The following is a 72,089-nucleotide window of genomic DNA, read 5'->3' as shown; positions in this document are numbered from 1 at the left end:
TTTCTTCAATAAACATTATTTTGATAATTACATTTAATTTCATATGATTTTAATAATTAATTTTTTATTATTGTGTAAAATACCCAAACTATATATGTTCTTAGTTATGCAAAGAAGAAAGGCCTTATAGTTTCAATTTGGTAAGCAATTAATGTTTTGGAAAACTCATCATATCTATCGATCATGAAATTCCCAATATATAATATTTATGGAACTAAGCAAAAAACCATCAGTTTGGGATAAAAAAAGGTGTCGGCACAAACTGCCCAAGTGGGAACCTCTCCAGGAAATTAGTCTTCATTTTCCATTATAGCATATAATTTATATAGCTAGTCTCGCCTTAAAGTTTCTCTGCTATCATAACTTGCAATAATTATAATGGCAGTAGCTAGGAGCCTATTCATTTCAATTAAATTTCTATATTTTGAACATCTATGGATTATATGAGTTTATTGAATCTCAGCTGATGCATATGTATGGATGAAATTTATTGTAAAAAATTAAGTGAAAAAAGAAAAGAAAAATTTAAAGGATTAGAAAATGTGTCAAAAAGATGATAATTAAATAAGTATCCAGGAAAAATGACTTTCCCGATTATAAAATATAAAGTCATTTTCTTTCAAAATCGTAGCATTAAGAAAACTAACATTTGCAATTTTATCGAAAAAACTTATTTCAATGACTTGAATTCGAGACTGATTAAGCTAAGTAAATTAGTTTTGAATTAATATTTAAATTTAATTATCATCACCAGAGAACTTGAAGTTGATAGTTAATCCAAAGCACAAATTTAATCACCCAGAAAAGGATTATCACATGCTGCAATCAATTGAACTTACTGTCTTTGTCACCGTGTATAATGAAGAAACCGTTTGATTGTGCTTACACGTTCAAGATGTTAAGCATAATCACCAATTTCTTTCTTGATAATTTAATGGAGGCCAAAGTTTTCTTGGTTTCCTGGTGCTGAAACATCAAGAAGTGAAGCATCCAATAGAATATATAAGCAAGTAAAGACAGTACTGCAGGAAGATCCTTCGAAATCCACAAATTAATCTACTAAATATAAGGAAAAAATCTTTTAATTTCTGAAAATTTAATCAAGAAAATTAAAAAGGGAACTAAAATATAACAATTAACGATAAAATAAACATAATTTGTGTTAATTAATCCATGTTTGCATGGCTAAAGAAAGAAAAGAAAAATCTTGAGATATTTCCCACAAACACAAAAACTGTAAACCCTAGCTTGCTAGTTTTGAAGATGATGAATCCATTAGATCTGCTTGAGAGAACTTCTATAATCGATATTCAGAAATCAAAGAGAAGAAACCATGGTTGCTTTCATTTCACACTTAAAGATTCAAGATCTATCATCTTCTACACAAAAAAAACAGTACTTGTTTCAACAAGAACAAGAAAGACACTAAGACGATAATATACATATACCATGGTAGTAGAGAGCTCATAAAGTCACAATCAACGAAACCTAGCTAATATAAAGGAAAGTAGCAAAAATCACATCAAACCCTCACTCAAGATTCAAGAACAAGATCTATATAAATAAGCTTAAAAAGGGCAAAAGAGCTACTGAAATGAATTTGCTTGATGAAGCAAACAAAATCATATCGGACCAAGATGCTTGATTCCCCAAAGGAAGAAAGTTCTTCCTTTCAAGTCTTAAAAGGCAAGCAACCTATCTAGCTTTCTTCACTGAAAACCAAGAGAGAGAAAGACAAAGAAAGCAAGTCTCACACATGGGAGAAAGGTTGTTTCTGAGATTTCTTTTTTCTTTCTTCTTCGCCTTCTTCTACCCCAGCTGCCTTTTCTTGGAGGAAATAATGATGAAGGTTTGTGGGGTGTGGAGTTGGTGAGAGAAGGGAAGGTGTGGGTACAATGATGGCGATGGAGAAGGTGAGAAGAAGAGGGAGAGGACATGATGATTGCTGTTGGGGTCTGGCGTTGAAAGAAAGGCAGAAAATTCAAGGATTTTTGTGCATTCTCTTTCTCTCTATGTCAGAAAGAAAGATGAAGCCCAAAGCCCTTTACTTTCTTTTCAGTATAAAATTAATATTATATATAAGGCGTGATAGACAAAGTTAACTCTAACCCTACAATACGGTGCTTGCAAGATAAGCCCTAAAATTAACTCATTCATTACTGATTGCTTGCTAGAAATTGACTGAAGACTGAAGATTATATATATATATATATATATATATATATATATATATATATATATATATATATATATATATATATATTACTGAAGACTCTTGATACACGTGCTCTCTCACCCACAAAACTATAGCATTATATCTCTAAATTTAAATAACAATTAATTTTTTTTAAATTAAAATAAATTATTATCTTTTAGTATCTAAGCCTCAAAATTAAATATGATAATTCTACGAATAACAAAAATAAAATAGAATTAACTTTTTAAGTTATTAAATTTATTATTTGATTTTGCAATCCAATGATATCATAAATCAATTTTTTTCATATTGCAGTTCTCATCAATTGATCAGTTAAAAACATCATTTATATGAGTGTTAGAGAATTTCCCTTTTTAGAACCTACAAGCATTAAAGAATTTACTATAGAAAAATAGAGTTTAGCTCGAGATTAATTAAAAATAATTTTAAACGACATCATAGGAGATTTGCTAATGGACTAATCCTCCAAAATTATGCCTTCTCTTGAAATGAACAAATATATATGTATATATACACACATGATTATATTTGACTGTAGGGTGAGGAATAGAATGAACAAATTGCGAGAGGCTTGTTGTGCTGAGAGCAGGGTGCATGTTTAACTTCATTTTCTTTCATTTGTATCCAATTGAAACTTACATGCGTCCTTATTTTTTGTTTAAAAGATAGAATTTCATTGAAATTGGAGAAAATTACAGGAGATACAGTAAATAAACATTAAGCATAATTTGAATTCAGAAATACCGAAGCAAATGAGAAAAATAAACAATATTGCAACAACTCAACCAAAGTCAGAAAATGGATACGCTCCATGAACAGTAATGTGTGAACAATACTTAGTAGGAACACACAGTTTTACTCTTGAACACACGTGAGAGAGTACCATCAGATTTCAGCTCGCACCTTGAAGCACTAATGAGTTGTGACTCAGATCCCCTGTTGAAAAGGCTTTCTCCTAACTTGTGAATTCCATATCTATTTGTTGAAGGGAAGACGAAGCTATCCCATAGAGAAGATAAGAGCACCCACCAGAATCCTCATAAAGGAAGAGAAAAAAAAAGCTCATATAGAGCTTAGATCTATGTAAAAAACACTAATTTATGAAGATCTTAAGACACAAAAAGGACAGGTGGTTAATATGGCAAAAAACCAACCCCTCAAGACAAGGAACAATGGAACGGAAATAAGTTGTAGAAACAAGGAGAAAAGAAGAGAAAAAAAAGCATTTAGGACAATAGGCCTCTCCAATACACCCAACCTAGAATTTAAAATGTTAAGTGAAAAAACTTGAAATAACACTCAAAAAAGAACATTACATAAGGAGCTTAGAGGCTTAGACTACTAAGTGAGACTAGCATATAAGGTAGCTACCCTAATAAGAGATTGAGCAGCTACATTATCTTGTCCCCGAATCCAAGCCAAAGTCCAATCAGACTTGTGTGATGATAACTACTTACAATAAAAAATAATTTGACCAAATTCGGGGAGATCCTCCTACAAATAATAAATAGCATCAACAACACCCTTTGAGTCCTTCTCAATATCCACACAGCTAACATGATAATTACTCAACCAAAGAAGAGTTTCTCTAAGAGCAAAGGCATTGGCAATATTAGGAATGAAAATAGAAGCACTAAAACCTGAAACTCCTAAAATAAATTGCCCATTCGAGTTTTGAAGAATAACACCAGAAGTTGTCTTATTTTCATCCTGAAGTATAGCAACATCAAGGTTGCATTTTTGCACCAAACAAAACTTTGCCTACACGTCAAAGCAACTTGGCCATGCATGGCACAAACACATGCTTGTGTTCAATCATCAAGAAACTTTAAAGCAAATCTGATAATCTCATGGGCTGATGACATGGTACCCTGCCACACCAACAAGTTGCGACAGTACCACAAACGCCACATGATCATGCACACTTTGACTAGAGTGTCATTGTCCACTGCATTCAACAAAAAGTCAAAACACTGATAAAAAGATAAAAAATACGCAAAGAGGGATCAAAAACCAAAATACTGCCAACAATCATGAGCCAAAGGACAATATAAAAGGATAATATAAAAAAAAAATGCATCCTTCCTATGTTGTTTCCTTGTTATAAAATTTTATATTTTTATGAGATATGGAGACGTTATTAATTAAAATTTTTCTGATTAGATCAACCTAAATGAATCAACTTCAAATTGAGTCATACAGGTTATCAAGTTAACCTTGAATTGAATTCTAAATTTTTAAAAATCATTCATGATGGAGTCATTTTAAATTTTATACCAATTGAAACGAGCCCAGAACCAATTTAAATTAAACTAAAATGTTAAATCAAAATTTGCCACATCAATGTAACGTCTCAAATTTTTATATTTTATTTTGAATATAGATGTCTTAAAATTTTAAAATAGTATTTGAAATTTTTTGAATTTAATTTTTGAGTTTTCGATTTTTAATATATTTTATTTTATTAATTTATTTTAAATTATTTAAAGACCATATGATATGTTTTAAATAATTTTTATATTCTAAAATTATTCTTGACCTTCTGAAACTTTTCTAGATTTTTCGAGAATAATAGTATTTAGGCTTAGTCATACTGAATCAAATTAGGCTGAATCGAACCACCTCTCCCTCTCTTTTTCTTATTATTTTTTTTTCCTTGTGGCCGACCTTCCTCCTTTTTCTTTTTCCAACCTTCCACCATTTCCCCTACCTCCCCAACTCTCTACCAACTCTTGAGAACCACTGGTTATTACTGCTCCTATCAACAAAAAAGCAGGAAAAAGCCCAAAAATATGAATAAGCCCAAATTAGGTTTTTCTATCATTTCTCTCTTCTACGGCAATCTTAACACGATTCTACTCCCTGATTTACAATTGAATGCTTGAAGTTTTGGACCTATGGATTGTTTTGATGAGATTTCTCCCATAACATTAGGCCTATAAAAAATCCGAGTCTACTGGTACGATTTTAAATAGAAATTAGGAATGACAATAGGTCGGATTTTTGCTGATATTCGATCTGATCAAACTCTAATAGAACGAGTTTGGGTATTATATAATCGGGTTTGGGACGGGTTCAGATTTGAAAAATAATACTCGTGATGGGTTCGGATTTTACATATTGGGTATACCTTCCTTAAACCCGTTTATATAAATACTTAATTAAATATAAAATATATTTTTTTATAATAATATTTATACATTTTTATATATTTTATTTTATATAAAATAGAATTTAAATATTGTATGAAATTATTAAAATTTTAAAATATAAATTATTAATCAAAATAATTTTTTATACAAAATATTAATTAAAATATATAAAATTAAATGGGTTTAGATTTTTTTTTCAAGTAATAATAATCGGGTTTGGGACAGATTCGAGTAGTTGAGAATAAATTTTAATTAGGTTTGGGACGGATTCGGAATTTGATAATATTAATAGAGTTTAAGTTCGGGTAAGATAATTTTTGCAGATACCCTACCCGTTGTCATCCTTAATAGAAACTAACTGGAATAGTTTTTAGCACTAAAAATCATTGAGACCTATGACTTTCTTCATGAGCTTTCAATCCCTTCCGGTCATCTTTTTGAAAATATAAAAAAAGACACAGACTCATGATATCGTGGACTCGTTTAGGTATCTTTGTTTCGGAGAAATTTCATCGTCATTCGAGAATTTAATTTTCATTGGATGTAAAGGCTTTGGGACTAACATTGGAAGGTGCCTAAAATTATAATAAATTTTAGTAATTTTAGGCGCCTTAGATACAACTTAGGTAGCAGAATTAGTGTAGGTAGTCCCAAACTCAAATTCAACATTTTTACCTAAATGCTAGTTTAGCACGGTACTTATGTTATATTCTTGATGAGTGTAATGTGTAAATAGAATTGTAATAATAAGCTAACATAATTAAATACCCGTAAATATGTAACTTTTGTAGTGTAGTTGCGGGAATCAATTGTAAATAGAGAATTGTTTTTTGGTGTAAGCTGGAATGAGCTATGAGTCTGTTAGGAGATTTTTTTTTCCTGCTCAACACATCAGCTTGTGTGCTGTTAGCGTGTGTAGTTATTTCTTTTACTTTTTTTATATAAACGTCATTCTTGACAGATATAGAAAATGACTCTTCCCATTTCCACTCATTTCTAGCTATGGTTTACTTTACAATTCTTCCTCAGTTTTTACATGGTATCAGAGCCTGAAGGCTGTGATTCTTTGTTCTTGTTACTTTGCCTGTTTTTTCTGCCTGAAGGCTGTGATTCTTTGTGTCGACACCATATTTCGGCCGATCCCCAGAATCAATAAACTTCGAAACCGATCCCCAGAATCAATAAACTTCGAAACCGAGCCCCAGCACTAAGTCTCCCTTTGCCAGCCAATTACATTTCCGATCTCTCCTTGCCATTTAGCCACATTTTCGATCTCTCTTCACACAGAATTGAATCAATGCTAAGTCTTCATATCAGCTAAAGTCTTACCGGTCTCTCAAATCACTCACCGATCTCTCAAGCCAATTGTCAAATTTCCTGACCAGTCAACTACATTCCCGATCTCTCCTGTCAAACAAAATTGAACCAACACTAGATCTTTATGTCACCAGTTTTATTGCTGACCTCCCTTTTAAAAGTTTAAGAATAATCAAGTTAAGGCTCCAATCCGGTTTAATGATGATCCCGATCTTAAATGTTCAAGCCAAATTTCCAATTTTAATCAAGTCCCGTTTAGTGTTGGTTCCCTGCCGATCTCATGCTTATTGTGTTTTCTGACCTCTTACACTTAGGTTAATAATTACTTTTAGTTATTTCAATATACTCAGACAATCAAGTGTTTAAATAATTTAGAGATTTTCCGATCACATTCATTCACTGGACAAAAAGAAGACTTCATTCCATATTAAAGTTTGTACAAGTCATTCGGCTGGAGGATCACCCCCAGCCTGATCTACATTTTGCTCATTTCCTCTCTCACCATCGGCCTCCTCCTCGCTTTCCTCTTCGTCTTGGGGAGCCAGGTCGACCATCCAGGAGAAGTCCTCTTCGGGGTAACGCTTCTTCAGCTCGGCCAAGAGATCCCTGTGAGCACTCACATAAGCACCGGCCTCCCGTGTCATCGCCTCTTCTTCCTTTGCTCTGAGCTCTTCAGTAAGGCGAGCAACTTCGCTGGCTCGGAGCGCCTGAACTTCTCCAAGAGCATGATCTCGCTCAGCCAGAACATGAGCTTGCTCGGCAAGCTTGTCCTCATAGAACTTCATTCGCCCCTCAATTTGAGATATGTAGTCCTGAGCGGATGGAAGTTGAGATCAGAGAGAAGCCACCTCATGACCCATCTTCTCGACCTCCTTACCCAGGCGGTGAGCCTTCTCCCGGACTATGTGCTGGTTCACTAAGCATTCCATGTTCAGGCTCATCTATCTGGTCAAGACCTCATCAAGACTATCCGGAGACAGCCTATCCCGATCTTCCCGAAGGCAGATGGAAGACCCCAGGACCTTAGCGAAACCCGGGTTTTCCCGAACAGTCCGGTTCTTCTCCAGTGAGTTGATCAGAACCTGAGCACCCCGAGAAAGGCCCCTCATAGGAGGTTGAGAAGGACCCCCTTCTGTGCTCGGAGCAACTAGAGGAGGTGGAGGCGGCTCTTCTCGGCGAGGAGGGGATCGGACCACTTCTACGACCACCGGTCCCGAAGGTTGAGACGAGCCTTCTTGTATTTCCCCGGGCTCATGCCTGGGTGTCTGCATTTCCTCAGCTCGCTTCATCTCCCGTACCTTCCGGGAGATCTCCCTCTTTCGCTTCCGGCTCTCCTTGGAGGCATCGCCGCTTGCCATACCTGCACAAAGAAGAGGTCAGTGAGATCGCTAAGGTCCTGAGATCTGAGATGTAGAAAATACCGATGTCGAGGTCAAAGAGCTGAAGCCCGCGATCTTTGCCGGTGATCAATTCCATTGTCCAGTGATGAAGTTTGGCAGTCACTGCATCCAAGCAAGAGAACTTCTCTCTGCTCGCCTGTTCTTTCAGCTCCATCCCATCAGGCTTTCCTCCCTATTCAACACGAGACGCTTCGGAATTAGGGGGCCTTGGTGTAGCCAGCTACGAGGGAAACCCTCAAAGCCGTTCGGAATTTTGCTCCTTAGAATGAAGAAACAGTTCTTCCAATTTTTCAGGGAGGAGGGCAGATCGGTGAAGAGCCCGCAATGTGGCTTCGCCTGGAAAAACCAGTACTCGTCGTCCTTTCGACGAGTTAATCTATGCAGTTCGGCGAATACCTTAGGCTTGGACGGAATCCCTTAGCTCGGCAGAGGCCTCGGAAGGCTACTAAGATCCGCCACGAGTTCGGGTGAACTTGGGCTATGCACACTTGGTAAAATTTTAAGACTTCCTTAAAAAAGTCATCGAGAGGGAACCGCAGCCCGGCTTTCAACTGTTCTTCGTATACTATAATCATGTCGTTCTCTTCGAAGAAATGATCGGCCCGGTGATCGCCGTGACACCGGATAAGTTCATATGAATCAGGCTCAATGTTGTACTCCTGGCTGAACGACTGCAGATCGGTTTCTTGAAGGACCGATGGCAGCTCGTCCATGGGAAGATTCTCTCTCCCTGAAGAAGGCGCATTCCTTGATGATGCCGCTTGCCCCCGAGCTGGAACAGAGACCCTAGGAGGTTCAGGTCGTGCGCTTGGCTTGACCACCTCTACTTCATCAGACGACCACGAGAACTGAATGGAAGGAGGGCTCGTCGCTCTCTGACCCTCGGCGCCGCTCATTTTCAAAGAAAGAAAAGAATTTAAACTAAAAAGAAGGATCAAAACCCTTACCGGAGCTTGATCGGTGTCGGAAGAACTTGAGAAAACGAGAGAATTTTGAAGTTGTTCGCGAGAGACTGATAATGACATAAGAAAGCAACTGGCTAACCCCACCCCTATTTATACTCGTCCGAGCATTTAATGCTCACGATGTTCCAGGCAACGCATCGGTTAGCGGGACTCGCCAGCTGTTCTGACACGTCTCACGAATATTCCAAAATCCCATAAGGAGAGACCGGCTAGTTAGGGATCGGCTAATTAAGGCGAATGTTTGGAAAGACGGATCAGTTAAGGGTTGTTCAGTTAGGAACCAGATCGGATAAACACATCAGAGATCGGAAAATAATCAATGCAATAATAATAAGATGATAATTGACAAAATAAAATTTTTATTTCCAAAAGATCGGATTACATCATTTGGGCGATCTCTAGGGATCGGGTTACATTAAAGGTCTAACTACATCATTTGGGCGATCTCTAGGGATCAGATTACATTGAAAGATTACATCATTTGGACGATCTCTAGAGACCGGTGGAACATCCTATCTAAAAGGCCTATGTCAAAGCCTAGTCTCGTGGCTGAGTCAAAAGATGTGTTTGACCAGGAGACTGGCTGTTGACATCGGATAGATGTACAGCTTAGATAGGGAGATTATGACTCTCATGAGAATGAGAGAGGTCGTCATCAAAGTTATCGCTCGAAACCGAGCCGCTGTCGGAACACCTAGTGTGGTCAGGAACCAGATGAACGCCAAAGAGCAGTCACCAGTGTTAAGGGGAATATTAGCAGTCTTCTCGCCCGAAATCAGTTCGCCATTTGTATCGGTCGAACGATTCGAGATCAATGAGATCGAGTTCCTCGATTCAGGTCGGAAAGTTAGTCCGATTCTCCCACTGTCATCGAATGAGGTTATCATAATTCTCCGATCACCGGGATCGTAAATTTTCAGTCGGGGAATAAAGAGGTCTATCAGAAAAGAATCAAAAGCCACAATCATGGCCGGAACTACTGCCGGAACAGTTAGAACAGGGAAGTAATAAAAAAAGAGAGGAAAATCGAATGAGGAAAGTTTTTTCTGTCAGGGGTATATATAGAGGAGGATCAAGCATTTATTGCTAAGCAGAAAACGAAGCGAACGCTTCGGGAATCGAGGGAAATTAATGCTTTGACCGGATCGGACCTGATTAAGGGGAGGACCGGAATAATAAAGATCAGAAGAGGGAAGGCCTGTATGAAAGATCGAAAAAGGAGCGTATTAAGAAGATCGAAAAAGAGGAGAGATCGGAAGGCAAGGAGAATAAGACAAATCCCAGTAACTGTCGTCAGAATCAGAGCCGAGGTAGTTAAAGCGTTGCAGATGAGATCCCCATCGCACGCCTGAGAATCGCCCACAATGCTGACAGGCGCCAGAGTATGTCATGACAGTCCTGTACATCCCAATCTCCACCGTTGATCCCACTTGTAAGGACGAGCCAGGAGCCTTTGGATCAAAGAGGAAGACGACAAGGCCGGCGCCTTTTATTCCCAGTCCTTGGATCGCCCAGGTCAGCAAAGTTTGGGACCGTCAGATTAAAAGAGGAAAAGGACAAGTACCCTGAGAATGATCTCAGTCGTTCATTTTGATTCTTTTTAATTCTCAAGCATCCGATCATGTCCTTCGAAATCCAGACCCTCCATCTCCCTCAAGGAAGATCCTGACCCTTCATGAGAAGCTCCCGGTTCCTATAAATACCTGCATGAAAAACTGTTCAGGGGACGAAAAAAAGAGGCAGTAACTATAGTGGAAGAACTCTGAAACTTAATTCAGTCCGTTACTCTGCTATTAAGCTTTCATAAGAAAAACTTTGGAAACCAGTTTTCTAGAGTGTTTTCTTGCAAAAGGGATTCTTGGATACTGAAACTCTCTATTTTCAGTTTGTTCATTATCCTGTGGTGCTCTCATCTTCAGCTCTTTGTTTTCTTTATTTCCACTCCCATTGTTTAGGCTCAACCTCATTTAAAATTGGTGATCATTTCGACCCGAAGGTATTCTAGCAAAGCATCTTTCGTTTCAAGGCGAATCTTAACCCTCCGGTTATCAATCTGCAGTCCTATTACATTGTGGTCATTCCATATTTAGTTTAGTAGATTTGGCTCTCTACAGGTGAGTGCTCATATTGACATTTCATTAATTGCTCGTTCTTATTTTACGTATTTCCTTTGCTCTTTTATGTACGTAGTTTTCTCTAAGTTTATATCGTGCTAAAAGATACGAAGAAGGTTACTCTCGGGTTTACTTCTTTGTTGATCAGTCCATCCTTTTTGCTAATCCTTGTTATTTCAGGATATAAGTCTTCTAGTATCGAATAGTGTATAAAAGGTCAAATAAAAATGTAGGTAATGGCATCTTAAGGGTCTCTTTATAAGTAATGAAAGGTCTAAGTAATAAGTCAGGAAAATATTTAAGCCGAATCACTGAAACAACACAAAAAGACAATCGGGTAAGACGTCTCAAGGCAGGATAAAACCGAACCTTAGGTAAATAAACAAGAATAAACCGGGTATCAGAGGGTACTGGTAAGGCGACCATATAAGAAGATCGGGAAATTCAGTTTAGTGTCCCCGGTCTAGTCACAAGGTACTAATGAGTCGAAAGAAGCCTTATTCCGATCCCTGTCATCTCCGAATGCCAAAACCCTCAGTCTTAGGCTCTTACGAGGTATAATTGAAATTAAACTTCGAGAGGTCAGAAAAATCCTTATCCGACTCCCATTAAAAAAAAGAGACCGAAGCAGAGTTCTTATCCGGTTCTCAACCCAAAATTTTAATAAATACACAAAAGAGACCGGAGCAGAGTTCTTATCCGGTTCTCAACCCAAAATTTTAATAAATACTCAAAAGAGATCGGAAGAGAGTTCTTATCCGGTTCTCAATCTAAAATTTAAAATAAATGCATAAAGGAGATCGGAGGAGAGTTCTTATCCGGTTCTCAATCTAAAATTTAAAATAAATGCTTAAAAGAGATCGGAGGAGAGTTCTTATCCGGTTCTCAATCTAAAATTTTAATAAATACTCAAAAGAGATCGGAGGAGAGTTCTTATCCGGTTCTCAACCAAAATTTTAATAAATACTCGAAAGAGATCGGAGGAGAGTTCTTATCCGGTTCTCAATCTAAAACTTTAATAAATATTTAAAAGAGATCGGAGGAAAGTCCTTATCCAATCCCCAAAATTGAATTCTAACAAAATAGCCCTTCAAATAAAACTAACATACAACAGTAACTCACTAAGGTTGTCTCATTTACTTATGTATCTGGGTAATCCGAATTAGTGAAAAATCAAATATTCCTTTTGTCAAAAGGATTAACATTTCCATTCAAGCCCTCCTAACTAATTTATAAAGAACGCAAAGTTAAATCTACTTACCCTTATTAAGGGACGAGGTGGGGGTGCCTAACACCTTCCCCACCCATTTACGGACCTCGAACCTAGAATCTCTGTTTTAAAGTGATTTCATTTCAATTTATCTTCACAAATGGTTTTCTTTAGTTTCCCTCAAAATTAAAGTGGCGACTCCTCATTCTTTCCCACTTCGGTGAGGGTTCGTTCTGGCGACCGCAAAACACCTTGCGATACTTTGTTCTTGTTACTTTGCCTGTTTTTCTGCAAATTCCTTTGTATACTCTACAATATGAATTTGATAGAAGAGACATCAGGGGTGAAAAGTGAGATATAAGTTGAAGGTCAAAATAGCCTTACCAGCGATCCGTTGTATTTGCAAAACTCAGATCATCCTAGTCTCATTCTGGTAAGCACACTATTGACCGGTCATAATTACCTTTCATGGAGTAGATCTATGGTGATAGCTCTTAGAGCTAAAGATAAGTCGAGTTTTATTAATGGGAAATGTGTTAAGCCTGCTGCTGACTCACCTTCCTTTGAGAGATGGTTAAGGGTAGATAGTATGGTTGTTTCTTGGATTTTAAATGCTATATCAAAAGAAATTGTTGAAGCTTTTTTGTATACTAATTCTGCTCAAGAACTTTGGGAAGAATTACAACAGTGTTTTGGGCAAAGTAATGGTCCATTGTTGTTTCAAATCAAAAGAGATATATGTGGATTTACTTAAAACAATTTACCTGTGAGTGTCTATTTTACTAAGCTGAAGAAAATGTGGGATGAACTAACCTATTTACGTCCTTTTCCTGCATGCACATGTGGTATTTGTAAATGTGGTTCAACAAAAGCTATTGCAGATATAGACAATGAAGACAGACTTATACAATTCTTGATGGGACTTAATAAAAATTATGAACATGTAAAGAATCAAATACTGTTGATGGATCCACTTCCTAATGTTCAGAAGGCTTACTCTATGATACAAAAGGTTGAGAAAAATAGAGAGGTGCAGAATACTACTATTGAATCCAGTGAGAATACTGCTATTATGTTAGCTAAAATGCAAAACCATAATAAGGATTTTTCTAATGATGGTGGACCAAGTGGTGGATATAAACCTTCATTAAAAAAAAAAAGGATTATGGAAAGAAAGATGATAGATTCTGTACTCATTGTAATGTTGGGGGTCATGTTAAAGAATCATGTTTTAGATTATTTGGCTATCCAGAATGGTACAAGGATTTTAAGCAGAAGAAGGGTAGGCAGCAATTCAGTGTCACAGCTAATATGGTTGATACCCCCATGAGTGATACCTCTCAGAAAGCACATGAGGACTAGAATGCTAATGTTAATATCTCTGCACTGGCAAGTGAAGTCATGAAACTGATTAAGGGAAAGACTGTGGAAAATGAGCCAATCAGTGTCAACACAGCTGATTTTGCAGGTGAAATATTTAATAGTTGTCATATTGGTATGAATTCTAAGCACAACAGTACTTGGATTATAAATACAGGTGCAACTAACCATATGTGTTCCACTATTCAATCTTTTGACAATACCACCTTATTGTCACACCCAAAAACTATTAACCTAACTGATGGTTCATCCCAATATGTCACATACATTGGCACTATTACCTTAACTCCAAAGTTGATACTCACTAATGTTTTATTTTTACCAAATTTTAAATGTAATCTTTTATCTATCAGTACACTTGCTAGAACATCAAATATCTCAGTAACCTTTCTCCATGATAAGTGCCTATTATAGGATATGCAGAGTGATGAAGTCATTGCTATGGGGCAAGCTAGAGCTGGACTATATTACCTTGATGTCAATTCCAACTCTGGTCAAGTTTATGCTACTACTCATAATAAATCTTCTGCTGTTGAGTCTTCTGTCATGCTTTGGCACTCTAGACTAGGTCATGTCTCTTGTTCCAAGTTGAGCCACATTACTGTATTAAATATGAGTTCCAACAAAATACCTATTTATACTGTTTTACCTTTGTCCAAACAGCAAAGAAAACCTTTTCCCATTAGTAATATCAGTACTTCTGCTGTTTTTGAGCTCATTCATCTTGATGTTTGGGGTCCCTATAGGGTACCTTCTTTTACTGGAGCAATTTTTATGGTGACTATAGTAGATGATTTCAGCAGATATACATGGACTTACATGATTGCAGCTAAGACTCAAGTACCATCTGTCATTCTTAATTTTCTGCATATGGTTCAGACTCAGTATAACAAGTTAGTAAAGAGAGTAAGAACTGATAATGGGACTGAGTTCATTAGCCAAAAGAGTACTGAAATTTTCAATTCCAAAGGAATATTACATCAGAGGTCTTGTGTTTATAGTCCACAGCAGAATGGTGTTGTTGAAAGGAAGCATAAACACCTCTTGTAAGTAGCTAGATCCATCATGTTTCAAGCTAATTTTCCAATCAAATTTTGGTCTGAATCTATACTTGCAGCAATGCACATAATTAACAGACTACCTACCAAAATTTTAAAATGGAAGTCCCCTTTTGAAGTTCTTTTCAACACTCAACCAAATTACAACTACTTTAGAGTAATAGGATGTCTTTGTTATGCCACCAACCTCACCCCTCATAAACACAAGTTTGCTCCAAGAGCTATACCTTCAGTTCTTATTGGCTATGCTCCACAGCACAAAGGGTATAAACTCTATGATCTTAATTCAAACCATCTTTATATTTCAAGGGATGTTGTTTTCCATGAATCCATCTTTCCTTTTAGAAATACTAAGCATTCAGTTTCTTCTTTTTCTCTTCCACTTCCCATATTTTCTATACAAGACTTACATTTTCCTCCAGTTAACACTTCTTCTAATTCACAAGCCAGTCCTTTTAATTCTTCACTCTCAGGTTCTAATCTTCCCCTAACACAGTCACCAACCATATCCCCAGAATTAACCTTAAAAGAGTCTTTCTGTCCTTTTTCACATGTTTCACTTATTTCTAGCCCCACATCACCTCATGTTCAACTCAGACGTAGCACTAGGACCATTTCTAAACCTGCTTGGCTTCAGGATTTTTTAGCTCATGTCCAGCAGCCTTCTTTTGTGTCTCATAGCATTGACACTGACTGTATTCCAATAGAAACACTAGGTATGCCATCCTTCTTTATTAAATTCAATCATTCTTACCTTGAATTTTGTTGCTAATGTATCTAAAATCCCAGAACCTAGTTCTTATAATCATGCTAAACATGACAAAAATTGGATATTAGCTATGCAACAGGAGTTGGATGCACTGGAAGCTAATAATACCTGGCAGCTAACTACCTTGCCACCTAGAAAGAAGCCTATCGGATGCAAATGGGTATACAAAGTGAAATATTTGGCTAATGGACAAGTTGATAGATATAAGGCAAGACTTGTAACTAAGGGATATAATCAATTGTTGGGGTTGGACTATACTGAAAGTTTCTCGCCAGTTGCTAAACTTGTTACTATGAGGATTTTCTAGCTCTAGCAGCAGCTAAAGATTGGCCCTTACACCAGCTTGACATTAATAATGCTTTTCTGCATGGTTTTACTGAAGAAGAGTTATACATGGTTCCTCCAGAAGGTTATAATAAGGCTTTACCAGGTCAAGTATGCAAGCTTACTAAGTCTTTGTATGGGTTAAAACAGGCAGGAAGGCAATGGAATAAAGAATTTACTGCTAAGCTTCAAGGTTTTGGTTTTGTTCAATCATCCCATGATTGTTGTCTCTTTCTCAAAGGCACTGGATTGTCTTTTGTTGCTCTATTAGTTTATGTTGATGATGTTCTGATTACTGGAGCTGCTAAATCTCTTATCTTACAAGTCAAACAGTTTCTTCATGATCAATTTACTATTAAAGACTTGGGTTATGCCAAGTTCTTCCTTGGGCTTGAAATTGCAAGATCATCTTCAGGGATGTATTTGAATCAAAGAAAATATATTCTTGATATTATTCATGATGCTGGTTTTCAAGATGCTAAACCAGCCCCTTCGCCAATGGTTTAAGGATGCAAGCTAACACCAGATATGGGAAATCCTTTACCTAATCTAGATTCTTATCGCAGACTTGTGGGTCGATTACTTTACTTAGGGTTAACAAGACCTGATATTACATACTCTGTTCAACAATTGAGTCAGTATATGCAATTGCCTTGTCAACCTCATTTTGATGCAGCGTTACATGTTCTTAAATATCTTAATGGGGGTCCAAGCAGAGGCATATTTTATCCACAGTCCAACTCTCTCCAGTTATCTGCATTCTGTGATGCTGATTGGGCAACATGCCTTACTACCCGTAAATCAATTTCTGGCTATTGTATATTTTTTGGGTCCTCCCTCATATCCTGGAAATCTAAAAAGCAAACCATTGTGAGCCGTTCTTCAGCAGAAGCAGAATATCACCGCATGGCTATTACAGTTTGTGAACTCCAGTGGATTACTTATATTTTACAAGACTTGCAGGTTCCTGTTGCTTTGCCCATTCCTTTGCGCTGTGATAATCAGGCAGCCCTTCACATAGCTGCAAATCCTATTTTTCACGAGCGCACTAAGCATCTTGATATTGATTGCCATATTGTTCGAAATAAATTAGTTGTTGGGTTCATTTCCACTGCACATATTAATTCTAAATACCAGTTAGCTGATTTGTTTACCAAGCTTCTCTGTAATCAAGCATTTAGTTCCTTATTGTCCAAGATGGGGTTGGTTGATTTCTCTCCAACTCCATCTTGAGGGGTGGATGTAAATATGTAACTTTTGTAGTGTAGTTGCGGGAATCAATTGTAAATAGAGAATTGTTTTTGGTGTAAGCCGGAATGAGCTGTGAGTCTGTTGGGAGATTTTTTTTTCCTGCTCAACACGTTTAGCGTGTGTAGTTATTTCTTTTACTTTTTGTATATAAACGTCATTCTTGACAAATATAGAAAATGACTCTTCCCATTTCCTCTCATTTCTAGCTATGGTTTACTTTACAATTCTTCCTCAGTTTCTACAAGACCCGATGAATATTTGTGGAATTTTTAGAGCCAATGAATATATATATATATATATATATATATATATATATATATATATATATATATATATATTTCCATCAACATAGATGAGAAGATGGAAAAATGGCAAATTAAAGGTCTAGCACACAATTTCAAATAAAAAAGGTCTTTAATTAGTAAAGTTGAGTCTATCACAATTTCACTATTAGAGTAATGTGACTAATAAAACACAAATAGCAACATTTTCTTGAATTATTATATTTTATCCTCAATTTCTAGAAATGAATTTCATTAATAGTATCTTTTACTTTATTTTTAATTTAATTTAATTTGTTATTAAACTAAATTTTAATAATTTATTTAATAAAATTATTTAACAAATAAAATTTAATTTATTAAAAATAAATTATCATAGAAACTCTCAATTTTATAATCACCTCAATAGATATTAATAAGGTGAACATCGGTCAATTTAATTCAATTCAGTCTAAAAAATTAAAAAATAAAAATTTATAACAGATTAAAATGAATCAAATTGATTTTTTAAGAAAATCAAAAAAACCAAAATGAATAAATTGAAAAATTAGTGAGAAAATTAGTTTGGTTTCATTTGATTCCATTTATCATTTTAGATGTCATCTTTGGCGTCTTTTACTCGATTCAAACTCAATTTCAATTATATTTTCTACTTTTAATTCTAATTTGAGATTTAATAATAATTAATTAAAAAATAAACTATTAAGTTTGATTTAATTCTATTGATTTTTTTAAAAAATCAAATTAAATAGAAAAATGTTAAACCGATTTGTAAAAAGAAAAAATCGAATTTTCAAATCAATGGTTCGATCAATTTTCTGATTTAAAATTGAATTCTGCTCATCTGTAGATATTTATGTGTGTGCTTCATTTCATGTGGGGCGATGATTAATGATATGAATTATTTAATGTCTTTTTTGCTTTTGCACAAAAAGCTTAATGACAAAAAAGTTTTAACATTTTTTTTTTAATTTTGATAATTTTATTTTGAGAAATTGATTATAATTTTAATCAATTGATTAAAATTAAATAAATATTAATAATTTATTATTAATTAAAATTAAAATTAATTTTTAAAAATCAATTTTATTATATTTTCACTATTTTTCCAGGATTAAATAAATTGAAACCCATTTAATCAACTATGACCTCCAGTAGTTATCCAGTTTATGATGGTAACGTGCCAATGAAAACGACACCGATTTAGGAAAGGTTAATTATTAAAGATGCCATTTTTTCTTTTTCTTTTTTTCAATTTTGGAGAGATTATTATTTACTCGAGTACATAATTGATGTAACCTAAAAAATAAAGTTGCAGTGAATATAATAATGTAAAAAAGAAGATAGCAATATAGTTTTCCTTGATAAAGTGGGCATCTTAAGAATGAATGAATTATTCCTCTTTATTTTTAAGGGTAAAATTTCGCACTTACAAGTTTTAACTTTAAATTTTAATTTAAAGAGAATAATTATTAATTTAATCTTTTAAAGATTAATATTTAATTCTCAAAAAAAATATAAATATTAATAAAAATTAAAAATTATAATGATAATTAATTACTTTGCACCAAACACCTCTTTAATGTCACTTTTCTCCAAAAGTTAAAGCGGAATGAAAGAGACAAGAACGCAGGAAAGGGAGGGATTCTGAATGCAAAATTCCATTCAGCTCAGCTTTTACATATTTTTGTCAGAAAGGTTAGCTATTTTCAATCCAAATGGTTGTCTGATCACAATGGTATTTCACATGGTTGTCAGATGAGATATTTCTGCATATTTAGTACAAGGGAATGCTTGATTTTAAAAGTAGCTGCTGCCATATACACCACATATTGGCTGTAGGAGCATACACAAAATTTAGCTTTTCACATTGAACACACTAAGATGCTTTTTGATTGGGCATCTATTTCTGCATGCACAAGCCATTTTTTAATTGAGACGAGGAAGAAGCAAAGGGAAACCGCACTTGCTTACTTCTATAAGACCATGCTCTATCTTGACTGGCGCACCGATTAACTGAACCTATGGGTCATCCATGAACACGACAACGCGTGCCAGAATCTTCAACCAGTTGTACATGTGATTCATCCACATGGCTGGATATTATCAATATCATAGACCTGAGATAAAGATCCTCTCATACACAAATAAATCGTTTAATGAGTTCAGAACAAAAAATTAAATAATAATAATAAAAACAAAACTTTATCTATGACCTTTTAGTGAATTCTCCAGGATCAATGATACCATGGTTTTAATAATACCTTTGCCACAACCTCAAATTTCAGCTGGGAGTTTGTTTTGTTCTTGGTCACACTGCAGTCCACATTCAAGTCTGATTGCCGCCACTAGTTCCGGAGGCACAGTACGCTGAGACCGGCCTTCTCTACCCACTGATGTAATCCCCACATTTCGGGCGTTCTTAAAACCCTTGTGACCTGGTTCATCAAATGCTCCCCATCCCCGGTAGAGTATGACTTTGCTAGGCTCCTGGGAGACTAAAACTCCACCTGTTGCTTGCTGTAAAATTGAAGGCAGAAGACTTGATCCAGTTTGTTCAAGTTCAATACAAACAACAAAAAAAAGGAATCATAATGTGCAGACCTCCAGCTGAAAAACCACTTCTTGGACTGAAGTCCCTTTGGCTCTGCCTTTAACATTAACTATAGCAAGAGGATACTTTTTAAAGTGAGTTTTTATTGCTTTTGCAACACCAGTGACAATGTTGCTCCTCCCTGGTAAATAGTGGTAGAAGCAGAGAGCTTAATAAGAGTTCCCATGATATCATTTAATTGCACAGAAAAAAGGAAAAGAAAAAGAGAGAGAGAGAAAGATTAGTAGAAAGAGCGGAATTAGCAGTGAGGGTGTGAATTGGGAGCATATATTTTTTCAAGCTAAAAGTAGGATAGTACTGAAAAGCAGAAAATAGGCTATTACGATGTGTTGGTATCAACCTGTATACTTAAAGGAAAAGCATTTGCAAGACAATTTCAAAAAGGTTCAAGGCAGCTTGTATGTCCACAAGGTTCTACCTACTCCAAAGCCCTTCTACTGTTCTACTCATTCCCCTCCACATAAAGTCAAAACAGTTGATGAAAACAGAGTTTTGGAGAGAATTTTTTCAGTATATTACTTGATGAAAAAAGGTTTTGTACATGGCTCTATATACATTTACGAGTCCTTGATTAGAAAGCTAAACACAAACGGATACATAATTACAGGAATAATTACAGGGAATTAGATTAGCTATATACAGCAACTAAATTAATTCCTAATTATGGGATTCCAACACTCCCCCTCAAGTTGGTCCATAGATATTACAAATGCCCAACTTGCAAACTAAAAGCGTGAAATACTTCACTGCTTAGACCCTTAGTAAATACATCACTCAACTGTTCTTTTGAAGTCATATGAGAAACAATTAATGAACCATCCGCTATCTTCTCCTTTATAAAGTGCCTATCAATCTCTTGTTTGATCCGATTATGCTGAATTGGATTGTGAACAATACTAATTGCAGATTGTATTGTGGACAATACAAATAGCAGCCTTATCGTCACAGAACAAGGATAAACCATTTGTTTCAAGAAACAATATCTTGATTCTCACTTTCTTTCTCTTTCTATCTCTAAATTCTCTCTCCTAATTCTTTTTCTCCCTAATTTCTCTTCTTCTCTATTTCTGCCTGTAACTGCTCTGTTACGGTTCCTAACCCTGACATTTGGTGTCATAGCAAGGTGTGAGTGGGCTTTGCTTCAAACCTGTAGTTCTTGAGGGTTACGTCCATGGCTAGATCCATGGGCTGACCTTCTTCCTATACTTCTTCTATTGTATGTGACAAACTCCTTCCTTCTCCAACACCCACCAAAGAACTTCCCTTAGTGTTCTGTCACGTGCTTTTTCTAGATCATTGAATATCATGTGACGATCTTTCTTCCTCTCTTTATAAATTTCCATTAATCTTTTCAATAGAAAGATAGACTCTGTTGTAAATCTATCAGGCATAAGCCAAACTAATTCTCGAATACCTTAGTAGTAACCTAAATCTACGTTTAATCACTCTTTCCCATAACTTCATCATGTAACTCATTAGTTTAATGCCATGGTAGCTTGTATAACTTCGTATATCTCCTTTGTTCTTAAAGATAAGAACAAAATGTTATTCCTCAACTCATTTGGCATCTTTCCAGATTTTACTATGCTATTGAATAGCTTGGTTAGCCAAGCTGCTCAAAACTCCCAAGACACTTCCATATACCATTTGGGCTCTCCCCATCTTCATCTTCTTCACGTCTTCTTTAACTTCAACTTCTCCATTTTCTCCAACAACTCAAAATCATAGGCCTTTTTAACATCCAAGTTTAAGATCACTGATAGACTCCTTTATCATCCCCACTGTTCTAGCAACTTCTTTTGACGAGTTTTGCGACCCTCTTTTGAGAAAGGCCCCATAACTTTACCAAGCTACCAACTTCTTCACCTTAATAAACCTTCAATGTCAACTTATAATTACTCCCCATACGATCAATAACTGATATCTTTCAACCTAGCAACAATGTCCTCACTTTGAAGAAACAAATGGAAACCAAATTATAGCCATTAACCACCTTCCAATTTGATTGTAAAAAGGACAAAGTAAAATTATTTAATCTTGAAACTTTGTCACCATTTTAACCCTTGAGAACCAAAGTAATTTCCTACCCATCAAAAAGACTTGTCAAGCAAAGAAGTCCTCTCAACTCTAATATTATCAAACTCAGTATTCTTTAATGAATTCCTCTTATTCACCAAGTCAAAACATAGTTCTTTACAAATGTAGCAAACCACCTTCTTCATCTCCCTCCAGTCCACATTTCATAATCCACTACAATAATCTCAATCTAACTAATAAAACAAAATTTGGTCTGCCACAAATATAACCACTACAAGTAAACTTATTGTTCTTTAAAGGACTGTCTAGTATCCCTAGCATAAGGTGGGTAAGTCAGGCAATAAATCCTAATAGTAGAAAAATGATGAGGTTCATGATCATTAATAATTCTTTTTCTGTTTTAGAAATTGAAAAAAAATATATCAATAGAATTACATCTAGCTAAAAAAAGCCTTAGGCAACATAACAGGAGATATACATACAAATTTCATACATGCAGTAAAATATCTCAAGGAACTAAGTGGTCCTAGTGCAAAAGAGTGCAATTATCACCTATCACCTGTTAAGTCCAAAAATGGCTACCACAGAAACAACATTAATAAATAAGAAAGACATACAAACCACCAAAAGAGAATGTAAAAATACCTACTGCAAGCACTGGGCGCTTCTTCATTTTGAGTGCTTGCTTTCGTAGCATAAGCCTATCTCTATTAGAAAGACGAACACCCTTGGAAGGCATGTCCCCCCCCTTCTCCATAGAAATTGAAACTGATTCTTCCAATTCACTTGTAGTTGATTCTTCTGTTGATCCCATTACCTCATTTTCAGGCACATAATGCTCAGCATTGACAAGGGGAAAAAAGCCCCTTTCCTCTGACTGATATCCCCAATTCCCCATAGAAATATAAGGTCAGAAGGATAAAAAGAATGCAATTTAAACGAACATAGAAGGGGTCCTAGAAATCACCAAAATATTATTAGAGGAAGAAGTTGAGTTAATAGCTCCATCATTTATAGTAGCTAATAGACTCTCATGGGTGTCCTCGCTCACAGATTCAGATGAAGGCTGAGGTTCGTTTTTACTAATCTCACTAGCATTAGCTTCAAGTTTATCTGCAGTCTTTAGTAATCACGCCAAACAGAATTTATAAGTCATAGAAGTTAAAGCAAATAAAAAGGGTTAAAAGCTATGAGATACATGATAAAAAAAATTGCAGGTAATGAACAAATCTAATGCACCTTTGTCTATATGTGGTCTGGAATGCATGTAACGTTTGAGTGGTACAAAATGTGTGTTGAAGTCGAACTTCTATTCAAATTAAACTTTAAACAAAAGAGTGGAGTGGCTAATAGTTACATTCTTCCTTTCACGCATCTTGGTGGCATAGTGCTTACCTCTAAATTCTCTTTAAAGTGAGAAGGAACGACTGAATCTGAGTTCACATACATAGCTGACTCCATCCTGTGCATATCTTCTTTACCCTAGGTTGCAAAAAATATATATATATATAGGTGAAACAGGCATTAAATCAAAGTATATGTATATATGTGTGTGATGTAGAACCAATAGGTATTGAAGGGATTTTGGGTAAGAGAAACTAATTCTCAATTTTATTGCTCAAATCAATAGTTAATATTATAACAGTTCTATCAATAAAAATAGTTCTATTTACGGCTAAATAAAGAAACTAAGCCCTATTTTATAAAGTTTGAAATCCCAATTACATTAGGATTTTAAGAACCCTAATTCAACTCTGACCAGGACTTATACACTAAATAAAACATTAAAATAAAATAGATTACTTCCTATATTTTTTCCTAAAATAGGTAGTCCTCAAATCTCTAGGATTTCCGTCATCAGTGTTCTAAATTACGTTATGTCTTAGTAGCTAGTATAAAACTTCATTGAATTGTATGGTAGCATTGGCTCTACAGTGAATTTAAAATAAATAAACGAAAAAAAACCTGAATTCATAATTTGATATATATTTAACTAAATATACAAATATCAATTCTCAAGATTTGAAATAACTATTTATTGATACAAAGTACAATAGTTTAACAGATTGCTTGGCACTATATCATGATTTTAGATAAATGGGTAGAGCTCCTTTCTGAAAAAAGTTTATATGAAACTGGAAAATAAAGGCAGATGGTCTAAATACAAAAATCAAAGAAATAAGCTCCGAAATTACTTTTATATTAAACATGTAGCCTTATAGGGCCAAAATATACACTTCTACAGATGATTTTAAATAAACCCGTAGTCAAATTATAGGACCAAAATATAAGCATATAAGCTCAAGTGTCTAGTGTCCATCATATACTATGATAGAGAGATAGTAAACCTCCTGAAATCTCACTTCATCAAATGACTGCATTTTGTGTGCCTCCTTGTCTTTAGCCTGGTTCAAACAGTGTATATCAATTTCATCTTGCAAAGTCATAAACAATTAGATAAAGAAAAAATCAGGAAGAAGTTTCCAGTTACAAAGTCATGAGGTAGCTCACCAACTTAAGTTTCAAGTCATTTATGTTTCTGGTAAGCTTCAAAACATGAAGTTTCAAGGACTGTATCAAGGGAAGAAAACAAAGCAACAAAATCAGGCATGTACGAAATTGTGAACAATCAAATGTTGAGAAGTTAAAAAAAAAAAAAAAGCAAAAATAAAAAAGAAAGAAAGAAAGAAAAAAGAAAGGAGTTATTACATTGATCCAATATAAAAAGACAGTAACATGTCATGCTAGTGAAAAGAAGAAAAGTCAAATAAAACAATTTAAGAAATTAAAGAGATATAAGCCTAATGTTGTGATCTTGGTCACAGGCTCAGGAACTGGTCTCTAGATATGAAAGTTTTCAACTATAAACTTTCAAAGCAAAAAAATGAACCCCAATTGGACAACCATACTTATCAATAATAGGTTGAAACCCATAAACTGTGCTAGAAATGCATGTGTGCACTGTACCCACAGATATGCACTGCAGTTGCACAAGCCAATTTACCTCGCAACGCTGTGCCTCTAAAGAGCACTTCATTGCTTCTCTCTTATTAAGGAGAGTTGTAGGCCTCAAACGAGGAGGTCGCCGGTAATTCTTTCCGCGATATACAACGATAGCATAACCCTTGCTGACTCGTTCAACTGCAACCAATATTCCACCACTTTCAGCCTCTAAGATCTGTGCCACTTCATGAACAGCTTCAAAACTTTTTTCTTTACATATTATCTTCACAAGTTCCCTATACTTCCAATGAAGATGCATGTTTTCAACTGTTCCATCAAAAACTCCCCGTCTACCTGACATGGAAATAGAATGTTCATGGTGAGATGCCTTCATTTTGATGGTTCTTCAAATGACTTTTACTCCTGATAAAAGAAACAAAAACTTGTGGAGCAGTTTCTTTGGGATCAAAATATTTGCAACATGTGGAACAACTCACCCAATAATAGGAAAGGCTTCATTTTCAAGCCAACCTTCCTTAGCATATATCTTTCTTCTTCAGTTATACCCTCTTTGTCTATTTCTTGTTGTTGAGGCATCTTTGAATTCCCCAGCTCCACTAGAAGTTTCTCTGCTTTGGCTTTCTTTTCTAGTGCCTGCCACAGCATACCATGAGTAATATCAATAAGAGTTCTTTGAGAGAAAATAAATATATATATCAATAAGAGTTTCAAAAGGGTCACTATAGCATCTTCGCAAAATCATACCATAGACAATCTGATGCTAGTCCTTTTAATAGCTGCCTCATTGGACCTTAGCTTCCTCTCTTTAGAGAGATCCGAACTTTGGCCATTTGCACTATGAAATTCACCTCTAGAGCCAGAATTTATAGTCCCATCTTTAATGTCCTCAGCCTCTGCATTTTCACCTGCTATGCTATGATCTCTTCTCTGTTTATACCCATGAATCCCATGTTTTCTTCGCTCTTTTATTGTAGAAGAAACTGCAGATGGAAGGAAATCCTTTCCCCTATACAACACAATAAATTCTCTGTCCCGTGAAAGCAGAGTTCCTCCGGTCAGCCACTGTGACAGCATTTAAAGTTTAATGGATACTGATAATATTATTAAATTATTCATTTTTTACAATTCAATGTCTGGTGAAGTAAACTAAAACAACAAATTAATATATTCATTTTAATTTATTATTTTTTCATGGCTACTATATGATAGGATTCAACTAGGTCATTTTTTAGTTAAAAAAACTTGGTCATTTTAGAAATACACCATGTCTGGTATGCTAATGGTCCTTATGAGCAATATATAATTGTTATTGAAAGTACTCGGCAAGAACTTGTACAGTTGTACCTCTAAACTACCAAAACTAAAAAAAAATTAATAATAATAATAAAATAAAGTTGATAAAGTAGAAGAATGAGTCCTAGATTTTTTTTATTTTTATTATCAAGGTTCTCTAACAAAAGGAGCATCAACATTTACCGAAAGACGCTATATAAAATGAAGAACAAATTTTAATACTAAAATTCTACAAACTTGATGATGCTGGGAACTTACAGATGGTGCAAATGGTGGTACTATTACATGAGTAATGGCAGCAAGATATTTACAATATAAATTCTACTATAGGTTACTGTAATAACCAAGTTGCAAAATAAAGCGCTCCAGCAGATCCACTTATATAAAGCAGGATTCTAAGCACTTCAATCAATGTAAGAAAGACTGGAAATACAATGATTCTTCTTCCAAATACTGGAAAAATCTAAGCACCCCTAAGCTTGAAAGCATATCTAGAACAATGCATCATAAAGCACCATACTTTTGAGAACAAGAATTGATACCAACAGAAAACAAAAGAATAAATTTTCCAAACAGTACTAACCTTTAACTCTTCAGCCATCATCTCACTGTTAGTGTTCTGCACTCCTCTCTTAACTGCAATTTTAGCAATCTCACATTTTTCCCAAAGCTTGACAATCGAAGAAGCCAATCCTTGGAGTTTCCTATTTCTACCTGATATGAAAGGAATATGAAATGAAGTATATGAAATGAAGTAAGTTATTGAACATTAGTTCTGAAGATTACAAAATGTGGAATCAGAAGTCAGTCTCACCTAACGCAAAATGGCAAGGTAAGGGTCGTCCCAGCCTCTTTAATGTAGTCATTTCATCATTTGTCAGTTTGGGCCAGACACCATATGGAAGAAGGCGGAACGGTTTCCGATATCGAGGAACAACAGCAGGAAGAAGATCAGCATCAACTGGGAGTGGATCACATCCCCACCAGTCGGTAAATCGCGGGCCTAGTCCATCTAGCAGGCGGTCAGATTCTTCTGCAAGTTGTGCCTCACCTGGCAATTGAAATCTTACTCTATTTGGGGAACCAACACCTTGTACTAAGGCTGGTCGAACAATGTTATTGGTTGGGATTGGTCCAGAAGACTTTATGTTTATGCCATCTGCAGATGAGAAGCTCCCCATTTTATCACCCTCATGATCCACATGTGTACCATGTACAGCATCGATAGAAGTTTCATTTGTTGTAATATTATCTGATAAGAAGTAGGGATACTTATAATTGACGCCCCTATACAATACTATTTTACTCCCAGATCGCCAAACAACCAGACCTCCAGTTTTTCTCTGCAAAAACCAGAAGATATAATAATATCACTGTACCTGGAGATTCAGTAGTAAGTGTCTGCCAAACCTGAGACTCTTAACTAATAATTAGTATTCCATTAATTCCCTCACATGAGTTACCAGATCATGAGGAATTTAAACTGGTTTTGAACGATTAATTATAGTCCACAATGTTGGCAGAGAAATGGAAAATGCAACAAGGATAAAAAAGTTCATCGAAAAGATAAAGAACTCCGGTGGATACAAATTTGGCATTGGCACAGAGTGAAAGAAATGAACTTCTACATATAGTTTATCAGGTAACTAAGGAATAATAATTCAAAATCTACTAAAGTTAATTATTCTAACCTCCAATAAATCATGAGTCCTCTTCATGTTCATCCGGCACAAATCCTCACAAAAAATCTTAACCACTTCTGCCCTCCTCCACCTCTCGTGAATCCCATTAACAATCCCTTCAGTAATCCCCGCTTTTCCTACCTTCAACTTCCTCTTTTCCGCAATCCCAATTCTCTTCAGCCTCCTTAGCTCCTCCTCCGGCAAATTCAGTTCCGCTAATGTCGGAGGCTTAGGCTCTCTCTTCCTCGCTTCTCTCTCTTTCTTCACCTTCTCTCTCAGCTCATGGTACCTGACTATCGCATTTCCCGATCCGGGTCTCGGCACAGGGTTCTCCGGCGTGCTCCAACTCGGGTCAAGCGTGTGGCCGACCCGGTACTTAGGTAACTGATTGGGAAGGGGAATAAAGATTTCTCCAACGGGTTTGGTATCAGTTTCGAGCTCGGGGTTAATGATTTTCGGTTTAGGGTTATGTTCAGTGAAGCCAAGAGAGCGAAGCTTATCAGCGATTCGCTGGATGGCAGAGTGAGGGAGGGTTTGGGAGTCGGAAGCAGAGCAGCGGACAAATGAACCGAAAGTGTATCTAGGGTTTTGGACGACTAGGGATTTGGGGATTGGAATGAGAGAATAAGAGGGGTTTGGTAGGGTTTTAGGACAGGGTGAGGGATGAAGATGATGAAGAGAAAGCAGCATTCTATTTCATGTGGAGCAGAGAAGAGAAAACAGAGAGACGCAGACGTTAGCCGCTTCTCAGGCCTTAACAAACTATGCGTTGTGACACACGTGTGACTCGTGCGAGATGGAGTTTTACTCTTCAAAAAAATAACTATTTAATTTTTATATTTTAATAAAATTAACTATTTACTTTATATTTTAAAAAATTATAGTAATAAATTCTTATATTTTTAATTTATTTAATTTTCATCAAATTAAAATTTTCATTAGCTAATATATTTAAATGAGAAAAATTATCTTAACAGATATAAATAATTTAAGATTTAAAAAACATAAAAATTATATAATTATATTTTTCAAAATAAAATTTAAATTAATATCTAAAACAACTAAAGGAATTAAAGAGTCAAAGAAATTAAAATATATGAACTAATTAATATATTTTATTTTATAACAAAGAATTAAATAATTAATTTTATTAAAATAATTAATATATTTTATATATTTTTTTCTAATAAAAATATTAAATGGATGATAATAAGATATAGTCCATATGATATGATAGCTTTTATTTTCATTTTTATTTTTATTTTTTTCATGACTCATTATAATGATAAAAACATCATCAACGAAAACTATATAGAATCAATTAAAATAAGTACCAAATATTTTTTTTTATATAAATGAGCAATTATATATATTACTTTTTTTCATAATAAAAAGAAAATTTTCATATATAATATCTAGTAAAATTTTTAAAAATAATATTAAACTTAAAAACATCTGATTTAATTCATAATAAATTTTAAAAAGTCAAATATTGCCATTCATAACAGTTATTCTCAAATTTGATATTCTTCAAAGCTTCAACTTTTGCATATGTACCTGTATTTTTGTTTATATCCATTTTACTTATCCCAAGATGAATTTTATGACATATATATATATATATATATATATAAGTGTGATTATTAAAGTTTATAAAATTGAAAAATGACTTTTTAAAAAAAAAAAAAAGAAATCATCTTCCTTGTTTAATATTTTTCCGTTAACCCATTTTCTTGAGTTTTGAAATGCTAAAAAGTGCTGAAAATATTTATCAGTAAAATATTTTCGATGAAACAAACAGAGTCTTAATAAATTATGCTTGGAAAGTAAGGAATTATGTGGTAAGATGGTTCTGAAGTCTTACTTCCCCTCTTGGCTGTAGGAAGGAAAAATGAAGATGATCAACACAACATGAATAAATTTCAGATTTGCTCCAATATTGGACTAGAACAACCTTGTTTGCTGTGGAGCTTGCTAAATGCACCAAGAAACATCAAATATCCTTGCATACATAACAAAAGATAATTGCATGCATCAATATTTCATGCCACAGCTTTTTACTATTTATCAATTGCATATACACGGGTGAGTACAGACAATTTCTTTCTGCTTATTTTCAGCAGACTATATGATTAGGGAATAATAGTTGCAGTATATTAATGATACAACAATTGTCTCATCTTCTTTACAGTAGATTCATTATACACATTTTACTTCTATGAATTCATTATACACACATTTCACAAGCACAACCAATATGCAAGAGGGAGATCAGAAGGGTATTCAGATAATGGCAGATGCAATGGTCCTGAAATTAGCATCTTAACATGGTATCCTTGCTTTGTATACTCACAGTTTAGGATGGAGGCACTGATCTTATGTGAGAGGTTTAGGACCACCAAACCAATCGATCAAAAATACATCTCTGATGTCTAATTTGAAGAACTGGAAGTTGTGACCCTTGGGCTAGCCTATCAACCATACAAAAATATAAGACCCTCTTGAGTGAATAGAGGATGGAAAGACAAACAGATGCGAATTATTGGAGGTCAACAGTATCACACGGTCAGGTTATTGATAAAAGGCTGCTTCTACTTTGTAAATTTTGAGTAAACCCTCCATGTCGGGATGTTTCATAAACAGGGAACTTCAGGCAAAATCTGCTTCCCTAGAGTCTCCCTCGAGTAACTTCAACTTACATATTCATATGAAGCAACAATAATTGGTGCACTGCTTTCCAAAACAATCTAATAAACTACACATTTTAATGAAAAAAAAGGAGCAGAACAGCAACATTAACAAGAACCGTAACAACGTAGGCTTCTTTCTTCCCGGTTTCAACAAAACTCAACCAAATATGGGCCCAACAGTTTGTAAATTAAAAATGTTGTAAAAGAGAAATGCATTAGGCTATGGTCTAAAAAGGTGTAAATGTTTACTTAAAAGCTTATCCAAAGAAGTATCTTTTTTCTCCTAGATTTTCTTTCTTTTATTGTGCTCAAAAGAAGCTCAGAAGGCGGGTGGTATAATCTGTATAGAAAAGAAAATCTGCAGAAAGAATACTTCATTCACTTATTTTTTGTTATTCTGAGTCTAATTGAATTTTTTGTTATTCTGAGTCTAATTGATCAATTGAGAGATTAAATATCAGCTATTTGTGGGTTAATCATGCATAAACCCAGGCAAAAGAACTACTAGAATAAGAGCTTTAAAAAAAACTATGAAATAGTAAAATACTGAGGTTGCCTTTTGTTATTTCTCAACTGTAGACCTTTGACTACTCTTATTAACTTAATTTGAAGTACAGATTAAATTATCTAAAAAGAATCAGAAAAAAAAAAAGTATTAAGATGCCTGTGATATATGTGTACATGTGGCAGTATTAGCAAAATAATCTTCTCACAAATAGTTATTAGGCACCTTATGCCACAGCTGATTCATTGTTCTATACTAAAACCAAATAAAAATTACAACAGGTCATTTTCTGTTGGGAAATACTTTTCCAGTCAGGGTAGTTTTTGCATAAGTGGGGCTCTCAAGGTCTTTCTTGCCGCAAGTTCCGATAGGGTATTCACTCATTGTGAGTGAAGACCAGTGGTCTGTCAATGCATTTCTTGCAGTTAGATCAAGAGTTGTCAAATAAAAGTAGGGGATGCCACTACCTTCAATAGGTAGCCCATCACCAAATGAAACAACATTCCTGCAGTGCAAAACAATGGATGAACAAAGTATAAAACAAGCCCTGGGAAATGAATGTGAATTCCCAATTGCTGACTCATAATTTGGACTTAAAGGGAGTTATTTTAAGTCCTAAGATCAATGGTTCAAGCTAAGTGTAAAACTGAAGCTCCTCACTTTGAAAACTAGGTTATACATGACAAATCTAAATCATTTCAATGTGGCATGAGATTAACAGCAAGAACAACGACAGGTGATAACTGAAATGTAAAAACAAGTGCTAAGACATAAAAGCATTAACCTGTATGATACCACACACCTAAAAATTCGAGTCAAATAGTTAACTCCACAGAAATATCCAGCGTGGCAGTCAGAAAGGACGAATACTGGTCAAAGGATCATGGGACAAAAATAAGACCAAACAAAATACCGTTGATTGCCCAATAAGGCAAGCAAAAAATGCACCAAGCAATAATCATGCCAGTAATTAAGCAAGATCAGATCTCATGTATCTAGCAATAGTCATGCCAGTAATGAAGCAAGAGAGGATTTCATGGAGATAATCTTGATATATTAGCTGAGATTATCTCTATAAACAAAACAACGGCTATCTCCCTAAAAGGTCTATAAATACCAATCAAGTAACCAAAAATAAGGTATGCATATTCTCATTCTTAAAATCTCCTTATAGTTTTTTCTCATATTCTCATATCCAATTATCTCACTTCAGCGTCAAAGTGGCTTACTAAAAGGCCACCCACCTCATCTTTTCTCTTTATTACAGGCTTACGTGGCTTTAGGACTAGACCTTCGGAACTTTGGGTAGTATCAGTGGTGCCATATGTGGAAAACCTCAAATCACTAGCTGAGAACCTGCATTTGAATTCATTTTCTTCCTTTCAACATTTTTCGTGCTACCAACAAGTTTTGATTCTTGGTCCTAATTACTTTTCATTGTTTGTGGTTTTTTGTCATCCTAATGGCTACAGATTTAAGGACTTCTAGCAAAAGTATCATCTCCATCACCCCTACACTGGGAGAAGACCTGCCTGTAACAATAATGACTTATAATCTGGCTACACCCATGATTCCATTTGGTGCTCAAATTCCACCACACAACACTGTCATCTAAGATTAGCAAAACTTGTTTTAAAGAATGACACCAGAGCAGGTGTACCAACACATCCAAGAGATGCAAATTGCCTTTCTTAAAGGGTTGATCCTAGGGACCAATGCCCCACTAGGGACGCCTACCTTAGAAACAGGAAAAGTTGTAAGAACTCCTTCCATGAAGGCATATCTAGTCGAAAATAAAGAAACCAAATAGGAGATCACTCAGCCAATAAATAATTTAGGAGGGAAAAATGAGTAGATCACAGTGAGTGAATAAGAAGAGCGGTTTGACAAATCACCGTAACTGAAGGTAAATTGGGGATTGGTAAAAGCAGTATAGAGGTATCAAAAACAAGTAGAGAAGGAAAAGTTTGGAATGCAAGATGAGTCTCCATTATTCGGGCCAATCTTAGCTAAACAGTTCTCACTAAAGTTTAAATTACTCGTAACGGACCTAAAGAGCCATGTGGTGAACTTTCGAACAACAATGATGTGAATGTGTAAGAGCAGAGGGGCGTGAGGCGAAATATCATCCACTAGAATTATATAAAATGCACCAGGTAATGCACCAGGAAAGATGGTGGAGTCACAATGGTCTCACTTAAATACCACCTCCTTAGACAACATTTTCTAGACATGCACTTTATATAATCTTAATAGAATCAAACCACCGGTAAGTACCGTCTTCCCATAACACTATCACGGTACTAAGGATTTATGCCACAAAAGTATAGATAAACAGGAGTCACCACCCGAGTAATAACCGGGACATATTCAGTGTTTCTTCCGAGGGTCATGGATGGCAACTTACTCCTTGTAGAGTTTCTACAACCGTCATTACCATAGCCCAACGTCTAGGTTCGAGATCATGAGTACGTAAAGGGAAGGTGTTAGGCACCCCTTACGCCTGGTCTAACCTCGTTAATTCGAGTGCCAGTCATCTACTAATATTTCTAAAAGTATTGTTTATTATTCCTCAATTAAAATTTATCCTAAAAATGCAATTCTAGTCCTACACACGCAAGTAATTCACAAAAGGGTTATTGTTTACAAATAGTTTTCATGCACAAGTAATTCCTATCTGTGGGGTTGTTAATTATTTAAATGATATTTACTAGATGATTAAAATTAATTCATTATTGAGAATTTAATTTACAAACAAATTCAATTTCAAATAACCCTAAGTTTCTATTTAACCTAATTAATTAATTTTTCACCAAGTTGCCCTAAGGATAATTAAACTAAATTAATTATGTACATGTGTAATTTATTTTAATATCACATAAAGCCTAAACAATCACAACCTAATAAAAATTTCTAACATGTAAATTTATTTTACAATTATCAAGTATTAAATTAAATTTATTTTACATGCCAATATTAGTTTAATTTACAAACAAGATTAATTTTAATTTACCAAATACTTATTTAAATTAATTACATGCAAAAGTCAGTTAAATTAAAAACAAAGTTAATTTTAATTTACCAAATAAAAATCCTATTATTACTACATTTTCATGCCAATAATTATTTTAGGAGTTTAGGGCTACTTACTTGTTGATAATTGCAGTTGCCATTGAGGCAAGCTACCCATAAAAAAGGATCTTCTCTTCTAGTTTGGCAATGATATCCCTGGCTTACTCCTATTTAGCTCCATGTAACCTCCACGCAAATGCCCTCTTTGGTACTTACCTTAGGGCTACTTACTAATTTTGTTTGTAACAAAAAAATAAAGAAACTAAAGAAAATAAAGGAAATAAAGAAAATACTAATAACAATTCACATTGGATCCTAATTCTAGTCTCCTAAAGAGATTAAATTCCTAATCAATTACAACTACCTAATGGTCTAGGTCTTCTAACATGATCCAAATACTTCATAACACTTTTTGAATTAAGAGAACTCAGAAAAATAAATCAAATATTAATTAGAACTCAAGAACACACAAGAACATACATAAATATACAATTCTCAGATTCTGACAGATTGATAGTAGCAAGAAATTTAATTTTTGAAAAATAGTTTGATACGCCTAAAAATCATGAAAAAATTATAAGAGATAGCCAAAACATCATAGAACATCCTAAAATTCATAGATTAAACAAAACCCTAGCTAAACAATCTACACAAATCGTAAATTTTCCTAATAACAGAATCGCACTACTTTTTTTGTAAAATTCATAATTCACCAACCAGAACAAATATAAATGCGAAACTAATTGGAAAAGATTCAAAGATTCCAAACTTAATTTTAGACATCAGATTTACACAAAAATATTAAGAATCAAGGGAGATATAGGCTCCACAAGTCCGGTATCCTGCAAATAAGATTTTACAAGAACCCTAACTTTAAACAGCCATAACTTATAAAATATTAAATCTTTTTTAGTGATTCTTAAGCCTAAAACTAATAGAATTTCGTATAAAATATGAATATAGTTTTTTCAAATTTTTTACAGATTCAAAAGATAACAAAAAATAATAAAAACATGAAAGATAGAAAACTGAATATGTGCAGAGTTGTTTATCCCCTCAAATTAAATATGATTACATGATCCACATGAACATACAAGATAAATTGAAGACAAAGAACATATAATTAAACATTACGTGGCATAGATCTTAAAAAGAAAATAACAAAAACTAATATTTCAGAAATCTTGTATAAAAATCTTTTTGAAGAAAAGAAAAAATAAGAAAGAATTAAACGAGTTTTGAATATCTCTAAATTTCCTATAGCTCTAAAATATTTCTAAATAGCTTTGAATTTTCTTTCAATCTTTCCCTCCCTTTTCTTCTTTCTCATTAGGATATTTATAGGATTTTGGGAGAGAGGTGTGATAGGGTTTGGAGTTCTAGGGTGATAAAGTTCAGATAACTTAAATAACTGGGATTGGGGAATTTGAGTGAGACTAGGATATGGGTGAGGTGTTTCAACCAATAGGAAGACAGAGAAAAAAGGAAGGCACTAATAGGGAGTGAGGAAGAGAGTGTGGTAGGATTTGGAGTCCTAGTGTGATAAGGTTCAGATAACTTAAACAACTGAGATTGAGGAATTTGGGCGAGACAGAGATATAGGTGAGGTGTTCCAACCAATAGAAAGAGAGGAAAAGGGGGTGGCACCAATAGGAATTGAGGAAGAGAGTGGGGCCAAGGGAGAGGGAGATATTTTTTTATTTTAATTTTCAGAAAATAAATTAAATGGGTTCTATTTAAAATTCCTAACTAGGCTTTCTTAGGCTCATGGGGCTCAATTAAACTTAATTAGATCAATTTAAGAACTACCCATATTAAATTTAAACAAAACAAAATTTTATTTAGATTTAATTAAATTAATTTTCTAAAAAAAATATTATTATTATTATTATTATTATTATTATTATTTTAAGATCATACCACGAAATTAATAATTCAGCTCCATGCCTCCAATTATATCTTACAGTCATATAATTTTTCATTATCGGGTTTCTCACAGCCTCAATGCACATACTCATCACAAAATAAGGGTTTATAGTTTGTCCCCCACTTTGGCAAAAGTTGAAATCAATGATGTTGACCCCGTGTAGCTCAAAATGAGCATTGATTTTGATGATAACAAAACTCAAATAGAATCTATCTAACCCAACTTTTAAAGTGATGTGTAGATTCTTTCTCTTATTCATAAAGAATCTTTGAAGTTGCATCTAAGGAGGAAGAATACTCAAAGGCATCTCAAGACAAATCCAAGATGAGAAAGAACAAGATTATGTAAGCCAAGACTCAAAGTAAAGGTATGAAAGTCATAGAGTTAGAAATTGAGTCTTAAGACTTGTATAAAAAGAATAGATGAAAGTTTAGTCAAATGGAGCTCAAAAATGAAATTTTATCTTTTAATTATTTTATAAAAGTCTCTCTCATCATGACCTTGGATATTACTATTGGAGTATATATATATTTTTCTTAAGGTCTAAAATCATTTGTTTAAGATTACAATTTGAAACAGGCATCTGGTAAATTAGTTTGCTAACTTGTTTGCTAAAATATTAGTTTGCTAATGTGTTTGCTAAAGCATTAGTTTACTAACTAGTTTACTACTGTTGCCAAAATTTCATTAGTTTGCTAAATGATCAGAGTTGCTTATCTTCGCACAAAGAGACAAAATAACGGCTATTTCGCCTAGAACAGAGTGTATAACATTTCAAAAAGGTTTCAAACGGTTTAAAATGATTTGGGACTATAAATACACTTTCTTTACTTCATTTTACACTTGATGAAAGCTTACATTTGAACTCCAACCTTGATTTTTTATTTATTGCTTTCATTCAAGAGCTTTAAAGTCTTTGAGCTACCATTGGCAAATCAACTCATCTCTTCTTTATAGTTTGATTTGTATTGAGTAAGAGTGAGTGTTAAAACATTAAGTTGCATATAAGAGAGGTTGTACAATCACCTATTGAAGCTTGAGAGTGTGAGTGCTTGAGATAGCACTTGTCAAGGGTTCAAGCTACCTTGGAAAAAGCTTGGTGTTGAAAAGTTGTAAAGGGCTTTTGGTCTCTTGCCTTTAAAAGAGCAAATAGTGGAGAGAAGACTCAAAGAGGGTTCTTTGAGAGAGTGGATGTAGGCTAGTTAAGCCGAACCACTATAACAATTATTGTGTTTGATCTCTCTAACCTTGACCTCCTTACTTTTGTGCAATTTAATTTTTATACATGATATTGAATGTTGATTGAATAGATTGAGTTGATATACTTGAGGATATATTGAGTAAGTTGAGAAATTAGTTAAATATTTTGTGATGCATGTTATGTTAAAAATTGCTATAAATATTGGTTAAAGCTTGAATTGCAATTTAGGGATACATTATTGAAACACATATTACTTTCATTATATATAAAGGAGCACCTAGTTGAACAAAGCCACAATTTTTCATTAGGCTACAAGCAAGGGCCGAAAAATTGTTAAAGTCCAATTCACCCCCCTCTTGGACTATTTTGGGACAACAAATGAGAAAGCATTGCTCAAGTTTTGTCAAAGTGAAACTCAATCTTCTAATAACTATGAAACATTGGCTATAAGGATCGAGTACATCTTGCTCAGTCAACATACTCTATGTTATAAGACTAGCTACGGTCTCATAACCGTGATAACTATGTCATGTGAAAATCAAGTGCATCTTGCTCTGTCGATACACTCTACGTCATGAGACTAGCTACGGTCTCATGACAATGACAACTGTGTGATTTGAAATGTTGTGGATTCGTATTTAGGACCACGGTCCTAAACTACCTACATATTCCCCTCGCTATCTTGAGGAAGAATCAGATCCACTCGTAGTTCGACATTTGAAACTATAGTGATGCATGTTCTTCTACGCCTTACACACCTATAGGTGACATGTTGATACATGTTCTTCTACGCCTTACACAACTATGACATATGCCATAAACAACGTCTAAGGACTTAAAAAAAAATATTTGTCATGAACTATTGTGGGTTTGTATTCAGGACCTCGGTCCTAAACTACCTATGTATCCCCCTCGCTATCCTGAGGAAGAATCAGACCCCCTCATAGTTCGATACTTGAAACTATGGTGATGCATGTTTTTCTATGCCTTACACACCTACAGGTGACATGTTGATGTGTGCTCTTCTACGCCTTACACAACTATACTATGCGCCCTAAACAACGTCTAAGGACTTACTAAAAAACATCTATCATTAAATATTGCCGGTTCGTATTTAGGACTGCTGTCCTTAACTACCTACGTATCCCCCTAGTTATCCTAAGGAAGAATCAGACCCCCTCGTAGTTCGACACTTAAAACTATGGTGATGCATATTCTTCTATGCCTTATACACCTACAGGTAACATATTGATGCATGTTCTTCTACGCCTTACACAACTATGTCATGTGCCCTAAACAATGTCTAAGGACTTACCACAAAATATCTAATTCATGATTTAAAAAATTGGCATGACTAGGTCTCAAAACTCTCTCTGATTTTTATACTTCTTGTATGCTACTTCCTATCATGGCCATGCTGATTTTGCTAGAGATTCCAAAAACTTAGTCCTCTGAGGAACCTCTTTTTGCAAAACTTTCTTTTAGCCTCAAAATTTTTGAGGAAAAGTGTTCACCAAAAAGACTTCCTTAAGGTCACAATACAATTTCTCTCTGATTTTTCTTTTTCTTCTCTCCCCCCATGGTTTCTACCTTGACTCATTTCTCTTTCATGAACTCAATTCTTTGTGCCTTAACTTTTGCCTGAAATTTCCTTTCGGGTTTCATTTCAGTGGGCTTGCTCTAACTTTTGCCTAAGCGGCCCTTTCGGGTTTTCCACTTAGCGAGCTCTCTTTTTTCTTTTTCTTTTTTTTTTTTTGAAATTAGATAATCTCCAGGGCATTCATATCAAGTACCTATTCTGTCATGCTCAAAAGACATAGGCTAAATCAAAACAATGCAGTTCAATTACTTAATCATTTGATGTGTCTCTCAAGACACAAACATTCACAATCATAATTAAATAAAAACTATTTCTAGTTAATGCAATAAAAACTTCTTTATTTATTCAAGTACACAATTACTCCCTCTTACATTTAGTTTTGCCAAGTTTCCAAACTTCCGAAGTTAGAAATAAGCTTTATAACCTGCTGAATGGCCTTTTCAAGTTTTCCATCTAGATCTTCTCTCATCTCTCCTTTTGCCTAGATCGCCTTTTGCAAGTTTTCCATCTAGCATTTTTTTTTTTACCCTTACTTTTGCCCGGACCGCCTTTTGTAGGTTTCAGCCTAGCGGATCTATCTCACACAAAGTACCATTTGAGCCTGTCCAAGTTGACTAGTTCTTAAAATTCATTCCCATCTAGGTCTGATATTCTTATAGCACCTCCTGACAAGATCTTTTTGACTATGTATGGACCATCCCAGTTTGGCTTAAACTTTCCTCTTGGATCAAAAGGGATGGGTTGAGCTTATTGCAAAACCATGTCTCTCTTTTTGAACTTTCTTAGCTTCACCTTCTTATTAAAGGCCCTGGCTATCTTCCTTTGATAAGCCTGCATATGATACAAGGCTCGCATCCTCTTCTCATCAATTAAGGCTAGTTTTTCATATCTTTTCTGGGCCTACTCATTTTTTGGGATCTTGGCTTCTAGTATCACTCTCAAGGATTTGACCTCCAGCCCAATGGGTAGCACTGCTTCAGTCCCATACACTAAAGAGAATGGGGTTGCCCCCGTGGATGTTCTTGTAGTAGTGCCATAACCTTAAAGAACATAAGGGAGTTTTTTTTTTTTCAAGCCAATCCTTATATGTTTTGAACATTTTTTTCCCAACTAGAACCTTTCCATTCATATGGGGACTACACATTCTTGCATTTACTTCTTTCATTATTTGCTCAGCCTATTTCTCTATCACATAAAAGAGTTTGTAAAGTTGCCTCCCAGCTAAAGTAAATTGAGTGGCTAATCTAAGAATTGTTGCTCTATCTCTTTTATTGGCTGATTGCTGGTATTCTCTCATTTCCAGATACCTCATTATGTCTACATACCATTTTTCTTCACCCTCTAGGTCCACATGTACTACTACTAATCTTCATAGCATGAAGTTTTATTCCTCATTAGGATAACTAACTAAGTCAACTTTTGATCACCCTTTTCTTATAGGGACACCAATGCGGCTTGGAAATCGATCATCTTATTCTAAGCTCAAGGCATGTGCTTCATGGTCACCTTATCAGAAATTATCCAATAATTTCTTTATATATCCCAAGTATGACCTCAATTTTCCTTCCTTTAATTCCCATTCAACTTTAATATAAGAGACCACTAGCATCAAATCTCCAATTACCTTTTCTTTTTCTTTGCCCTAACATTTATCAATACTTCTAGGCCACAAATGTAGGCCTCATATTCAGATTTGTAGGAATCTTGTGTTGTACTATGTCTCGGTCAATTCCCGACACATCTTTATAAGACCAGGCAAATGCTTCTTGGTACTTTTTTAATAAGGCTATAAATCTATCTCTTTCTTCTTGGGTTAAATCTTCAGCTAACTTAATGTCTTTAGGATTATCTGATGTACCCAAATTAATAGAGATCGATTTTGATGCATTAACATAAATAGATTTTAAATGATTATGAATGCTATGCATATGCCGATTAGAATAAACATCAAATAAGTAAGCAAAAAGATTGGCCGTGTTATTGATCTTTGCCTTGAAATCTTCATCAAGTACATCAAAAATGAAAACATCAGTATCATAACTATGAGCATTACAAAAGACATAATCAAACTTAGGGGTATAGCTTTAGGTGCTTAGCTTTCCATGCAGTCCTTAGATCATGGTGCTGATTTTCTATTCTAGCTCTTTCACATGTGGTAACCCCTAATCATAGGTTTAGGTAATTGCCCTCCTCTTTCAAGAACTTAGGTGGCTTTGGCTCTTCTTCCTATTTAGTTGTCTCATAGCCCAAATCATACCCCGTGATCTGCCCATTTATCTCAAGAAAAGTCACCAGGCCATCTATACTTTTTCCTAGGCCCATGCCAGGAAAAAACTTCATCCCTTTCTTCACAGTAGCCACTTTTAGATCCATTTAGTTTTCATAGATCCCAGCTACTTGAAACCAAACATTGGCGGAGCTGAACCATTTACTTATAATGCAACTACCTCCTCATCAAAATCGGTCCAAACATCCAAAGGACTCTCATCATAGCTAAAATTATCACAAATGTCAAGAATCATTATAGACTGAGGTTTATTAGGCTTTTGAGTGGGTTGGATAAAGTCAATAATTATGTTAAGGTTATTTGAGGTGGTGGAGATCATGTAGAGACTTAGTGGAGGTGAAAAATTTGGTTAGGCATAGGGCTAATATGAGTGTTTGGTCAGTTTTTTTTTGGGTCAGATATCTTTTTGGCATTAATTAGGTCTTAGATATTATGCTTAGGTTGGAAGCATCAGTTGGTGTTATGACCATGGGTTTGGTAGAACTGGCAATATTGGTTGATATCATAGCTCAGTGGGAGTAGATTTGGTAGTGGTCTGGGTGCTAAGAGCTGCAGGAGGTTTTTGAGCTTTTAGACGCTCGAAAACTATGAATAAGGGTTAGTTGAATTAGAAAATTTTCCTTGGGGTGCAAGATACAATTTAAACCTCAATAACTTTAATGTCACTTAATTGGCCTACCTCGAGTCCTCTTTCTAAAATTGACCACAATTTTCTCTTTCAACTCAAACATCTTGGCATTCAAGGTTTCATCAAGCATGGCCATAGTTTCTTCTATCTTAAGTAGGATAGATGAAACCCTTACTTCTCTCTTCTCTTCCCTAACCCAAGTGATCTAATCGGAAGTCTCTTTGGTGTGTTTCGAGGCTATGTTTGCTAAAAAAAAAAAAGGATTTAAGGGTTAACCTAAGGATGCTATGTACATGAATGCAATGCATGAATGGACCATTTTTTCTCTTTTTTTTTTTTTGCCTTTACCTTTACAAAACCAAAACCAAAACCAAACCATACCAATAGAACTAAAACTAAACCAAAACCAAACTAGATAAGCTGAACTAAAGACGGATCAAAAACTAAATCAAAACTGAAAAAAAACATCTCCATAACTGAATCTTCGCCTCCTTATACTTTCAACTCTCACGTGCAGTGTAGGAAAAAAAATTCTATCCTAGGCTATGGTACAGTAGACACACCAACAGGGTGTGGTCCAGGACGATCATTTCCTCACAAATAAAGGATTTATATCCTTAAAGTTTAACCATAAGTAAGCATCCTTTTGCTTAACATGGGTTTTGAAATGGACTTAGGCCTACACACACATTGGGTTTACGCATAGGCCTAGGTTCATCTCAACTACCACTAGAACTTATGGTTTTAATAGTAAGGTTATAAATCTAGCACAACAAAAATCTATGGGTAGCTAGGGCTAAAATCTATAGCTCATGGGCTTCACTGGGTAGGAAAAGGGTCACCCATGTGAGAGCTTGTCCATTAAGCACAACGGTCGGAGCTTTGGCTCTTTTATATGCTCGAAGGTATAGACATGGGGTACTAGCATTCACCAATTCATCATAGCTCGAGTAGAGCTATGGTCTCCTTGACTAGTACTAGCGATGCTTAAAAGGGTAAGGGTGATCTGTGTGATAGTGTAGTGCAATACAAAAAGTTTAACAGATGAATAATATTAGACTAATAGAAACATGTTGGAGTAACTATCCATTTAGTCTCCAGTGGAGCTGCCAAATTGTAAGAGCGGAGGGACATGAGGCAAAAAATCATCCACTAGAATTATATAAAATGCACCAGGTAATGCCCAGGAAAGATGGTGGAGTCACAATGGTCTCACTTAAGTACCACCGCCTTAGACAGCATTTCCTAGACATGCACTTCATATAATCCCAATAGAATCAAATCACTGGTAAGTACCGTCTTCCCATAACACTACCATGGTACTAAGGATTTATGCCACAAAGGCATAAATAGACAAAAGTTGCCACTCGAGTAACAACTAGGACATATTCAGTGTTTCTTCTGAGGGTCATGGATGGCAACTTACTCTTTGCAGAGTTTTCACAACCGTCATTACCATAGCCCAATGACTAGGTTCGAGATAATGGGTACATAAAGGGAAGGTGTTAGGCACCCCTTATGCCTGGTCTAACCTCGTTAATTCGAGTGTCAGTCCTCTACTAATGTTTCTATAAGTCTTGTTTATTATTCCTCAATTAGAATTTATCCTAAAAATGCAATTCTAGTCCTACATACGCAAGTAATTCACAAAAAGGTTGTTGTTTACAAACATTTTTCATGCACTAGTAATTCCTATCTATGGGATTGCTAATTAGTTAAATGATATTTACCAGATGACTAAAATTAATTCATTATTAAGAATTTAATTTACAAACAAATTCAATTTCAAATAACCCTAAGTTTCTATTTAACCTAATTAATTAATTTTTCACTAAGTTGCACTAAGGATAATTAAACTAAATTAATTATGTACATGTGTAATTTATTCTAATATCGCATAAAGCCCAAACAATCACAACCTAATAAAGATTTGTAACATGTAAATTTATTTTACAATTATCAAGTATTAAATTAAATTTATTTTACATGCCAAAGTTAGTTTAATTTACAAACAAGATTAATTTTAATTTACCAAATACTTATTTAAATTAATTACATGCAAAAGTCAATTAAATTAAAAACAAAGTTAATTTTAATTTACCAAATAAAAATCCTATTATTACTACATTTTCTTGCCAATAATTATTTTAGGAGTTTATGACTACTTACTTGTTGATAATTGCAGTTGCCATTAGGGCAGGCTACCCTTAAAAAAGGGCATTCTCTTCTAGTATGGCAATGATATCCCTGGCTTACTCCCGTTTAGCTCCATGTAAGCTCCACGCAAATGCCCTCTTTGGTACTTACCTTAGGGCTACTTACCAATTTTGTTTGTAATAAAAAAATAAAGAAACTAAAGAAAATAAAGGAAATAAAGAAAATAAAACTATACTAATAACAATTCATATTGGATCCTAATTCTAGTCTCCTAAAGAGATTAAAATTCCTAATCAATTACAACTACCTAATGGTCTAGGTATTCTAACATGATCCAAATACTTAATAACACTTTTTGAATTAAGAGAACTCAGAAAAATAAATCAAATATTAATTAGAACTCAAGAACACACAAGAACATACATAAATATACAATTCTCAGATTCTGACGGATTGACAGTAGCAAAAAATTTAATTTTTGAAAAATAGTTAGACACACCTAAAAATCATAAAAAATTACAGAAGATAGCCAAAACATCATAAACATCCTAAAATTCACAGATTAAACAAAATTCTAGCCAAATAATCTATACAAATCGTAAATTTTCCTAATGACAGAATCGCACTAATTTTTTGTAAAATTCATAACTCACCAACCATAATAAATATAAATGCGAAACTAATTGAAAAAGATTCACAAGATTCCAAACTTAATTTTAGACATCAGATTTACACAAAAATATTAAGAATGAAGGGATATATGGGCTCCACAAATTGGGTATCCTGCAAATTAGATTTTACAAGAACCCTAATTTCAAACAGCCATAACTTACAAAATATTAAAGCTTTTTTAGTGATTCTTGAGCCTAAAATTAATAGAATTTCATATATAATATGAATATAATTTTTTCAAATTTTTTACAGATTCAGAAGATAACAAAAAATAATAAAAATGTGAGAGACAGAAAACTGAATATGTGCAGAGTTGTTTATCCCTTCAAATTAAACATGATTACATGATCCACATGAACATACAAGATAAATTGAAGACAAAGAACATAGAATTAAATATTACGAGACATATATCTTGAAAAGAAAACAATAAAAACTAACGTTTCAGAAATCTTGTATGAAAATCTTCTTAAAGAAAAGAAAAAATAAGAAAGAACTAAACGAGTTTTGAATATCTCTAAATTTCTATAGCTCTAAAATATCTCTAAATAGCTCTGAATTGTCACTCAATCTTTCCCCCCTTTTCTTCTTTCTCATTAGGGTATTAATAGGATTTTGGGAGAGAGGTGTGATAGGGTTTAGAGTCCTAGGGTGATAAAGTTCAGATAACTTAAATAACTGGGATTGGGGAATTTGAGTGAGACTGTGATATGGGTGAGGTGTTTCAACCAATAGGAAGACAGGGAAAGAAGGAAGGCACCAATAGGGAGTGAGGAAGAGAATGTGGTAGGATTTGGAGTCCTAGTGTGATAAGGTTCAGATAACTTAAACAACTGGGATTGAGAAATTTGGGTGAGATAGAGATATAGGTGAGGTGTTCCAGCCAATAGAAAGAGAGAAAAAGGGAGTGGCACCAATAGGGATTGAGGAAGAGAGTTGGGCCAAGGGAGAGAGAGATATTTTCTTTTTTTAATTTTTATAAAATAAATTAAATAAGTCCTATTTAAAATTCTTAACTAGGCTTTCTTAGGCCCATGGGGCCTAATTAAACTTAATTAGATCCATTTAAGAACTACCCATATTAAATTTAAACAAAACAAAATTTTATTTAGATTTAATTAAATTAATTTTCTAAAAAAACATATTATTATTATTTTTTTTAAGATCATGCCACAGAATTAATAATTCAGCTCCATGTCTCTAATTACATCTTACAGTCATATAGTTTTTCATCATCGGGTTTCCCACAGCCTCAATGCACATACTCATCACAAAATAAGGGTCTACAGAATGACTACCACTTGTGTTGGGCATTTCCAACAACATTGACCAGGCCGACACAAAAATGGTACCAATGCCTTAGGTCTGAATCAATCCAAAACTTCCAATGGCTTGCCACCAATCACTTTACCAAATTTTCCATAGCATCAGGATCCCGCAAATACGTTATTGTTGCCATCGATCGCTTCACTAAATGGCCAGAAGCCGAAGTATCATAGCATGTATTAGCAGACCAAGCAATCACCTTCAACAGAGAGAATATTTTCTGTAGGTTTGGAGTTTCTAAAATCATCATAAAAAATAACAGCACATAGTTCGCTAATGAAAAATTCAGAAAGCTATGTATTGAGTGGGGGATTGACTTTCGTTTCACCTCGACTTATCACCCTCAGACAAATGAAATGACCAAAGTCACGAACTAAACAATTCTTTATAGACTGAAAAGATGACTAGGAGAAGCAAAAGGAGTATGGCCTAACCATCTTTCGAATGTCTTATGGGCCTATCGAACTATACCAAGATCAACAACAAGAGAAATGCCATTTTCACTTGCATATGATTCAGAGGCAGTAATACCAGCAGAAGTCAATGTTCCTTCAACTCGAACAGAGCACCATGAGGAAGCTTCACAAAAGGAAGATCTATGATTTAATCTCAATGCATCAGAAGAGCTGAGAGAAATACCCTTTATTCAGATTGCATGGTATAGGCAAAAAATGATCAGTATGTACAGTAGGAAAGTAAAAAAATGAGCATTTATGGTCAGAGACTTAGTTCTTAAAAGAGATGACATCACAGGAGGATTAGCAAAGGCAGGAAAGCTAGAACACAACTAGGTTAGACCTTTTATTATTTCCAAAGTTATTTGTCCAGGGACCTATAAACTAGCTGAGACAAATGGGAAAATACTATCTCGAGCTTGGAATATTTATAATCTTTGCAAATACTATCAATAAAAGAATTCCTTAGTTAACTTTCTAAAATCAATGGTGCTTAGCTCATCTATGGCAATAGTCTGCCAAACTAAATAAATTAAGGATGCTTAGCCCATTCACAGCGATAGTCCTCTAAGTTAAACAAAGGGTGCTTAACCCATTTACGGCGATAGTCCCCCATGCTAAATAGATAAAGGGTGTTTAGCTCATCCACGGTGATAATTCGCCAGACTAAATAATTAAGGGTGTCCATTACGTTAGTCTACCAGGCTAGATTAGTTAAGGGAGCTTAGCTCATCTATGATCCAGCCCATCAAACAGTGATGTTGGCAACAATACACCCATCTATATAACCGAATTGCCAAGTAATTATGAATTATTTTTCCAAAATTAAAGTGTTAGGTTATTTATCATCCTTTGCACTGATATGGATGCAATGAATAGAAAACTCATTGTCATTTATTCAGATTAAAAGTCTAAACATTTTTTATTTTGAAAAATTATGATAGTACTCTTATTTATTATTAATCATCCTACACCATGTAATTATCGGTAACTTCGCTTGGCCTGTGGGTTCAAACATTCATTATTATATCATTACTCACCAAATCACATGTAACAGTAGAGATGAACAAAAAAGAAAGCTGGCTATTCATTCATATAAATTTTTTTTTTTTTATAAAAAGTTCAGGCAGAGGGACCTACTTCATTCCCATCCCCCTATCCAGTTACATCCTCTACCATCCCTTCATCCCCCACTTCACCTCCACCGAGAGTATTTACCCAGGAGAAATCATCCCCCAAATAGCAGCTCTAAAGTTCAACTATAATGTCATTTTGAGCTTTGACATAAATGTTAGCCAAATGCTCATCGGTGGCAGTGAGCTCAGTCTCTTATTCTTTAATCTTTTTCTTCATATTAGTTTGCTCTGCCTGGGCATGACTCTAACTCAGCCTTAAGACTCCTCACCTCTTCTTGTAACTTTTGGAGCTCACCCTCTTGCTCTTGAATTTTCTTTTAGAGGTAAAGACTGACTCAGTCAATATAGCAATTTATGTTTCCTGAGTATCGGCATGCCCCTTTAAAGCTTGATTACGCTCATAGAGCAGCTGAGTATAAGCTATTTGCTCTATTTACAGAGTCACGGCTCCAAGGGTGAGCTCATTGTCATCATTAAGGTCAAGGTGAGCTTGGTCGATAGGGAAAGTATATCTCTCAGAAAACCAAGCAATGAGCTTAAAATTTTTAACCACTGACCGCCCAGACAGAAGCTGTTAGGTGAACTGCTGAGTAGCAGGTTGAGAAGTTATAGGCGAACATCATCAGCTCTTATTTCTATAGCTAGAGGAATCACCTGCTGACCACCCTTAGCTAGAGAAACCAACGGTCCAGTTGCCTTAGTTTTTTTGGTGATGGAAGAGTGGAGAGTCCCCCAGTAGGACAAGCCTTGGCCCTTTTCTTCTTCCTGATCAATTCCACAACATTCTTGGCTCAGCTTGATGTCTTTGCATGGAGAAAGAAATATCAGTAAATATCAAAAATCATAAATCAAGAGTTAAGTTTTTACCTTCGATTGGGATATTGTTGTAATGTTTAACAGACATCGAGTCCCCAGCCACATAGATGGAAGACCACCATTGGGACTCAATATTAAGCAAAGCCTTGATTGATATTTTGTCTAACCAAACCATCATTTGGATCTCCTAAACTACAGCCTTTTCCTCGGCATTTAGTCTCACCTTCCTCACCCTCTTATCAGCCAAGTAGTTCCAGCTCGTTTGCATGCCCCCCCACTATTCATCAACCGCATTTTCCACAAAAAAAAAAATCTATTTTTCCATTTCTTCAAGGAAGATGGAGAACGGTGAAAAGACCCATTGCCTTTTGAGCATAGAAATGCCAGAATTCCTCATTGTCCTTTGTATTTAGTTGAAAGAACACGGAGAAGATGTGAGCTAAGGCGTGAAGCCTTTTTCTCCAACACAAAGCTTGAAAGGCAAATAACAGCTTCCATGAGTTAGGGTGCAATTGGGAGGTGGACAAGAGATAATGCTTGAGAATCTCAATGTCTAGAGGATCCAGTGGTAGTCTTAGACTCGACTTTAACTGCTCTTCATGCAAAGCCACATGAACTAGATTAAGATAACAACTATCCACTCAACCTCTTGGACCAGCGAGCGATAAGCGAAAATAATCTTTATTGATCCTATACAACTTTGACAAGTCTAGGAGACCCCAACCACTCAAACAAGATTGCAACTTAGAAACACCAGGAGGAGCTATTGCCCCAAAGAACACGACTTTGACAAGTCCAGGAGATCCCAACCACTCAAACAAGATTGCAACTCAGAAACACCAGGAGGAGTCATTGCCCCAAAGAACTCGGGCCAACATTGATAGGAGGTTGAGACTCGGTGGCTTCATACAGAGTAGAGGGATAGGTAACCTCAGAAACTTCCACACCATCATGATGATGGTGGTCCTACTTTGAAAATAGTTCTCGAGCACTACTATCTTGGCTGTAGACGATTCACAGTAAAAGGGGAGTGGCACTCGAACCTCAATTCTCACTAACATCACTCAAGATTTGAAGAAAAAAAGAAAAAGTAGAAAGAGGAAGAAGAAGAGAACTTGACTACCTTCATAAAAGGAAAAACCCGTTGGAGGATTTGAAAGAATTCATTAGAGACAAGGGGATGATAACAGGAGAAATTGAACACAAGAGATGAAATAGTATGGGAAGAAGCACGATTTTCTAGGAAGAACCATAAAAGTCCTTCAAAATTTAAAAATCTTCAAAAAAATATTTTACCTTCCTGAGAGAAAACTTTATATATGATAGCCGTCAAATTAAACACAGCACATTAAACTATGATAGCTATTCGCAGGATAAACATGATAATAAAAAAGAACCTCACGCAAGTTTTCTAACTGGACGAGCAGCAACACGAACCTAAAGATTCATAAAGGCTAGAGGGAGAACTAATGATACTATGCACCTAAAAATCTAAGTCAAATAGTCAATTCCACACAATATCCATCATGGTAGTCAGAAAGGTCAAATACTGGTTAAAGGATCATGGAATATAAATAAGACTGAAGAAAATACCTTCGATTGCCTAACAAGGCAAACAAAAGATGTACCGAGCAATAATCACGCCAGTAATTAAGCAAGACCAATCTCATGTACCAAGCAATAGTCATACCAGTATTCAAGCAAGAGAGGATTTCATGCAGATAATCTTGGCATATCAGTCAGGATTATCTCCATAAAAGAAGCAATGGTTATCTCACTAAAAGGCCTATAAATACCAATCAGGTAATCAGAAATAAGGTACACATATTCTCATTCTCAAAATCTTATTACAGTTTTTCTCCATACTCTCATATCCAGTTTTTTGATTTGAGCATCGGAGTGACTTATTAGAAGGCCACTCATCTCATCTTTTCTCTTTATTGCAGGCTTACATGTTAGAACCAGACCCAAGCAACTTTCGATAGTATCACTGTACTTCAATTAGCTTGACAGAGCATTCAAATACATTTATAACTTAACTATAAGGAGAAACCCATAATTAAAAATAAAAAAGATAAAAACCTTACCCAAAGGGTACTCCTCCCAAATCCATTGAAATGATTAAAAATGACGATTATGCTTTCATCTGCAAATTATTTAAACTGCCCAGAAACAAAAAAAAAAAAAAAAACAATATCTAAGCTTCCTAAAAGTAAAAAGATAAACCTAAACAAGTTCATGTCATCATAGAAGACAAAAAGATCAATACACAAAGCATGTCAGGCACCAGCTTCAAAACCAAAGAACCAAAAACCTGTATTAAATCTTATCCAATTCAGCAACAATTTCTTTAGTTGCCCATATGCCTGCATTACTCCCTTCAATGATTAATTAGAAACGAATAATGTAACACCCCTCACCCGTCTACAATGTGGCCGAGCGAGGTGCGCTACATTCGGTGCCGGAGTACACTAACTTATCTTACTTTATTTCTTTAATAATTTTAAACTCATTATATTTTAAAATAATTCATATTCTATGGAGAAACTAACAGAGTTTCTCCTATTTTATTTACTTTTGATGTGATTCACTATTCACCAGCTTGAAATTTTCAATAATATTTTAAAATAAAAATCTCATCATTTCATGCATCATCTATATATTTCAATTCTGTATTCAAATCCATACAATTTTATTCATATCCATTTCCATACATTCCCATTCATGCTCAACTCATATATGAAAATTTTCAATATTCATTAATTTACATGATATACAATTTAATCACATATGAACTAACCGATTTATTAATTTATATCACATACCTATTAATTACATTTTCATAATCTACATTACAATACTATAACTAAGCATTTTGTACAACATACAAATTATGACCTATATGGGCCCTATCTACATGCATTGCTGAGGAGATGACAACCTTGAATACTTCAAACACTTCTGTAGATCAAAACTCTAAAATCTCTGTTTAATATTCGTTGGGCTTTACCTTCAGTACCTGCGCGAGGAAACAAATCTATCACGCTAAGCATTGCTACTTAGTGGTGCAATAATATAACAAGAAAATAATATACAATAAAAAAAGAAATAGATCAAAATTTGGATAATCTGGAATTTAATATAATTTCATATAATACTTCTAGTATTAACTATCCTTTGTTCTAATTTATTCCTCTTCAGAAGCGCTCAATTCTTTCATAATAATTAAATTTTAATATCGTTCCAATTCATTTCAATTCTTTTTGTTAAATAACTAATCTAATTTATTTTAAATATTCTTACTCAATTATTTAATTGCTAATGTTTTCAGTTGCTAATATTCATAACTTATTTCAATAAATTTCACTGCCTAAGTAACCTATGACAGGCTGACTAAACTGGATAACGGGTCGTTAGCACTGGACACCGCGGTGCCTCGGGCCGTCATACCATGGGACGCAAAACATCAACCATGTATGCAGTCAGTATGGCCTAAGAGCCATGATAATATATCAGTATGGATAAAAGCCATGGTAACATATAATCGGGCATAAAAGCCATGAGTGCGGGAATAAAGCCATGAATACAGGCATAAAGCCTTACGCAGTACTGCTAAAACAATACCTTATTGGCATGTCAATCTATCCAATCTAACACACATGTCTAGACGATACATGAGCATATAGTACCATTAAGTGTTATTATATTGTGTTTTATGACTTCATTATTTCATGATAAATTCCAATTATAATTTATACATTCATTTGATCATTCATATGATCGCAATTCACATCAATTATCCTTCTATACCATTGTACTCAAAGTATTAGTTTTTTCTACAATAATGAGAATTAATGTCTCATTCATATATTAATATGATTCATTTATTCATTCATTATGCCTTTCATATTGATCACAATTTATAACAATTATTTCATTAATCACATTATTTATATTAACCATCCTAATAGTTTTTCTAATTTATTATGCCATTTTTCTATATCATTGGGGTTGCTATTCACATTACCATTTCCCTTCAAAGGTTGACTTTCTCATACATAATAATTACATGAGTTCTAACCACATGAAATTACCACATTTTGGTTCACAAAAGTGTTGGTATTGGTTGCTAATCAATACTTCTAACCAATAGGAAATAAATGAAAATTTTCAGTTTTGGGTGCTAGAGTTCACTGTTCCATTAGCCAATTCTACAGTGAGAATTTGGCCAAATGTTCTTAATCAAAGTTGTTCCTTATTGTGTTTAGTTCAATTTTCCTTTTTGAATCACTCAATTTGGAGTTTTTTAACTTAAGTTATGGCCTAAATACCATAACTGGTTCATTGACCCTTTCTGGATCCAGAACCAGGCAGATTCTGGAGTCCAATTTATTCTAATTATTTGGGTATGCTACAGTCATTTTTAGACCTAATATCCTTCATATGAGTTGTTACCTTATGTCTTAGGATCACTCAGGTTCAAAAATCATAATTTTTCTAGTTATGTAGAGTGAATTATTGCAAAATAACTGACCTGGACTCATGAACCCTGTGCCTTTAGGATTTCAGGTTCAGGTCAACATCTTTGATTCCCATTTTAGGGTACTTGCACTTAAAATTTGAAGAAGGTTCCTAAATCAAAGTTGGAGTCCTGATTCTTAGGTTTCCATAAAAATTTGGCTCATCTCAATTGGAGTTTTCTAGTGGGAGATATGATCTAAATACTATTCTGAGGTCAAGTGTCTATGTAACGTCCTCACCAAAGGTAGTCCGTACATTTTACTGTTCCGACGACTCATATCTGTTCGGATAATCAAAATGTCTGGAACTACACCTAAACTATAGTGAGGAGGCATAAATTAATGAAATAAATATTAAAAAAAATATATAGGAAAAATTTTGAGAAATAAAATAAAATTTAGAGAATTTATTAATTGGTAGAAAAAAATAAAAATAATCCGATGAGCACCATGAAAGGCATTTTGGTCATTTCACCCCTAGAGGTGAATTTTGACTTAAATGTCAAATTAAAATTTGGAAATAGAATAATTAACATAAAATAATTTTATGAATTTGAATTTGAAAAATGAGAAGAGAAAGAAGAAGAAAAGAAAAGAAAAGAAAAGGAAAGAAAAGAAAAGAAAGGAAATAGATTTATGAAATTTAAAAACAATAATTATAGAATATATATATATATATATAAGACACAAGAGACAAAAATTAACCAACCACAAGTCTTCTTCATTTCCTCTTCTCTCTCTCCTTGCCGTCTCCATGTTCTCTCCCCTCCACCATTTTTGCTAAAGCTTTGAGCTTGAGTTTCTCTTCATTTATCCACCAAAACCCATGGTCCCCTTCATTAAAAATTTAGCCCACATCATAAGGAAGCTCTAGGTACCCATAGGGAGAAGGAAAGTTGAAGTTTTGGGAAAATTTTCAAGTTGGGTCACAAGAGGTTAGTGCTTTTCTCCCTTCCTTCTTCTTTTAATACTTGAAAGTGACTTGAGATAAGTGAAAATTTCAAGAAATTAACAAGAAATTCATGAACCCATGATGTCCCCAAATTTTGGCAGCCATGAAATGTATTGGGCTTTATTTCAAATAATGTAAATGAGTTTAGAGATGATGATTGATATGATTATATGTATGAGAAGTGAAAAGGGATTGAATTGATTGAGTTTGAAACTTGGAAATTAGGGTTTGTGTACATGACTTGGAGATTTTGTGTAAATGCTTGAAATTTGACCTAATTGGGATGAGATTGTTGCTTATAGAAGTGTATTGCATGCAAATTGAAGTAAGGAAGTTGGAGGAGATTGAGTTTTGGAAGTGTCAATTTTCTGCAGGTTGTGTTTATTGAGGGCAGTGTACATTTTAGGCCATAAATAAAATTGTGTGACCCCAATTGGTATGAGGCCAATTGGAGGTGAAACTAGACCCAAAATAGCCCATTTTCCATGAAGAAACCATGCCCAAATTCTGTCCAAAACTTAAGCTAAATACTGCCCAAATTCGGATTTCCCTGCACCCAACCCAGAAAATGACCAAAAGAACAGTACATGTTCATTTGGTCATAACTCTCTCTATACTGGTCCAAATGACCTAAAATTCTACCCATGGAAAGTTTAGACATAGGGCTACACTTTTCATGAAGACCACTTAACCCAGTTTTGCCTTTAACAAATTCAAATTGTTAGCACAATTTGGGTCACTGAAACTGTCAACCCAGAAAATGACCAAATGAACAGTACGTGTTCATTTGGTCATAACTCTCTCTATACTGGTCCAAATGACCTAAAATTTTACCAATGGAAAGTTTAGACATAGGGCTACACTTTTCATGAAGACCACTTGACCCAGTTTTGCTTTTAACTAAATTAAATTATTAGCACAAGTTGAGTCACTGAAACTGCCAACCCAGAAAATGTCTCAAAATACTGTTCCTTTGGTATGCTTGACCAGTTTTGGCAAAAATGCCATAACTTGGTCTCCAAAGCTGCAAATTGAGTGAAACTAGTGCCAAAAGTTTTATAAGGCATAGCACAACAATTTTTATGTTTTGACCAAGCTCTAGAAACCATTGCATCCTAGAGAAAATATTAGCCAAAGTTAGGAATTGAAATCTAGAAAATGTTAAGTTGAACCCAGAATGCCATTTGATACCTGTGTGTTCATTTGGTCATAACTCTCACTAGGAAATTCCATTTGAGATTTGCCAATATGATCTAGAAACATGATACTTAGGGCTACAACATTGATTTAGACAGCTTTGCCAAATTCTAAGTGTAAAGACCCTAAAAAGAGGGTCAAACATACTGCCCTGAAGTTGATTTTTGCCCTTATAGGATTGAGAGTCCAGGTTAATACATTGACCATAACTCACTATACCAAACTTGAAAAATTATGAAATTTTACCTGGGAGTCCCTAAGACATAGAGGAACATATCTTGTGAAGGAACCTAAGTCTAAAAATGACAATAAAATGATCAAATGACTGGTCAAACTTTATTGACTAGAAATTGTAAATTCTGGACAGCTTAGAGGCAAAGGGACTAGTTATGGTATTTTGACCATAACTTGAGTTCTATAACTCCAAATTCAGTGATTCAAACACTGAAATTCAAGTTTAAACATAGAGGAACAATTGTTATGAAGGAAGTGTGACTAAATAGACATCCTAACCTAGTCAAATTCCTAGATAAAGATAACACATCAATATGAACCTAAAGAAAGGTTCATGGGAAAAATGCTATATATGATAATTAAAATACTCATAAGGATAATTAAATATTAAAAATGATATGAATATGTAAATTGGGACTAATGTCCCATTAATATGAAATTAATGGTACCAATGAACAGTACTAGAAAATAGTAACAGTGAATAGTGCTAAAATAATTAAAAATGTTTAATTGCCCATAGTATACCTAGACTTATTTATTTAGTTTGGATAAATTGGTATACCAATTAGGGACCACAGATAGCAGTACTGCTTATAGAGCAAATCATGAACTGACAATATATGTCTGATATGATTGTTCTACAGGCTATATGCCTACTTACTGGCCATTGTGCCTACTTAATTTCTGGCTTTACAAGCCCGACAATGGTCTCGTGCGACACCGGCCTCGTGGCCCGATGTATGTATGGTAGACATATGGCTGTCTAACCCGTATACTCCCGTGTATCCAGCTTTTATAATTTGTTATAGGTTTCTTGGGCATTGATAATAATTAATTAATACTGAATATACAATAAGTAAACAGGAAAGATCCCAATAATTTTAATTATTTCCAAAGTGTAATAAAAAAATGTAAAAGACCCAGAATTTATGATTTGTAAATATTAATTCAATTGTTTAATTATTGTTATTATAAATTATGCACCACTAAGCGTTATGCTTAGCGCGTTGGTTTTCCATCGCAGTAATCAAGATCGCCAGTCACAAGAGTATTCGGACAGAGTTCCGACCAGATCTGCCACCGATCAGAGTCACCTCATCAGTCTTTTATATTTTGGTAGGGCCCATGTGTAGACTAGTATTTTGGTTCATTATGTCTAGTCATGATGTAATTACTAGTTTATGATGTATTTCATTTTGGACTTGAAATGAAAACTTATAATTTATTATCTATAAATTTCCATATGAATGCAATAGATGACACTTCATTTTGAGATCTCATAAATAGTTGTGAATGATATGATAAAAGAAAATATGATATGGAAATATGTGAGATGACTATGAATATGTTAACACGTGATAGTGGAACCCGCCAGATGCTAATAAAACAGAGGAGGATCTGTCCGGGTCTCCACAGAAATAAGATATATATATATAAAAAAAAAAATTCTACACATAACTGATTTAAATGACATTAAAATTTACAATAGACATGACAAGACAAGATAGGGTGCTCCGGCACCGAATGTGGCACTTCTTGCTCGGCTATACTATAGACGGGTAAGGGGTGTCACATTTAGCAAATGTAACGGCCCGGTCCACTAGTGATATTGTCCGCTCTGGGCCGAAGCCCTCACGGTTTTAAAACGCGTCAATAGGGGTTACGAACCATCAACTTATAAACCCAGCATCTCTCCCGTGTTTTGCCGATGTGGGATTTGCCTAGGGTGTTACAATCCACCCCCCTTATAGGACTCAGCGTCCTCGCTGAGGTTTGCCCCACCATCGTTCAAGGTTGCACGCGGAGCGGCTCTGATACCACAAATGTAATGGCCCGGCCCACTAGTGATATTGTCCGCTCTGGGCCGAAGCCCTCACGGTTTTAAAACGCGTCAATAGGGGTTACGAACCATCAACTTATAAACCCAGCATCTCTCCCGTGTTTTGCCGATGTGGGATTTGCCTAGGGTGTTACAGTCTATTTGGTTAAATTTCAGGATTTGGAATGCTAAATTTTCCTAGCAATCTCTTCAAGTTCCATAAGGTTCTAGGTTTTGGTCAAAACGCCAAATTTGTATTTCTAGGTCTTATAGAAATTTTGGCTTTGGTTTCACTACATTTGTAGTTTTGTAGACCATGTTATGACATTTATTTCAAAACTGGTCAGGTTGGTCAATGACCAGAATTTTCTGGTCAGTTTGGTTCTGACAGTTTTGTTAGACTAAATTTGGTTAATAATTTGATTAGGCTAGGTTCAAAACTGGGCTCTGAGTTCTTCATATGAAATGTTCTCCTATGTCTAAGCTGTTCAATGGTTTAAAAATCAGGTCATTCTGACCTTCCTAGAGTGAGTTATGGCCATTTGAACATTTACTGTTCATATGGTCATTTTTCCAGGTCCAGCATATGGTTACCCAGATTCAAGCCAATTTTTGGTCATTTTGTGCTTGGTTTCTGGGCATGATTTCTTCATGAAAAATGTTGGTTTAGGTCTTAAATTTCATCTTCAATTGGCCTTACACCAATTGGAGCTGTCTAGCTCTACTTATGTTCATCTAAACATACTAGACTCATAGGTCCAGAATTCCCTGCATAAGAACAACACTCCCAATTTTCAATTCCACCCAACTCCAAAACTTCAATTGACATTTATAGCACTTCTAATAGTCAATAATCAACCTCAACATCATCAAATTCAAGTCACAACACAAAATTCCAAATTTTAGCAAACCCTAAATCAACTTGCATAAATTTTAAATTCCAAGAGAATTTCTAGCACTAACCTTATTCTTCTAGCTCCAAGCAACCATCAATCAACCCAACACTTGATTCACCTCTTTGGGGCTACCAACCATATTTTCCTTTCACTTTTCTTCCCACTTTCCTTGGGTTTTATGGCTGGCTATGGAGGTTTATCAAGGCTGCCAACTATTTTTGTGAAGGAAGGTAATGGTTTGGAAGCTTGAAATGGTGTTTTAATGATAGGAAAATGAAAAAATTTGAGAGGAAATGGAGAAGAGAGGGTTGGATGGGAGAATGGCTGGAGAAGAAGATGGCTTTTTCATTTTTTTTTACTCATTTATCTCCTTTTTATTTGTTTATTAAATGGTTGTCTCATGGTGATTGGCGGAGAGTTTTTAATGACATCATAATGATGTCATAATTTGAGTTTTATTTTCTTTTCTTTTCTTTTCTTTTCTATTCATTTTTAATTCAAGTTTTAGCAATATTTATTCACATTTTATATCATGTAAATTATTTATTTAACTGGACAAGTTGGCCAAAAATCATCTTTGAGGACGAAATGACCAAAATGTCATTTGTTTAGCTTATTAAGCTAAAATCGTCTGTACCAATCTAAAAATTTTCCTAAGCATTTTCTTGGCATTCTAATGCCATTGAAACCTCAATGACTCTTCTCTGGAGTCCCAAAAATTATTTTATGAATTTTCTCTTGGGTTTAGGGCTCCTAGCTACAAAGACCGCAACTTCCCACTGTGCTACCCATTGCTAGGGCACCGGCTCATTCAACTTGGTTGTATTTTATTTCTAAAATTTTTCCTAAATTTTTCTTATTATTATTTGAGTTATTTATGACTCCTCACTCTAGTCTAAATATTTTTCCAAACGTTCTAGCTATCCGGACTGACACCAGTCACCGAAACAGTAGAATGTATGGAATTGCTACAGTGAGGGTGTTACAATTCTTCCCCTCTAACAAAAATTTCGTCCTCGAAATTTACTTAGTGTAAATAGTCAAGGAGCTGCTACTTCCTTATTTCTTCACCTTACCAAAGAAAACGGATCTGCATTAGTGTCACCTCGACTCATATGAATGCAATGCATGTTATGCACACTATCCCTTTCTATCTATCTATGCCTAGGAACGCCTAAACCGTGCTCTGATACCAATAAATGTAACACCCCTTACCCGTCTACAATGTAGCCAGGCGAGGTGTGCTACATTCGGTGTAGAGCACCCTAACTTATCTTACTTTATTTCTTTAATGATTTTGAACTCGTTATATTTTAAAATAATTCATATTCTATGGAGAAACTAAAGGAGTTTTCCCTATTTTATTTACTTTTGACGTGATTCACTATTCACCAGCTTGAAATTTTCAATAATATTTTAAAATAAAAATCTCATCATTTCATGCATCATCTATATATTTCAATTCCGTATTCAAATCCATACAATTTCATTCATATACATTTCCATACATTCCCATTCATGCTCAACTCATATATGAAAATTTTCAATCTTCATTAATTTACATAATATACAATTTAATCACATATTAACTAACCAATTTATTAATTTATATCACATACTTATTAATTATATTTTCATAATCTACATTACAATACTATAATTAAGCATTTTATACAACATACAAATTATGACCTATATGGGTCTTATCTACATGCATTGCTGAGGAGATGACAACCTTGAATACTTCAGACACTTCTGTAGATCAGAACTCCAAAATCTCTGTTTAATATTCATTGGGCTTTACCTTCAGTACCTGCGCGAGGAAACAAATCCATCGCGCTAAGCATTGCTGCTTAGTGGTGCAATAATATAACAAGAAAATAATATATAATAAAAAAAAAGAAATAGATCAAAATTTGGATACTCTGGAATTTAATCTAATTTCATATAATACTTCTAGTATTAACTATCATTTGTTCTAATTTATTCCTCTTCAGAAGCGCTCAATTCTTTCATAATAATTAAATTTTAATATCGTTTCAATTTATTTCAATTTTTTTTTGCTAAATAACTAATCTAATTTATTTTAAATATTCTTACTCATTTATTTAATTGTTAATGTTTTCAGTTGCTAATATTCTTAACTTATTTCAACAAATTTTACTACCCAAGTAACCTATGACAGGCTGACTAAACTGGATAACGAGTCATTGGCACTGGACACCGCGGTGCCTCGGGCCGTCATACCATGGAACGCAAAACGTCAACCACGTATGCAGTCAGTATGGCCTAAGAGCCATGATAACATATCAATATGGCTAAAAGCCATAGTAACATATAACCGGGCATAAAAGCTATGAGTGCAGGCATAAAGCCATGAATACAAGTATAAAGTCTTATGCAGTACTGCTAAAACAATACCCTATTGGCATGTCAATCTATCCAATCTGACACACATGTCTAGGCGATACATGGGCACATAGTACCAATAAGTGTTAATATATTGTGTTTTATGACTTCATTATTTCATGACAAATTCCAATTATAATTTATACATTAATTTGGTTATTCATATGATCGCAATTCACATCAATTATCCTTCTATACCATTGTACTCAAAGTATTAGTTCTTTCTACAATAATGAGAACTAATGTCTTATTCATACATTAATATGATTCATTTATTCATTCATTATGTCATTCATATTGATAACAATTTATAACAATTATTTCATTAATCACATTATCTATATTAATCATCCTAATAGTTTTTTCTAATTTATTATGCCATTTTTCTATATCATTGGGGTTACTATTCACATTACCATTTCCCTTCAAAGGTTGACTTTCTCATACATAATAATTACATGAGTTCTAACCACATGAAATTACCACATTTTGGTTCACAAAAGTGTTGGTATTAGTTGCTAATCAATACTTCTAACCAATAGGAAATAAATAAAAAATTTCAGTTTTGGGTGCTAGAGTTCACTGTTCCATTAGGCAATTCTACAGTGAGAATTTGGCCAAATGTTCTAAATCAAAGTTGTTCCTTATTGTGTTTAGTTCAATTTTCCTTATTAAATCACTCCATTTGGAGTTTTTAAACTCAAGTTATGGCCTAAATGCCATAACTAGTTCATTAACCCTTTCTGGATCCAGAACCAGGCAGATTCTGGAGTCCAATTTATTCTAATTATTTGGGTATGCTACAGTCATTTTTAGACCTAATATCCTTCATATGAGTTGTTACCTTATGTCTTAGGATCACTCAGGTTTAAGAATCATAATTTTTCTAGTTATGTAGAGTGAATTATTGCCAAATAACTGACCTGGACTCATAAACCTTATGCCTTCAGGATTTCAGGTTCAGGTCAATATCTTTGATTCCCATTTTAGGGTACTTGCACTCAAAATTTGAAGAAGGTTCCTAAATCAAAGTTGGATTCCTGATTCTTAGGTTTCCATAAAAATTTGGCTCATCTCAATTGGAGTTTTCTAGTATGAGATATGATCTAAATAATTCTGGGGTAAGTGTCTATTTGGTTAAATTTTAGGATTTGGAATGCTAAATTTTCCTAGCAATCTCTTCAAGTTCCATCAGGTTCTGGGTTTTAGTCAAAACACCAAATTTGTATTTCTAGGTCTTATAGAAATTTTGGATTTGGTTTCACTGCATTTTCAGTTTTGTAAACCAAGTTATGATATTTTTTTCAAAACTGGTCAGGCTAGTCAATGTCCAGAATTTTCTGATCAGTTTGGTTCTGGCAGTTTTGTTGGACTAAATTTGATTAACAATTTGATTAGGCTAGGGTCAGAACTGGGCTCTAAGTTCTTCATATGAAATGTTCTCCTATGTCTAAGCTTTCCAATGGTACAAAAATCAGGTCATTCTAACCTTCCTAGACTGAGTTATGGCCATTTGAACATTTACTGTTCATATGGTCATTTTTCCAGGTCCAGCATATGGTTACCTGGATTCAAGCCAATTTTTAGTCATTTTGTACTTGGTTTCTGGGCATGGTTTCTTCATGAAAAATGTTGGTTTAGGTCTTAAATTTCATCTCCGATTGGCCTCACACCAATTAGAGTTGTCTAGCTCTACTTATGTTCATCTAAATACACTGGACTCATAGGTCCAGAATTCCCTGCATAAGAACAACACTCCCAATTTTCAATTCCACCCAACTTCCAAACTTCAATTCACATTTATAGCACTTCTAATAGTCAATAATCAACCTCAACATCATCAAATTCAAGTCACAACACAAAATTCCAAATTTTAGCAAACCCTAAATCAACTTGCATAAATTTTAAATTCTAAGAGAATTTCTAGCACTAACCTTATTCTTCTAGCTCCAAGCAACCTTCAATCAACCCAACACTTGATTCACCTCTTTGGGGCTACCAACCAGATTTTCCTTTCACTTTTCTTCCCACTTTCCTTGGGTTTTATGGCTGGCTATGGAGGTTTATCAAGGCTGCCAACTATTTTTGTGAAGGACGGTAATGGTTTGGAAGCTTGAAATGGTGTTTTAATGATAGGAAAATGAAAGAATTTGAGAGGAAATGGAGAAGAGAGGGTTGGACGGGAGAATGGCTGGAGAAGAAGATGGCTTCTTCATTTTTTTTACTCATTTATCTCCTTTTTATTTGTTTATTAAATGGTTGTCTCATGGTGATTGGTGGAGAGTTTTTAATGACATCATAATGATGTCATAATTTGAGTTTTATTTTATTTTATTTTATTTTCTTTTATTTTCTACTCATTTTCAATTCAAGTTTTAGCAATATTTATTCACATTTTATTTCATGTAAATTATTTATTTAACTGGACAAGTTGGTCAAAAATCATCTCTGAGGACGAAATGACCAAAATGCCCTTTGTTTAGCTTATTGAGCCAAAATCGTCTGTTCCGATCTAAAAATTTTCCTAAACATTTTCTTGGCATTCTAATGCCATCGAAACCTCAATGACTCTTCTCTAGAGTCTCAAAAATTATTTTATAAATTTTCTCTCTGGTTTAGGGCTTCTAGCTGCGAAGACCGCAACTTCCCACTGTGCTACCCATTGCTAGGGCACCGGCTCATTCAACTTGGTTGTATTTTATTTCTAAAATTTTTCCTAAATTTTTCTTATTATTATTTGAGTTATTTATGACTCTCACTCTAGTCTAAATATTTTTCCAAACGTTCTAGTTATCCGGACTGATACCGGTCACCTGAACAGTAGAATGTACGAGATTGCTACAGGGTGTTACAAATAAAACTCAATCCAACCCAGCCCAACTAATCCTTCGAACAGCTCCTTGAAGCAATAACAACCAAGAATAAATAAGACTCTAAACCAAAATAATAATAATACAAAATGCGAATAATCAACCAAAGCACAGTTTCAAGCAAAAGCAAGACAAAGGATAAACAAACATTCTTTAAAACACCCCAAGAATTCTGAAAAACAAGCCAACGAGCAGTTGCAGCAGCATTATCTGGGTCTGGTTTCTTGAGCACTAACAACCTTCCCTGTACATAGAGCTGGCAGCATTATAATTGATTTCATGTTTTAAATTTCTTTTGAAGATTTTTAATATTTAAAAACAAAATTTTATTTATTTTAAGAATAAAAATAGAGGACTAAATTTAATAAAATTTTAGTATTGATTAAAAAATAATTTTTGTGAATACAGTTATAAAATAAATTATTGACATAGTTAATTTCAATAATTTATTTATTTCAATATAATTTTAATTTAATTTATATAATAATTTATATATATATATATATATGTGTGTGTGTGTGTGTGTGTGTGTGTGTGTGTAAAAGAAAAAAGAAATATTGGCTTTATCTAAATTATCCTTTATTATTTATAATATTCATAATTATATTTTTATTATTTAATTTAATTTTACAATTTATATAAATTTAAAATTTTTAAGACTTAAAATTTAAGTGTCTATATAGAGTTTATATAAATATAAAATTCTTAGTCTTGCTTATATTTAAATTTTATTTTATTGAATTTTTATTATAATATAATTTAAAATAAAATTTTATAAAAATGTTTTCATGATTTATATTATTTACAAAAATATAAAGGCATATTATTTATATAAATAACTTTTTTAATAAATTCTAATATATTTCTATCTCTATCTTATAATTTTTTATGTAAAAATATTTTAATATAATTACATTTGAATTTACTTAAATGAAATCTAATATAAATTCTTTTATTAGTGTTTTTAAAGTTTTCTTTAATTTAATTTCTAATAAATTTATTTCAAAAATATTTCATATAAAACAAATATATATTTTTTAATTATAGATAGATTTCTATAATTCTTAATTATTGCTTTAATATATAAATTAGTTTAATTAAAATTGAATTTATAAATTCTATGTAAATACTACTACATTTATTGATAAGCCTTATATATGTATAAAACAACTAAAGAATATTATAAGAAAAATTCATATTAGTTGATTTATAAAAAATATTAAATTTGTATTTTTTATAAATTAAAATTATACGAATATAAATTTTTAAAATAATATGTAATTAAAATAAAAAATATATATAAAAAAATAAAAAGATCAATATATTATTTAAAAAATAATAATTAATATAATATGTTAGGCTTGAGTTTAATTATAAAATTAATATAATTAATAGAATGATTGAAATTTATGATATTTATTTTTTTTATTTTAAAATGATATATTATTAAAAGTTTAAAAAATGTTAATGTGCGTCCATATAAAAAAATAATATTTTTTAACTTTTTAATTCTGTAATCTTATTTTAGCTTGGCAAATAATGAATATGTATTAAAAAAAATTAAGAAACATACTTTGAATATATAATTATTATTTTAATTAAATAATTTATATTTAAATATAAACTTAAATTGATATTTTGATTTAAAAATAGTCTAATTTTTATATGAATATAATTACATCATTTATTATATTTTCTATTTATTTGGATCCAATAATTTTCTTTGTTGAAATTTGACATTTACTTTTAAAAAAATATTTATAAAAAAATTTAATTTAAAAATATGTTATAAATTAGTTTGATAATGTGTTTTATTATAAATTGAATAATTGTCTATATATTTTTTAATATAATTATTCTGATTAAAAATAATAATATACAAATGTCAGTATTTTTTATTTTATTAGCATTGATTTTTTAATTTTCATATAAAAAATTTAGTTTTTAATTTATTATTTATAAATAATTTATTAGTGTTAATATATTTATCCATCTTATTTTTAAAAATTTTTTTCTATATCATAAGAAAATATAAAATTATGTAAAATATTATATATCAAATAGAAATCAATAATATTAATACTTATTGATATGAATATCTATAGATAATTTTATCAAATAAAATTAAAAAATAAAATAAAAAATAACTAGAAATTTAACATTATATGAAATTATACTAAATTGAATTTATTTTACTATTATAAATATAAACTTTTAAATGGTGTTAAAAAAAAATTAGATTGTCCACGCTAATTATATATGTTTTATAAAAAAAATTATATAATGCTAAAAATTAATTAGTCTTAATAAACTCATATATTTTATTACATAAAAAATTCAATACGAAAATATATGAACCAACAAAATAATAAATAGTTAAATTTATATATTTATAAAATACATATAATTATAAAATTATATTATAATAATAAATTTTTTGTAATAAATTTCACTAAAATAATTTCTTATTTTTATTGATGCACTTTCATTTTCATTAACTTAATCTAAAAATAATAAGTGCATATATAATATATATGTCATAAAAAATAAAAAATTATTATATTATCATAAGAATAATTAATATATTATAATAATATTATATTATATAAAAATTAATAAATAATTATATATAATAATATTAAATTATAATACATACAACTAGAGTACAGAAAAATGTGCAATGCATATTTAAAAAATAACTAGTACATAGAAAAGATCATATATAAAGTTAAAATGTAGTGTGAACATTGAATAAACCCAAGTGTAAATCTTATACCCATCTTTGAAACCTTCTCAAAATTTTAAGTAAACTCGTAATACGGATCATCAAATATTCATGGCTTGTGTCATATAATCTATTTAAATGACTTGTTTAATAAGGGAGTCATTAAACGAGTAACATAGATATGTCGTGTGACTATCTATTAAATGAATTAGATGGATCATATCGTATGAAATGTTTAATAAATAGAAAGTAAAAATTTATGACATGATTAATAATTCCATCATATAAATTGTCTATAATCGTATCATACTATCATAAGACATGACCATTTAGACAAAAATGCTACACAAATGGCCACCTCTAACCTATACAGAATCTTGAAATCCCACAAATAAGCAAGAACATATAGAAAACATGTGACAAAACTTTGTGATGGCCACCATCTGTCTGAGTACTAAGAAAGAAGAAAAAAGAATTAGGGATGACAACAGGTAGAGTACTAGCGAAAATCACTCTATCTGAATCCGAACCTGATTAATATTATCAAAACCTGAAACCGTCTCAAACTTGTTTAAAATTTATTTTTAACTATCCGAACCTGTCCCAAACCTGATTATTATTACATGAAAAAAATCCAAACCCGTTTAATTTTATATATTTTAATTAATGTTTTGTATAAAAAATTATTTTAATTAATAATTTATATTTTAAAAATTTAATAATTTCACAAATATTTAAATTCTATTTTATATAAAATAAAATATATAAAAATATATAAATATTATTATAAAAATATATATTTTATATTTAATTAAGTATTTATGTAAATATATTTGAGTAATGGATATCTAACGTATAAAACTTGAACTCGACTCGAACTCGTAAACGGTATTATTTTTCAAATTCGAACTTATCTCAAATTTGATTATATAATACCTAAATTCATCTTATTAGGGTTCAATCAAATTAGATACCCGTAAAAATTTGATCTATTGACATCGCTAAGAAGAATTGAAGATCAAGAACCAATTTGTCACTTTATAAATGCGATTATAATCTACCCATTGGCCTTCCAAGTTTGTCGTCTAGGGTGAGGATCCAGAAATTTTTTATCCTCTGCATTGAGGTGCAGGATATATATAAGAAAACGACCGGAACGATTATGATTATTGTTACAGTGTTGACTTTGACTCTATGGGACTAGTAGTAAGCGAGTTTATATCTTTGTTGGGTAGTTAGAGTTGCAGTAAAGTTTTAGAACAGAAACATGGGTCCCAGATTTGCGGGTCCCACAGGGATGAGAAGTAAGAATGCAGCTGGCTGTTATGGCTTTAAAGCAAATGTTATGGGCTTTGGCTTGGAATCTTTATCTTTTGGACTCACATGTCCAGTCTAGTCGATCTCTTGCTTCTCAATGGATGGGTAATATTTATACACAGTCCCTCAATTCTTATGATTGTTTCATTTCTATCCTTAAAGTTGCTTTGTGCGAATATTATCACCCAATTTTAACTTTATTGCAAGAAAAGTCCCTCCACTCAAAATCCAGTGAAATCTCCCATGATTTGCTACGTGCCATGTCTAAACTGAGTTTTTATTTGAATTTTTCTTATTTAGATTTGTTTTGTCATAAATTTAATATATAAATTTATTTTTTAAATATATAAATCTCATATATTTATATTTTAAATCTATAATAAACAAAATCTAAGTATTAATTTCTTTTTTTATTTATTTAAAAACCTGCCTAGCAATAGTTTAAAAAAATGAAAATAAAAAAATTAACCTCTTCATTACATGAAATTTTAGAATATAACTATCCTATGTATAATAGTATTATTATAATAATTAATTATGTTAAATTTATCATGACCTATAAATAAAATGTATTTATTATACACATAACAATCATAATAAAATAACGTTTCCTTCTTTTTTCCTTTAAGTTCTCCGTATATACAATGGTTACACATATATATGGAAGAATAATTTTCGAAACATTAAATTATTAAAACTGAAATTATTTCTGGTTTCAAATTTTTTTTTCTTTTTACAATAACAATTATCTTTTTTTTTATATAAATTTTCTATAAAAATTATTCAAATTGTAATTTTTTTTGAAAATAAATATTTGATTTCCTAATCATTCAATTATTAACCAAATTATAATGAAATTATTAAAAGGTACGTGCAGTTATTTCTTGTAACACCACATTGCATAGCCTGGTAGATTTCGCTGTTCCGGTGACCGGTGTCGGTCCGGACAATTAAGGGGATTAGAACCATACTTAAGACAATTTGAGAAGCTATAAACACAAATAATTAGTAATGTTTAATTAGTTAACTATAAATAAGAAAAACAGAACATAAGAGGTTAAACGAGCCGAGAGTCACAGCGATGAGTGACATTCTCGGGAACGACTGCGAAGTCGTTTTAAACTCAAATTTTGAACCGTAAAAAGTGACGCTGCCGTCCTTAGGACCCTTATGAACACAGTGGAAAAGAGAAAATCACGAAAAGAATCATAAGTCACCAAATAATTAGGTCAGGGAGCCGGAAGAAATATTGGATTATTTGCAAATCGGGATGAACCGGCGAGGGGCAATTTGGTCAATTGACCCCGAGAGCTGACTCCTGACCTAACTGTCAAATAAAATCGGAGAAAAAAAAATTTCGAAATCGAGAATTAAATTAAAGAACTAATAAAAAAAATAAATAGAAAAAAAAAAGAAAAGGAAAGAGGTTGGAAAAGTCAAAGGGATGACATCATGTATGATGTCATAAAGGTTTAATTAAATTATTTTATTAATTAGGGAATTTTGGTCTTCAAAAAGGGATAAGACTAAGGAAAATTAAAAAAAAAAAAAAAAATTAGAAAAGTCTCTTCTTCCTTCCATCTTGCCGCCCCATCATTCCCAAATTCCCTCCATGAAAATTTCTTCCTTCAAGCTCACATTTAAGCTTAATTCTCTTTGTTTAACCTTCATAACTTCCTTAAATACCTCACTAGAACCTTTAATCTCAACTTAAGCACAAGAAAGAAAGAGGAAAGGAAGAGAACAATTGAAGGCTTGGCATTTAAATTGAGGTTAGTATGCTAAACTCTTTATTTATCCATTCAAATGCATGTTTAGGTAATTAAGTGAGCTTAGAACTTGATTTAAATGAAACAAATATGGGGGAAGAATTAAACTGAAATTTCGGGCAGCTTGAGAGGAGTATGGTTTGCATGAATATGATGCAATTGAATGAGTTTAGAAACCTTATTTAGTTAAATGATTAACATTAAAATCATTAGAAGTAGTTAAATGCAAGAGTTAGTGAGATTAGGGTTTCAATGCTAGGGTTTATGAACCAAAATTTGGAGAAATGCATAAATGGCATGTTTAAGCTATTGTGAAATGAAATAATGGTCAATTATGACCAAATAAGTTGTGTGGGAATGGTAGGAAATTAAACCAAATTCGTAGGTCAATGGTCATACTGCTGGCAGCATGACCAAACCTACTTTGAAGGACCAAAACTAAAATTTTACAAGCCTAATGGATATGCCACCAATTGGAGATGAAAATAGACATAAAAGAGCACAATTTTCATTAAGGAACCATGGCCAAAAACTGACCAAAACTTGGTGAAACAATTGACCAAAGTGAAATGATAGCAGGTTGCCACTGCACTAAACTGACCAAATGAACAGTGGTCATAACTCGAGTTAGACAGGTCAAATTGACCTGAAATTTGGCCAGGGGTTAGAGAGCATATAGATCTAAAACTTTCATGAAGAACATCACCCCAAATTATGCCATTAACCCATTCAAATTATTGAGCAAAGTTAGGTTACCAAACCTGCAACTCTGCAGAATTTTCATTGAGCAGCAATGTTTGGATGGCTATAACTCTCTCTAGAAAACTCGTATTTAGGCGATTCTTGAACCGATGGAAACCTAAGACATAGTAGAACATTTCATATGAAGAAAGTGAGACCAAATTATGAACTTAACTTGATCAAATTATTGAACAAAGTTGGATCAAAATCTGCCAGAAGCCAAAATTGCAGCATGAACAGTGCACGTGAACAGTAAACTTATTTTGGCCATAACTTGAGCTACAAAACTCCGATTAAGGTGATCCAAAAATGAGAATACACTTAAGATAATAAGGAACATTTTCTATGAAGGAATTTTTGTTAAATTCCAACAGTAGATCGACCAATGGAATAGTGCAACTTCGGAGAACCAAAACCGAAAATTGGCAATTTTGCCAAAATGACCTAAGCTTTAAACAAAGGACCAAAACCAACAAGTTTGGTGACCAAAATGTGGTATGTGGGTGAAGTTGGAGTTCCCATACCTATTAAGCCTTAGAAAGTCAATAATTTGACTTGAATAGTGCAGTAAATAGTAACCCGAAACACAAAAATTTCGAGAACGTCGAATTTAACACGTTAGAGCTAGGTAAATGTGAAGTTAAGTTTATTTTGGATTTATTTTAAGTTTTAGTACTGAAACATTGGAAAATTTCGTGTTTCAGTGGAAAAGAATACCGGGAAAGAACTCGAGGAGTCGAGTCAAGGCCAACAGGCGACTCGTTTGAGGTTTGTGCACAACATATACTTTTATAATCATCTTTTGCATATCGTTTTGAATAATGTGAAATATTGGATTATGGCATTCTTATGATGTTTGATCTAAATTGTTGAAAGTTATTATGTATATTTGAAAAGACAATGTTTAGCAAATTGTTAAGATAAGTTTTGAAACCACAGTGTCATGACCACATATTTGAACACCTCACTAGCACGACTAGTGGGGTTAATTAGTTTCGAATTTTGATTCCTTCTCTGGAGAAGTGTTGAAGTGTGCCAGTAGAAGAGGATGTGAATGGATATCCATATATTTGAGCTAGCTAGCCTTGTGATATGATTTCTCTTTAGCCTCTGGCTATTGAGATTCATGTGATTTCTCTTAGCCTCTGGCTATTGAGATTCTATTTGTTTGAATGGCATGATCTAACGTGGTTTTTATGAAATGTGTTTTGATACTTTGAAATGAACTTGGTTTACATGTAAAATCTCACAATGCATGATTGTATTTAATTTTCATGTTTAGCCAAATTTTTGAATGAATGTGCTTTAAGTTTTGCATAAAGATTATTTTAGTATATTGTGCACCACTGAGTCCTAGTACTCAACGATAGCTTTTATTGTCACATCACAGATCTGAGATACTAGAGGAGCAGTGATCGAGTCTTTGAGGTGTGAGAAGCTACCAGCCTAAAGTTTTCGGGTATACTTTATACCCTAACTGTAAATATTTCTTTTGATGTATATATTGCACATAAATGTATGGACATGTACATGGGTCTTGAGCAGCTTGTACAAAGTTTGTATAAAAGTTGTAATAAATTTTAGTTTGGACTTTCTGAATGTAAATTTTTGTATGATGAATATATAAATTGTTTATCTTGAATGGAATATGAATAAATGATATTGATGGACAGTATTTTGAAGGAATTATTGAACTTGTGAATTTGAGAAATTGATTGAGATTGAGTATTAAATTGAAGCAGCTGTTGAGAAAAATTTTTAAAAGTGCTTTTTACAGGTATTCGAAGAACGGTTTTCTCAAAATACAGAGGAAACTCTGTCAAAATTTTTATAAAATTTGCGTAAAAATAAAATGGGCCAAAAATATTAACTAGTTTTAATTTAACTAAATGTTTTAAGTACTTATTAGAAAATGCTCACCACTTATCAAAAATAAGAAAATTGTTTTAAAATCCCTTGTAGGGTACTTAATGAGTTATCGGTAGGCGAAATGCGGTAGTTCATTAGGTATTCTACGGGATCATGTCATGCCTTACAAAGGGGTAAGGTGTGACATTTCTAATCCTTAATTTTTTTTTTAATTATAAGGAAAATTCTTACACGTACTTACTTGTATACATTTGAATAATAAAAAATTGA

At 33.6% G+C, this 72,089-nt stretch overlaps 1 protein-coding gene and 1 pseudogene across 3 annotated transcripts; both read right to left on the bottom strand.

The window, feature by feature from the left end:
* Nucleotides 1-19,082: 19,082 nt before the first annotated feature.
* Nucleotides 19,083-28,769, bottom strand: LOC110652361 (CRM-domain containing factor CFM2, chloroplastic). Of its 3 annotated transcripts, none has more exons than XM_021808841.2 (14): nucleotides 28,039-28,768; nucleotides 27,162-27,690; nucleotides 26,931-27,061; nucleotides 25,799-26,116; nucleotides 25,531-25,687; nucleotides 25,095-25,387; nucleotides 24,602-24,661; nucleotides 24,439-24,495; nucleotides 23,486-23,572; nucleotides 23,058-23,210; nucleotides 22,736-22,967; nucleotides 20,044-20,174; nucleotides 19,704-19,959; nucleotides 19,083-19,559 (listed from the first exon to the last, which is right to left on the bottom strand). In XM_021808841.2, the coding sequence occupies exons 1-13, from the start codon at nucleotides 28,717-28,719 to the stop codon at nucleotides 19,717-19,719; spliced, it is 3,072 nt and encodes a 1,023-aa protein (XP_021664533.2). In that variant the 5' UTR covers nucleotides 28,720-28,768; the 3' UTR covers nucleotides 19,083-19,559; nucleotides 19,704-19,716. The 3 variants fall into 3 exon arrangements, with proteins under 3 accessions (XP_021664533.2, XP_057997214.1, XP_057997215.1); XM_058141231.1 differs by having other exon boundaries at nucleotides 24,454-24,495; XM_058141232.1 differs by lacking the exons at nucleotides 19,083-19,559; nucleotides 19,704-19,959 and having other exon boundaries at nucleotides 20,047-20,174; nucleotides 22,740-22,967; nucleotides 28,039-28,769.
* Nucleotides 28,770-30,378: 1,609 nt separating this feature from the next.
* LOC110655717 (uncharacterized) lies at nucleotides 30,379-67,702 on the bottom strand (annotated as a pseudogene).
* Nucleotides 67,703-72,089: the final 4,387 nt, after the last annotated feature.

This window comes from Hevea brasiliensis, chromosome 18 (assembly GCF_030052815.1).
Source record: "Hevea brasiliensis isolate MT/VB/25A 57/8 chromosome 18, ASM3005281v1, whole genome shotgun sequence".
Lineage (NCBI taxonomy): Eukaryota > Viridiplantae > Streptophyta > Magnoliopsida > Malpighiales > Euphorbiaceae > Hevea > Hevea brasiliensis.
Note: the sequence above shows the minus strand (reverse complement) of the source record. Positions and strands in the feature narration are given on the sequence as shown.

What these genes read in the sequence shown, in the direction of transcription:
- LOC110652361 (XM_021808841.2), bottom strand. Translation starts at nt 28,719, where the DNA reads ATGCTGCTTTCTCTTCATCATCTTCATCCCTCACCCTGTCCTAAAACC. An exon ending in ACCTTGCCATTTTGCGTTAG is followed by an intron (nt 27,062 to 27,161) that starts GTGAGACTGACT and finishes CTTTCATATCAG; the next exon opens with GTAGAAATAGGAAACTCCAA. An exon ending in ACTTTAAAGAGAATTTAGAG is followed by an intron (nt 23,211 to 23,485) that starts GTAAGCACTATG and finishes TGATTACTAAAG; the next exon opens with ACTGCAGATAAACTTGAAGC.